Consider the following 72,089-nt stretch of genomic DNA (forward strand, 5'->3'; position numbering starts at 1 on the left):
AAAAACTACCCCGGAATCTCGCTGTCCATCCCCCTTTAGAAGCCCTATCCATGAATCCATGAAAAAAATTCCACTGTCCCCATAGTAAACATCATTAGACCTCAGGCTATCCTCCTAAGCTGGACAATATATCTCCATCCTTTGTGGGCAATGTCGCCCCCTGCAACAAGTCCTTGACACCTCCTAGAGGCCAAGTCTAGAAGTCTGATGCTTCTCACACACCAATGGCTCATCCTATACCTGTGACTGACTCCAGATCTTATTCGCCAGCCTGGTCACCGAGCTCTTGTGTTGGTGAAGAGATTGCTTAGAGGCAATTAATTCAAAAAATAATCTCCACTATAGGTAGAGTGGCCGAATTGCATGCCGACAAACTTGATGTTCAAATCACAATCTTTTTTGGCTCATTACACCGAAGCAATTGACCAAAAACGAAATGATTTCAATTCTTTATTATTATGGGCACAACACTCATCCCTTTATTACAAAGTTACATGCTTCTGCTCCCACCTTTTTGAAAAATGTGTAGATCTTCCTGTGGTGATGACATCTCCAGCTACAGATCTGAAAAAGGAGTACAACACTTATGACTGGGTCCATTAGCAGCTTGGCCTCCACCTTATGTCACAGCAGTGGTGGACGTGGTAGCCATGGGCCATGATGTAAGACAATCACACACCGAGGCACACAAATCAGCATTAATAAATCATCATGTTCAGGAGGGTAGGCTGACATCAGATAACAACACTACTGCCAATATGGTGTCAACTCCCCAGTCCAACAAATGCATAGTCTGGCCTTCATGTCAATGAGCTGCATTATGCATTCTCAAAAATCGCCAGCGATCTGCTAAACAAACAGTTGAAGAAACTCAATAAAAATGTTAAAAAAAGGGCAGCCATCACAACAAATCCTACTTTCTATATTTTTTTAATCTGGGCAGCAGCAAGGTGCCTCCAATTATATCCCGAAGTCAGATAGCACCAATAGGGAGCTGATTCCTCCTAGCGATGCACATGCACACTTCCAGCACTAGACCAGGGTCAGTGGAACAGCTATCCAATATAATGACTCCCACAGATTGCTCCCTTTGCCCTGATAAGAGCATAACGATGGATCAACCTACACTGGTAACACACGGAGCTATGATGATGCTAGTCACTAATAAGTGTTGCTCATCTCAGGGTAGGCAAACTGATCAATGGCACAAGTCCAGCCCCATGCCGAAGGGGAGATGTGTCTGTTCATACTTTGGCATAGGTCATCACAGTAGGTAGGGATCACCAATGGAGCCATTGCCCCAGCTCTCCAACTAGAGACATGTGTGATGTTGAATAATTTATCTCAAACTCTAATGTTCATTATGTGGTCTTTGATCATTCTCACCATGAAAGACAGACATAGGAAAATCTTCCTAGGCCACCTGCTCCCCCTTGCAGTGGGTGAATCACATCCACAGATGATTTGCCAAAGGGGTGTTGTAGGGCCCTTGAACTCCATTTCTAGGCCCAGTCCAGCGAATTCTGAAGGGAGCAATCCAGAAAGTTTCTTATTATATCATAAGTCTGCATCACGTGGTATGGATGATATATTAAACAGAGGCAACTTATTAAAGTTATTTGCTGCCATCCCAAGTCTGAGCAACATCATTACCAAAGACATTGACATTATTGCCTTTAGGGAAGGGCGAAATGATGGATGCAATGTAAGAACCGAAATTTGATTCTTTGACAATAATAAGATTTGTCAAATATATGCTGAAAAGTAAAAACTAAGCCACTGAGGTATAAGGATAGTTGAAAATGTTGCAGTTAAATATCCCCCAATTCTTGCACCCAGTAGCTAGCTCATCAGGAGCAATAATGCCTCAAATCCTGCCCACTCTAAGAACTCAGTCCTGCGGGGCACCTCCAGTCAACCGCTTAGTATCGCCTTCAGAAACGACCTAGTCATGCATAAAGATCTTGGGTTTGGGAGCAGAGTTTGTAGCTAAATGAACACCTTGACACCTACTGAGGCCAAACGTACAAGCGTGACTCCTCACCTGCCCTATTATACTCCCATGTAAAGCACCATCGCTGATAACGATTTGCTCAAAGAACAACAGGGGCTACAATAACCTAACTTCCTCCTTTGAACATCTAGATCATTTATGTACCTTCAATATAATCTTCTTGTAAAAGACTTGGCAATTATGCTCAAATACCTGGTTGGATTACACCTGGTATTATTCTCCTGCATTAAGCTCATCTACGGATGACCGAATGCCTGGGGGTGTTTCAATATATGTGCACAATCATATGGGCATTACCATTTCCATCTTGGCTGAATTAAAAGGAGCACTTATTCTCAAACCTGAATCCATGACTGTTCAGCTTAGCCATCCAAAATCACTGTTCCATGTGAATATATACATAAACCCTAGCTTGGAGTAAAAAAGAAACATGATAGAAAACTTGACTGACACCTTGACTCAACTAAGACCTGATCATATAAACTTCAGATGGATAGTAGCTGGTGACTCGAATGTCAACTTGTTAATGTTTACAAATGAACAGGAGTGGTTGAATGTTGGATGTTGAAGATAAAATATGGAACATTCCCTCACTAAAAGCCTCCCCTTCTTTTAGAGGTTTAAAGCTGAACACTGAACTGTCCGCCGTCCTCCATATGTTAGGGTTGCACTCCCTGCATGGTAGGAGTATTACTTACCGCAGCACTGCCTACACGCATACGTCATGTAAAAGACTTGCAAAATTAGATTATCTGTGGGTTACGATCCAAAACTGTCATCACACCTCGGAATTTAAAATTGACCATTGTTGTATTCTTCTTACTAATCACTAGAATCTGCACATTTGTGGAAAATATAAACTTTAGGTGAGGGGCTTAGACTGATTCCATGCACCCCAGTAGTATATGTTGGCCTAGAGACCAGCTGCCTCTCAGTACCGCCGTAAGCCCCCCTCACTTGAACAGGCAGCAAAGGGTTTCTGGCAACCACTGAACATGACAACCTTGACCCCTCAGGATCGTGGTAACAGATCTAGAACCCTTACGCCCAGTCACTTGCACTCTTGTTCTCAAAGGAGTATACAGAGAATACACAATGGGACGGTCTTCAATATATTTATTAAACCAAAGCGATTCGTGAATAGAGTACATGTGCTGTGATAATCTATAGGCAGAAGCATTTGAAAGTGATTACAAGCACCAAATATTAAATAGCAGGTTTAGTTCCACCATGGTGCTAAGAACAGTGTATATATGTGGACAATAAAACAAGTAGGTACTCCTATTATGCAAACCCTACCCTATTTGTGTCTAGAGTGTGTGTGACTTAATAAGCGACCACACGATACTATCATGCTCCCTGTGCTTTGAGATCGATTCTTTACACAAGGAAATATGGTTAGGAGATCAAGTGGATCTGGAACCGGTCAAGTAGATAAGGTGGGTTCTCAAGTCAAAACCTCTGATTATACAGCTATTACAAACATACCTACTGGTTGATTCAAAAGTGCCTCCCATCTCCACTGAAACATGGTCAAACTTTACTAATGGTTTGTTAAAATCTTTAGTAGATCTTTAGCCTTCCTCATGTGCCCCCGTAGCTCTCGCCTAGGCCCAATCAACAGCCACACACTTCCATCGCTTAAAAGACAGCTTAATAGAATTATAAGGGCAGCACGTCAGGATCTAATGAATAGTGCCTGTAAAGAAGAGATTGAATTACTATGTAAGAATTATAGGTGATGCCTCTAAGAGAAAAGATGGTGTTATCTGGACTTCTAATGAAAGGCGGTTTTCTCTCTATATGTCAGTCAAATTTCGGTCCATTTGCACTCTTGGCCACCACACTACGATGACTAGCCAAGCCTTCCGGGTGGTACATTGAATCAAATCACTGACGAGATTGTCCTGAATACCTGGGTGACGATCTGTTCTGCTGGTACCCCTGGCCCTAATGGCCTTCTGGACTCCATTTTTAATGCAGCAATTGACACATAGTCCACTTATTTGACCTTTCTGTTCACCACCTGCTTAGTACACAACCTGGTGCCGGACAGTTGTGTTATTTCCTCCTGGTCCCAATTCACAAGAAGGACTCTCTGGATAATCCTGAAAACTTTAGATTTATTGCCCTCCTGGATGTGCTGGGGAAATGCTGTGCAAAAAATCTCCTTAAGGAATTGGAGGCCTGGTCACAAGATACTAAAATCATCTCAGCTATGCAGACTTGATTTCAAAAGTTTCAGGTCACTGAGATTAATCTGCGATGCATGTTGATCTTGATCAACAAAGTGACAAAAAAGGTGGCTGGCCAACTTTATAGTGCATTTATTGACTTTACCACAGCCTTTGACAAACTTGATAGAGGCTTGCTGTTGGGAAAACTGTCAGCATGGGGTATTCCTTCATGTCATCCGGAGTCTTTACACAAACACATGGGTCAAAGTATGAATGTCTTGTAAGTGGTCTTCGTCAGCAAAGATTTATACTAACCGAGGCCTTGAACAAGGCTGTACTTTGCCCCCTTATTTTTCAATTTATATCTTCTGGACTTGAATGACCATATCAGCAGTGCTTCCTTCCTAAAGTTCTAGGGTGCAAGGTTCATGGATTACAATATGTCAATGATACAATACTTCTGGACCAAACAGCAATTGGGCTCCAAAGAGCTTTGACCTGCCTGGCTGATTGCTGAAAGATTATTAAGCTCAGCATGAACACAATGAAAACTAAGATCTTAATCTTCTTCAAAAGGAGCATCAAAAAAAGAGTGCCCAGCATCCAGTGGGGGCTGATACATAACAATGTTGTGGGCGGGGGCGGGTTGAAGGGCCAGTGGGGGTTGAGGGGGGGAGGTAGGCATGAACAAAAAGAAAAAAGTAAAGACTTACCTATCTGATGTCTGCCATCTCCGCCTCTTCCTCGTCGCCTGTTTCCTGGGCAGGAAGCACCTCCCTGCTTCCTGTTAGCCAATCACAATGCTCAAGTGCAACGTTGTGATTGGTCTGAGTGCTGTGGATTGGCACTCAGCCTGAGAATGTGAGGCTGGGCATGTTCTCCATGCAGGCTGTACATGCAAAGTGTGCATGTAAGTTTGACCGGCCCGAGACCGCCGGCCAAAGCGTCCTGCACACTTGGAGTGGGCAAACCACTGCTCCACTGCCCTGCTCTGTGAGCAGAGCAGCCCCTCCTCAACCCAACTGAGCATGGGGAAAAATAAAATGATAATAACAATGAGTTATTGTCATTTTATTTTTTCCTCTTTGACCTACTCGGTGAGGCGATGCTCCTCCACCTTAGCGGAGGAGTCGCCACTGCTGGCATCAAATATGTGGGGGTCTGGGTAAATGAACAAGGCCTCCCAGCTCCTCACATCAAGGCCTTAGCTACTTCAGCTAATGCTCTTACTTTTTCCTTCCAGAGTCTTTTTATGGACTTCTCAGACCCAGATTTGTCTGCAATCCATAAAATCATTAAGTGCAATCTGATGCCCACGCTTGCATACGGAACAATTGTCTACCTAAATCATATATCAAGCTGGATTGACCAGGCCCAATGCCAATGCTATAGACTTTTCTTCAAGCTGCCAGCCTACACAGTACAGGTTTAGAAAAACCTGGAGTTTAACCTGGCCTGTCAAGAGCTCAACGCCAGCTTTCCTTATTTGTGTACCAAGCTTGGCACAGCAGATGGTTCTTGTGGGACACAGTGCAAGATCCGGTATCTGATCTCGACTCGTTGATTCAGGCAGCCACGGATGTATTTACTGTAAAAGACCATATGCAGGCCATGTTACCCCCGAAAAGTCTTTGGAGGCTATTGTTGAAGAAAGCTGTGCTATTACCAGCCCAAGAGGAAATATATATTAATTATCTCAAAAAAAGATTGCAAATTGAAAATCAGCTCTATATCAATCAATAACTCTCAATCCCAGATATTCTTAACATCAAGTTTCAACTTTCACGCTTGCGGTTTGGTTTAATTCCCCTTAAAGCATACAAGTACGGTTGTCTGACTGGCATCCAGAACATTTCATGTAAGGACTGTGGTTTCAGACACGAATCACTTTCACATATTTTACTTTTGTGCATCTATTGTCTCCTCTTAGACTTTATTGGCTCCTACCAATTTTCAGGCAATTGAACATCAGGGGCTGCAATACTGCCGCTGTTGAATGCTTGAAAGAGGACCGAGCTAAGTGACTGCAAGATTTATACATTTTCTGGTGATTGCTTCATTAATGCTTAACAGTGTAACACCATAAACTCAAAGCTCAGAGCTCAAGTTCAAGTACCAGGGTATTGGCCCTGATTGACATGTCCTTCTTCTGACTTCATGAGCTGTTCTGACGCTGACTGACAACAGAACTTTTTGCACCTTGTTCCTGGACAATGAAGGCTGAAGGACTGTTGTTTTGCTTATTTTTGCAGAAGTTATTGAATTGCACTTGCACTTTTTCCCCAGATTGGTAGCCTGCATTACTGTGAGTTCTTCCACAACACGTTTAGCACTTAAAAGTGCACAGGAGAGACTGTACCTGAGTGAACTCTCTGTCCCTGGGCCTCCCTTTTTATCAAGTGGGGCATTGGGGGTATATTCTTTTTCATGACCAATGGATTGGGTCTGACCCACCTATCCCTTACCCACGGTGACTTGTTTCTGCTACTTCGGTTTGGTGCTACAAGGGGGCTTGTGCTTGTTACACCTAAGCCGACATGGGGTCTTTTGATTGCTGATTGTATAAATGGTTTGGGCTGCTATTTTAACTTTCAGGCTATGCATAGTCATGTTGTTTCCTACTTTAGCAGAACATGTTGTACCTTGTTTTTAGATAATATAGTGATTGAGACATGTCCCGTTTGAACTGTACCTTCATTTTTCTGTGTTTTTACTTTTTTAATGTATATAGATAGAGTAGTTTGCAATAACTTTACCTAGTCGTGCAACAGAATAAACGTTGACGTTCCAGTGTACTTTAAGTATAGGACGGTGTAAACTCCTTAAAGTTCTGGAATCTTTTAACTACAGGTCTTGGATACCGATTTGTATATGTATGCATTTAAGGGATAAGACCCATCTAGATGTTAAATATTCCATTCACTCATTGTGTTGTAGTATAGTCTCTTGAATGGGCAGTCAAACAATGGCCTTGGGGGAAAACTGCGTTAATTCTGCACTTCTGATAATTACAAGTAAACAGGTGCGAAAAGATTTCACGGAAAACCTTTAGTAGCATGAAAATAACAACACAAGGATATCATGATTGACACGTGCTCATCAGCGAGAGTGTCCATTGTACTTGAAGCAGCACTGCTGCAGCCCAGAGATCCAGACACCATTCCTTTCTCAGATACTAAACGAGCTAGGAATAGCAAACATTATTTTCTAAGAAATTGCAACGCCTTATGACCTCTACGGAATGCATGAAAGACAGCTTGAGGTGTAGCAAGATCATGTTTTCAAGAGCCTGTCTTTGAAAAGCACCCTAAAATGGGCAGGTCGTTGCATCTGTTGCCTTGGCAATGTGTCTACACCACAGACCACATTCCAGCCTTAGCATCCCTGGCGACTTAAAATGAAAATTGGATATATGCAAAGCTATTAAACCCCTTTTCACACTATCCTATCTGCGCCGTTTTGGAGAGGCCATACACGCTGAATATAATTGAAAGAGAAATGGACAACACTGATGTAAAAATCACCGAATCATTTCTTACCTCAGCCTTTGCAATGTCTGCACGGTAATATATTCATTGCAGTTTGACAGCAAATGGTCAAAGATAAAACTATTCACCAGTGGGCACGCACTAATCTCGTTTCCATGGTAGATTGCTTGAAATTCAAGACTAGTTCATCCAGGTCACCTTCACATAACCAATATCTTGTGATTAGTGGGCAGATTGGCAGGGGTGGAGAACAGCATACCAGAAAAGATGAGCTGACGTGATTTGCAATACAAGAGGTGAACCAACTGATGGGTGTGGGGAGAGGTCGAGCTATGCAGCCTACCTTTGCATAAACAGAAAGAGATAAAACAGAATTGCTTGCCCCCCAACCCGTTTTCCTGCTATCATATAGGTTCAACATGTTGGACAATATTTGCTTCAAACCCCTGTCCACAGCACCCATTTTACAATGGGTAAATAGAATAGCTAATGGCATTGCCCACTAGAAGGAACGTTACTAAAGGTATGCACCTTTGACATCATAGACATGTTAAAATTGAGCACCTATCTAAAGCAACAGATTGGCTCAAGGCATTTGTCTGTTTTTCCTTGCTGTCCCATGGATATTTATCGCAGCCCATGGTTCCTCGTGACTTCCTCGATCCAGAGCCCTTGTGCCAGGCTCGTGACAGGGAGGAGAAATGAATCAGTGGAGTGCAGAGTGTCACAAGAGAGAATGAAGGCAGGATGGAGAGAAGGCAAACAGCAAAGGAGGGAGTGCAGTGCGGGGCGCGTGCACAGATGGATGTCAGGTAGAGGAAAGATGCATGCAAGAAAACAGTGACCATGAGATCGTCCTGTTAAAATGATCATGGGGTGCGGGATTGTCATCTGTGAAATATAGCACAAAGAATTAAAGAAAAGAATACACTGTTTCGAACTGCAACATTAAACATAATTTGTGCTGCTGTCCAAAGCAGGAAGCTAGGTATCACAACCACCTGAATGCTATTTGTGTTCCAATTGTGATACTTCAGATATGCCGCAGTAGCCCTCCCAACTATGATAGATCCTCTGTTTGTCCCGTTCAGATGTCTGTTCAGCCTAAACCTGAGAGGCAGCCCCTCAATTTACCACTCTGCTGAGAAAATACCTGTGCCAATTACTATTTCTGTCTCCCTTGACATCATATGTTGACCTAGATCCTCTTCCCCCATTTGACTCTTAGAACTGTCCGACATTTTTCTCCAGGTCCTGAGGTAGTCGGTTAGTACTTGGCAGTGTCTGTCGTTGACACAGTCATTTACAACTGTTGTCCCACGGAGTTGCGCGAGCTAAAATGGCTGCCCCCGGTGATCTCCTGTGGCATCTGCCCTTAATCGATGATTTTCAGCAACTGTAGGCGAGCATTGCCTTGCTTTCTGTGCCAACAGCAGTGGTTTGGAGGCTGCACTGCTCTGTGAGGTGTTTTTTGGGACTCCTCAATGCAACCTTCCCATTTCTTGTTTTTCCTCGGTCTTCTCAAGTCAAGTGCTGCAGAGGTTTCCTGTCAGGGGTGCAGAACATCATTCTGGAATGGGTGAGGCTGTGACCTTGACACTCCCACAGTTTGTTTTAACTGCTGAATATATACTGAAAGTTCTTCCTTTAATTGCTTTATTCTGCGTTTAATATACCATTTAATTGCAAAATTTCAGTTTAGTTATTATGGAAGGGAAAAATACACGTGCTGCATAGTAAACGGAAACACAATACTTCTCCACCTCCAGTTAAATCCAAACTGATCGAGTGTAATGAACCTTCTTTAGCTTTATCACTTGATGAGATTCAAGCTATTTGCTCTAACACAGATTCTATTGTGTCAGAAATAAAAAAATATACGAAAAGACATGGCTAGTCTTTCAATTAAAGTAGCTGATAATGCAATTACAATTCTGGACTATAAAATCAAAATTTACAGTTTTGCACCACTTGCAGTCAAAGTATTACCTATGACCAACTTACTACTTGACTTGGAAAATCATAATAGACAGTACAACTTGCGTATATTTAACTTATCTAAAGATGCGCAAGGTAATGATTGTAGATGATATTTGGAGAATTTATTTCCTGGTTTCTTACGCCTAAAATGTCCTGAGAAATTTAAAATTGATAAGGCACATAGAATTCCTTACCATTGCAATCCACACCAGAATAAGCTGCAACAAATGATCTTTAGAGTTCTACGTCATCATCACCTAGTGCTGATATGGAAGTTGGCGTGGGAAATCCCACCATTAGTGGTTATTGGGAATAAAATTTTCATAAATCAGGACTTTGCAAAAGAAACTGTGAACATTCGCAAAGACTTCTCTGATCTTCCTCCATGATTGGGAAGTTATGGTTTAAAATATGGTCTGTTTGACCCCTTGGCTATGCGGATTTGGTAAGATTGTTTCTCAAACTCCTTTCAGCACCCTGATGACCTTTGTCTACTCTTGGATCAACATTCTCAGCTCTCTAATGGATACGCATGAGACTGAGCATTAATCTCATTGTTGGTTCTGGCAAGCCTATTTAACCAATTTTTCTATAGGTCATTAATTGTTCAGTCATGCTTACTTTGCGTGTGTGTGATTCAAGATGGTCATGAATGTTTATATGTTAGCTTTTTCTGTGCTTGTATGCGTCTTTCCTTTTATTCTTTTATTCATATAATTACATTTTAGAGCTACTTTTTATTCTTTTATTTTAAATTTAATTGCTTTCTTCTTCTCTGTACCTTCTTCTCTCCAAAATGGCTAATTTCAATAATAATAAAATTGTATCTTTAAATGTTTAAAGTTTAAGATATTCTGTGAAGTGCCCAATTAAAAAAAATATAAGCCGAAACCTTTATCAGCACTTCAGGATTATTTTATTTTTAACCCTGAAGGCTCTACTACGATGGTGACTTGATGGGATGCATTTAAGGCTTATATTAGAGAGGTGTCCATTTCTTCTATGGCTCATGAAAACAAATCTTTCAATTCCAAAATTAAGGATTTGGATAAGCAAATTGTAAAATTTGAGAGACTCTTCATACTTTCTAATGATCTCAAATATAAAAGACAATTGCAAAAACTTCATGATGAATTTAATTCAATATTAAGTAGAAGAGCTGGTATACAACGTTCTAATATTAAAGCCAAATTCTGTTGTAATGCTAACAGATTTGGAAGACTCTTGGCAAATGTTTGCGTATTAAAAAAGAAAAAACTCAAATAAATACAATTCATGTTTGCAATGGAAAAAATGACTTATCCCAAAAGGATATTGATAATGAATTTTTTAATTATTATACAACCGTGTACAATAAACCTCATTCAGGGGCTCCATTCCCTGATTGCCCATTTTTTACATGAATGTTGCTTACCAAAAGTGTCACAGTCAACCAAAGATAAATTAGATTCACCAATTACTATAGAAAAAATTTAATTGGCTATTAAAATAAGCAATGTAAATCTTCAGGTCCTTATGGAATTCCGGCTGAATGTTACAAAGAATTTGCCTTGCAGCTCATTCCTAATTTTTTTAAGTGTTTTACCTTTTTTAGTACTTCAGGCTTAACTTCTGGATCTTTCACTGAAACATTGATTGTGTTCTTCCAAAACCTAACATAGACCCAACTATAATATCTAATTATCACCCTTTTTCTTAAAAAAAAATCAAGATTGTAAACTCTATGCTCAAATTCTTGCAACCAGGTTGAACTCTGTACTGAAGTCCCTTCTTCATCCAGATCAATCTGGTTTCATGACAAACTGATACTTTGTTAACAAAACTAGTCTTATTACATGCCATTGAAAAAGGGTCTTCCTTCCCATTACCATCTGGAGTACTGGCATTGGATGCTGAAAAAGCTTTTGACAAAGTTCAATGGCAATATTTATTCGATACCATAGAGGCGTTTAATTTTGGTGATTCATTTATTTGCATCAGATTGGCTCTTTATTCCAGCCCTTCTGCTCAACTTTTCATTAGTCGTCAAATTTCCAACCAATTTTCTCTTTTTAGAGGTAACAGACAAGGTTGTCCCTTGTCTCCTTTACTTTATCCTATTATTATTGAACCTTTACTCAGTACTATTGGAAATCGTATAGCTATTACTAGCATTAAAATTAATGATGTTATTATAAAAACATTAGCTGATGAAGATGATATACTTTTGTTCATTAGGAATCCTGCTTTCCTCCATTATTTGATATAATCTCATTATACTCCCTGATTTCAGGTTATACAATAAATACTAACAAAACTGAATTATTTTCTCCTAATCTTCATCATACACCTGATATGTTACCCATCAAAGAAATAATTTGGAGAGGGATAAACTTAAATATCTTGGTATTCTATTTTCCAATTCCATAAAAAACAATTACTTTAAATTGTGTAGCTGTTATAAATTACATTAAAGACACATTTTCCAAATGGTATGCATTGCATCTTTAATGGTGGGGGTAAATGGACTAAATACAAATGATAAAAGCTCCTCATTTTTTATATCCTGGCTATGATTCCTAGTCAGTGTCCTATGCAGTTTAAAAACATTTTTGATAAATTCTTTTCTAAGTTTCTTTGGACTAATAAAAGTCTCCGTATAAGTTATACAAATTTTAAAGTTGCAAAATGTATTGGAGATGGTTTACCAGATTTTTTTCAATTATCAAAAAGCGTTAATATTAAATCAAAGTTCCTTTTCCCACTTTCATTCCCATCTTAATAATCCCCCTACATGACTTCTCATAGAACAACGTATGATAGCACCGTTTCCTTTACCTGCTTTTCTAACTGTGTCTAATACTTCATTGTTACTTAATACATTTATTATTTTGAAATCCACAAAGTTAATTTTTCATGATTTAGATTCACTTTTTAATTGACTATTTCACACACCTTAGATATGTCATTATGGCACAATCTACGATTAAAACTTTCTCAAACTGTAAAAATATAGCACTCTTGGATTAAAGCTGGTATTTTATATTTACGAGATATAATCCATGTCAACATATTTTTTTTACCATTTAATGAGTTGCAACAAAAACATTGTTTACCTCCTTCTGGCTTTTTTAAATATGAGCTTTTATGTAATTCTATACTAGATTCCTTTCCTAATAATATTCCCTCAAACCTTAATTCAGATTCAGCAATTTATAATCAAGTAGTGTCTCCTTCATCTCATGCTGTTTCATTAGTTCATGAAAAAATGATTAATGTCCAAGGTAATAATATTAGTGTGATTTCTATGTTTTGGAATAATGAATTTTCATTATCATTATCTCAAGAGATATGGAAGAAAATCTGGTTTTATAATATTTCAGGATGGTTACCTTTATTATTGTATCAAACAAACTTTTTCATTCTTTTTAACTGCTTATGGACTCTGTTTAAGTTATTTCAATCTAAGCTTCTATCTTCATCTAATTGTAGGCAAATGTAATCTGAATACAGTTTGTTAAAACACAAGCATTTTGAATGTAATTTTGTGTACATTTTGGAGAGAAGTTTGGGATGTCATACAAAAAATATTCATCTTCTCAGAAACGCTTTCATTTAATATTTTCATTTGCAATTCAGTTGCTCTTTCTATGAATGTGTCTGGTTTAAACTGTTAATTCTTTTATTTTTGATTATCAGCCACCTTAAAATCTATTACTGCATGTTGGAAAGATGTGTTTTTATTATCATTTCATACTTGGTGGTCCTGGATAATTTTTACTAGAAGAGGTGCTAATCTATCCTTTTCTGGTACTATTCATAACAATTTTTCTTATTATTCATTTTAGAAACTGATTGATAATTATATGGCTTCAAATTTATAATTATTGTTTAAAACAAAAGGTTATTTACTACTAGATCTGCAACAAATGTATGGTTATTATAAGTAGCTCTGTTAGGGTTTTTTCTGCATTAATGTTAGTATGTATTTTTTCACCTTCCTTTTTTATCCTTCATGTTATCTGTTTTATATATAAGTACTGCTATTTTCTTTATTATTTAGGTTAGAAATACTTATATGGGTACTTAGTTCAGTGCTCTGTTTTTGCATTGTCTTTGTTTGATTATAAGGTTCAATTAAATATTTTGAACATAAAAAAACAACTCTTATCCCAGGGCCTAAGGCACAACTGCACTCCTATTGGATTACCAAATGACTCCTTTTTCTTTTTCGGCCTCTCGAAGTGTAGCGAAGGTGGGCAATGAATGCTGACTAAAGGAGCAGCTAAAGGGTTTGGAACTCAGATACTGAAAGATACAAGTGGTTGCACTCAAAGTCTCAATGTCTGATCAGAGCTATATAAAGAAAGCAAGGCCATTGGATTTAAGAACAGCACCTCAAAGCAGAAGATACCAGTGCCTCAAACATAGAGTGTTTACAAATAAGATGGGGCTGTAAATCTTATGCTATCCTATATAGAAAGAGAAAGGGGCCCTCTGCAACCTTTGTGAACTGCAGATTTAGGATGGGCTCTGTTGATTACATCCTGTAAATGAGGTGACAGTGCCATACAGAATAAATAATATGGTGTATCACATCAGCATGCTAATCTTTCCCTTTGTCCTTGTTCTTCCACAACAACTCGGAGAGAATGGGATTCGATGTGAGAAAACAGAGTTAAATCAGCCCTATAACCAAGTAACTGACTAGCACACCATCCAAAGGAAACAGAGGACCGACTCAGTATTCCAAGTAAAAAGACAATGTACCTGTTGGATTTGGCCCTTTCTGCAGGGTCATTCCCAAACCTTTTGCCTTCACCCTCCTGTTTTTTTAACCTGTTTTTGTTGGCTTCTAGGAGTCTGCATAGTTTTCCACTGCTAACCAGTGCTAAAGTGTGTGTGCCCGCTTCTTGAAATATGGTAGAATTGGCTTATACCCAATTGGCATATCAAATTTATTTTTAATTCCCTAGCAAAGCGGTACTACCTGTGACCAGGGTCTGTAAATTAAATGATATTAGTTGACCTGTAGCATTGATAGTGCCACCCACATAAGTAGCACTTTAAGCATGTCTCAGACCTACCATTGCAGCCTGTGTGTATACAGTTTTAAACTGCTATTTCGAGCTGGAAAAAAAACTGTTTAATTTTTAATACATTTACGTCACCACTAGGGTAGGCCTAAACAGCCCACTGGGCACACTGCAGTGTATTTAAAAGGTTGGACATGCACATTTAAGTTTTACATGTCCTGGTAGTGAACATTTCTTAAAGTAATTGTTCAATACTGCAAGGCCTACCTCTCCCATAGGATAGAATTGAAGTTACCTTATTGCATTTAAAAAGCTGTAACTTCTAATTGCGACCAGGTGGGCAGGTTGGGTTTGCTGTCTAAAGCACTGTAATAAAAAGCCTTCTTTAATTTTAAAGTCAGATTTTTAATTACAACTCCGAAAATGCTACTTTTAGAAAGTTCACATTTTCTTGTCCTAACTATTTGGTGCATGAATCCTGATTTTGAGTCAAATGACTAGGTATAGCTGGCAATTGTTCTTATTGTATTGCTACCAGACAATGAAACAAAGGGAAGATTGGTGTTGGCAGGATGGGCCACTCTGAGTTAATAAGGGGGAAGAGCTGTCATCTACTAGACTTGCACATCACAAATGCTCTGCTGAACACTCTCAATAAAGGCTTGTCACCAGTCTACTGTGACTCCAGACAACTTGGGGCCAGGACAAGGAGAAAGAGGATGACTGACACCTCAGGAAGGTGGAAACCTCAGAAAGCTTCTCACTTCAAAGGCACAACTGGGTATTAACACTGGACCTCATACACCAACTCCTCAGCACACTTCTGGACCAGTGGATACTCTGCCAATAAGGAATGCTTTGCTGCTGAAAGGATTGCCACTCTGCTGGACTGCTGCTGTTAAGTACTGCTGCACTGCTGACCTGTTGCCTGCTGCCTTCATGCCTGGGTGAGAAGGACTGGACCTATATATTTTGAACCCAGTCCCTGGAGTGACTCCAAGGGCTAGTTGGCTGGCCTCCTGATGTCAAGGACACAACAGGCTGCCAACAGCCTTACACTTGCACCTGGACTCTGTTATCTGTGAGTCTACCCTGCCAAGTGGTGGCACCTCAGTCCTGACTCTTGGAAGCGGGCAAAAGGTGCTTTGCCGGCCTCTGTGGATCCAGCAGAACGTACACATCTCCTCTACTGTGTGGCGCAAAACCTAGCAGAACTGATGCATCGTTACTGCTGTGCCGATTGGACCTGTCGCAAAGTCCCATACCCCATTGCAGCCTATCAAAACCACCACAGTACAACGCAACCTCCGTGCAGGCCCCTGCATCCCTCGTTGATGGCAGCCTCGATGATGGACTTCACACCGCAGCCTCAAAACACAGGCCCCCCGAATCACAGCCTCACTGGATCTCTGAACAGACTCATCGATTCGGCTGTGTGACGCATCTTTGACACATTTCCTTGCAAAGCTGCGCAATCCAGGATTTCAGGTACTTTGGTTCAGCGGGCTTAAATGGGTCCCTGTAGCCAGCCCGCGCATTACTGCTGTTTTTGTACTTTATATCTTGTATATGTTGGGTGATTTGTTGTTAAGTCTTTAGTTTGAGTGTGTTGTAACACTGTTCGTTTTCACTATATGTTTTTTTCTTTGGCTGTTGCTGTCTTTTGTGGAGACATATACCAAAATCATATGGTTCTCTCCCGATTAGATTAGGGCTCTCGTGTTTGATATAAATTCTAAAGAAAATTATGTATGTTTAATTTATTGTACATGTATGTGCTAAAAAATATATTTAAAAAAGAGTAAACATATCTGTATCTTTTGATAATAAAAAGAAATTTACTGTTCATCTGTGGGACATTATTTATTGTTGATTCGATTTAGAACGCTGAAAATAATTTGGTAAGGGGTTGATTGTTGTATATATTGTTGTTTTTCCTCCCTGGCTCTCCCCTTACCCATCTTCTTTCAGGGACCCTCTACTGTGTATTTTGTGCCAGCCCGAGCTCAATCACAGTCGGTCTGAACTTGTGACTTTGCCCAGTCTTGCGCTATCGATTATCCACAGGTGGCACTTTGTGCTTTTTTCACTGACATCTTTAAAATTGCATATCTCAGCTTCTACTGACTGGAGTTGTGCTGTTTTGGTCTTGTTTTATTTATTACAAATAACTCTACTTTTAAACTTAGTGTGGGATCCTTTTTGTGTGGCTTTTTTTACTGTTTGAAGTGCTGTACAAATATTTTACACATTGCCTCTACGTTAAACCTGGCTGCTTTGCAACAAGCTACCAAAGGGTTGAGCACAGGTTAATTTAGGTGGTGGCTTGTGGCTCACCCTGAAAAAGATTGTAGTTGCTGCTTACAGAGGGCTCACACCTCAGTCAACCAACAACCCAATTTCCTACAGCGCCAATTTGCCAGTACACAAACCCGTAGGTGGACTGCTAACTGGGCTACTGTGGATATGGTAGCTAGTTCAGGGGCAACATGGACACAGGGGTGGCTAGAGGAATTCACAGAGTTCTACATAGGTAGACTACATGTGCTGGAATTGACCTAGACACTAGAGTACATAGCTCAGAAGAGCCTGTACCTCAAAACCAGCTGGTTATGCTTAAGATGTTTAGTTACAATTTCCTACAATATTTGTCAGGGTACAGAGATGGCGAGAGACTACACAAACACAGTCTTGGATTTCTCTCTGCAGGTTTTTGACCAGGGTAGCATTGCCTCTTGAAACAATAGGATTCAGTAAGTTGGACCTTTCTCTAAGTCCTCCTAATCCAGGGCCTAAGCCTCTCCCCACATGATGCAGTACATCAACCTTTTCTTCAAGGACCGTTTGAAGCAATAGAGATACTCCAGTTTCCTAAACCTATTTCTGTTCATCGGAACTGGAAGAGAATGGAGAAAATATGGATTTCTTACCTGCAAACCTCTTTTTTGATTAGTATACATAACCCTGATTTCCTTAAAGGTTATAGGTAACCACTGTAAATTGGACTCAGGTTCACCAAATTGTCTAACGGTGCAGATTACGCCTATTAATGTACCTAAAATTCTTATTGCTAATTTTTATAATTCATTTGACTGAACTGCTGCAAATGAACATCTGATCTGTCTGAATTGTTTCATTGAGTTTTATAATGGAAAGCAAGTTACACCGTATTCAGCTATTGTTTTAGGTGATTTTAATGTACATTGATGCCCATTGAACGGTCACGTCACTGACAGTTTAGGCCCTGGTAATCAGATGGAGTCACATTTTGAACATTCACAGCAAGGTGGATTTTTAGAGGGCACCCTAGCGGAATTTGGTCTATTATATCCTAATATTTCACATGATAGCGATGATATTCCAAAATTTTAAGGAAGGGGAATGGACTCCACTATTGATTATATATTTATTAATGCTGCTTTGACCTCCCTGGTGAAAGGACATACTACCACGTGGTCACATTTTATTGACCACAACCCTATACATATTACTTTGGCAGGGGGTTTCAAAAACAATTAAAAATTAAACAGGTGTGTCCCCACTCCTAATTTAAAAACCAAAGACCAAGCATATAGCCTTAAGTGGTGCATGGTAGTGCCGGAGGATTTCCACGTGAACTTATCGAACACTCTTGGAATGGAGATTGACCTCTGTCGAGATGATAATATACGGGACATAGAGATCCTCATAGCTTATGCTAAAATCTGTAATCAGGTGACCTCTGACCTTAAACATCCATATAAGGAATTCCCGAACAAAGGGGAGAGGTGGTTTCCCCATAATTGTACAGTTGCCCACCAAAAGTTGTTGGTGGCTCTAAAACATAAACCACAAGACAAAAGTGTTATAGTAGCCCTTATGAAAACGTATAAGTTGGCCATAAATACATGCAAATCTGAGATTAAAAACGTGGCGTGGAATGATCTCTTGTCCATAGATGTTATAAAAAATAGTATCAAGTTCTGGGAAATTGTTATTAAGCCATTTCCGAGGAAACTAAGGGTAGCTCTCTAGAATGCAACATACCAGAGCAGGTGTGGTTTAATTATTTTAAACTCATATATGGTGACTAGGACAACCAAGGATTTCCAGGTACACTGTTTGAGGCTGAGGGATATACACCCTGGTTTTTATAGAATCCGAAGTAGCAGAGGCCATAAACCAAATGACAAGCAACAATGCTCTTGGACCAGATGGTGTCCCGGCTGATCTTTTTAACCGCATGCGTGCGGGCGGAATTCCGCTCGTACGCTGAGATTTTTAAAAAGCGCACTTTACGTGACGAGCTGGGCTCGTCATCAGCGTGCGAGGAGGCTACCTCATGACGAGCCCAGCTCGTCATCAGCGTGGAAAGGGTTAAATCTAATGTGAGACTATGGTCAAACCTTCTGGCACATGTTTTTCATATGGCCTGTAAATTTTGCCTGCCTAGATCATGGTCTGAGTCAATCATTGTTCCAATTTTTAAAAAAGGTAATAGAGGGGATCCAAGCTCCTACAGACCAATCTCACTCATAGATTCTGCAGTGAAGATGCTAGGAAGAGTGAACAGATCCAAGCTGGGGCAATATTAATCAAACTAGGCGTAGACAAAATCATTGTTTACTTCCTTGCTGATCTACATAGGGATCTGACAGCCACAGTGAGATTTGATCAAAGGGGAAATTGTACCCAGGGAATATGCATTGTAAATGGAGTCAGGCAAGGATGTATTTTAGCCCCCCTACTTTTTACCCTATATATAAATAGCCTGGAATCAGTTTTAGGGGAAGCCAGCAAAGAACAGCAGATCCCAGCCCTCCTATATGCGGATGATGCCGCCCTATTAGCTAGATCTACAGTTAGTTTACAGTGTCTTTTAACCTCCTTTGCCGTTTTTATGAGATCCTTGGACTTAAGTGTAAACTTCTCAAAATCTCATACAAAGATAATTGGCTCTATGGCCAGAAGGCCTAAAACACTCTGGGCCATATGTAGGTAAATCAAGAATACCGAATCCTTAATACCGAATTTTACCGATTCGGTATTAAGAATTCGGTAAACGCGATGTAGATAAAAAATCGGTAAACATTACCGATTTGTTAAAATTCGGTAATAAATACCGAATGTGAACGAATCGGTAACAAGAAAAAATACAGAAAGACAAATACCGATTCGGAGTTACAGAATACATTACCGATTCGTAATTCGTGGAATCAGCCAATCCTGTGCACCCAATTACCTCCCAAACAGGAAGTGGCCACACCCAGGCAGGTGCACAGGACCTGGAGCTCACTGTGAGGCAGGCAGGCAGGTGAGCTGAGGAGCCAGCAGCAACAGAGCCTCACAGCTACTAGCAAGACATTTAAAAACAAGACACCAAGCATTGAAATGGCAAGCCAGGACAGGGAGAAGGAGGGAGGTGATAGGAAAAGAAAACTGAAGTTCAGTGACAAGGAGCTGGAGGTACTGTTCCAGGATGTCAGCCAAGACTATCACAAGCTTTTTGGAGCCCAGTCCCACCAAGTGCCCGAGTCACAGAAGAGGCAAATCTGGAGTGGCATTCGGGACAAAATCAATGCCATAGGTGTGACCCAGCGCACCATAGAGGACATCAGGAAGAGGTGGTACGACCTCAGGAAGACAGCAAAACTAAGGATGGCAGAGAGACAGAGGCAGGCTGGCAAAACAGGTGGAGGGAAAAACCGAGCCCCAGCACCAACACCACTGGCACTGATGGTGGAGTCCACCATCCAGCCGGAGAGTGTGAGTGGCGTGGGAGACGCAGACAGCTCCGCCAGAGCAGCAAGAAAACAAGGTAAGAGGCATGCCCAGCATGCTGTGCTACCCCCTCCCCAACCCCAATCCCCATAGTGGCATGTGAGCTCCCACTCCACGTCTTACTGATTACCTGCAATGCATTATGGGTGATGTAGTCAGAGTGAACTAATGTATAGGACAGTCAGGCTAGCAAACACAATAGCATGGTAAAGTAATTGGCTATGTCAGGACAATCACTGTGCTCTGTAGGCAAGATGTTTAATGTAATTCAATTGCAGACAGAGCAGTGAGTATATCTACATTTGTGTCATTACAGGCGAGTCATCTCGCAATGCAACAGAGGGCAGCAGAGCCAAGTCAGCCAGGCCAGAGGGGAGGCAAAATGAGGATGACAGCATGCCTGCAGGGACCCCAAGCTCGGCCCCATCACAGCCATCAAATCCTTCACCACAGCCATCACCACAGCGCCAGGGACGTCCGCAATCCCCTCTCACCCGGTCCCCACTGCGACGATCACCAACACCACCACCACCACCACAGTCAGGCAGGAGGCATGCTGTGGCCACCCTCCAACAGATGGAGGAGTCATCAGAGGAGGGCACAGTGGGCGAACAAAGTCCAATACGTGAGAGATCCACCAGGGAGAGGGCTGGTACTCCATCCGAGGGCGCCCACATTTCATCCAGACGCCGCAGGGCAAGGCCAGACAGTCCAGAAGCATCCGAGCAGGGTGAAAGTGTGTTCGCTGGACTGGAAGGCAACATGCTGAAGGTCCAGCACCTGCAATGGAGGGAGATTAAATCAATCCACAGGGAGGTGGCACACATGAACAAGCACATGCACAGGATGGAAAAGGGCATCAGTGCAATGGGAGAAAACATGTGTGTGGGAATGGAGAGAGTAGCGACCTCTGTGGACTACCTCTGCAGCCAGCTGGAGCAGGACTGTCTTGGCAGGCGCAGGGAGAGGCTGAGGCTCCAGGCCTATGCCAAGTCCGTGAACCGGCTGGCCACTGCAACATCACTGATGTGTCGCAGGTCCATCGCCATGCAGGAGGAGATGGCGCATTGCAGCAGGGATGTGGCCAGGGGGATGGTGTCTATGACCTCAGCTTTAGAGCTCCTGCAAACTGCTAAGGCGGCCATAATGGAAGGGGGGGACAGTGAGGAGGCTACCAGCCGTGGTAGCATTACGCCCTCACCCACCGAGTGCAGGAGGTGCAGTGAACGCCACGGGGCTGCACAGGAACAGTCCAACACACCAGACAGTGTTGATAGGGAACGTGCACGTGCAGCGCGTGGACGCAGGAAGTAGAGACCTATGCCTGTTGCCATACATTCAGGGTGATGTAACCCAAGTCCTATAGGACATTGTTCACAATACTGGAGGTGTGCTTAATAAACACCTTAACATGTAACTGTTACTGGCTCTGTCTCGTTACTCACTCAGAAATAGTTTGACGTAACCTCTGCCCGTCTCTGTCTACCATCATGTTCAATTGCAACACCAGCTGCGCAGGGCTCTGGCTGAGGGTTGTCCTCGTCCTCATCCTCTGAGTCAGTTCGTTCCACTGCTGTTCCTTTTTTTGTGGCCAGATTGTGTAGCATTGCACATGTAGCAATTATCTTGCAACATTTGATGGGGCTGTACAGACGTGCACCTCCAGTTTTGTGGAGGCAACGGAATCTGCTTTTGAGCAATCCAAATGTGCGCTCCACCAGGTTGCGTGTGCTCCTATGTGCCACATTGTATCTCCTCTCCCTTGGGGTGGTTGGGTTGAGATATGGCGTGAGTAGATAAGGCCGGAGGGCATATCCGCTGTCACCTATGTACAGATGATGGTGGCATTAATTTGTGTGACCAACAGCTCGAGCCAGGGTGTACATCAGGTTGTGTCACATTGACTTACCTAGTAGGTATCCGTCTCCAAATTCACCAGCAAGCAGACGTGTATGGATGCCACTGTTCCAGAAGATGTACGAGTCGTGGCTACTCCCGGGGAATTTGGCCACGATGTCAGTTATAATGTACTTGGCATTACATATCACCTGCACATTGATGGAGTGGTTGGATTTGCGGTTTCTGTAGATATATTCACTTGCTGCAGGTGGGCAGATGGGTATATGGGTCCCATCGATGCAGCCAATTACGTGTGGGAACTGCGCAAGTTGGTAGAACTCCAGCTTGGTCCTCTGCAGCTCCGCCTGTGTACTGGGGAAGGTAATGTAATGTTCCATTCTGTCCATCATGGCATCCAGGACGGTGTTGAGGAAACGGGATAGACAGCTCTGTGACACACCACCCACTGCGGCTATCACATCCTGAAAACGTCCTGATGCAAGGAGGTGCAGGCAACAGAGTACCTGGACATGGGTGGGGATTGCATAGGCCCTTGGTGTCTGATGCTCCAGATAGGGTTTTAGGTCCCGTATTAGGTCAAGGATGGTATCTGTGTGCAGTCTGTACCTCTCATGGATTTCTGGTTCAGTCAATTGGAACAATGTGATGCGCAGTCTGTACACCTGCTCTTCCCGTCTCCAGATCCTCACTCCTGCTGCTCTCAAGCGTAGCCGCCTTGCTATGACGTAGAGGGCTGCCATTGTGTTCACACAGATGCATTTTGGGCCTGTTTTTATGCACTGCACCTGATTACCACCTGCTCTGGAAAAGTGGTAATTACCGAATCGTTATTTCCGAATTTGGTCATATTCGGTAATACCGAGGTTTGCTACATCGCATTTTTGGGCTTTTTTCAGAATCGTTCTTTCCAAATCGGTATTCATTGTTTCGGTATTCTCCAATCGGTAAATAAGGAATCGGTAATTTTTTACCGATTCGTTATTATCGGTTCAATTCGGTATTACCTACATCTCACATGGCCAAATACCGTTCGGTAATGCCGAAAACGACCCATTTTCGGTGTTACCCACCTACATATGGCCCTCTATTGTGAAGGAAACAAGATCACTAGGGTTACTACATTTACTTACCTAGTTATCATATTTGATGATAGGGGTACATGGGTCCCGCAAATAAATGCAAACAAAAAATATAATGGCCAGATCCACAACTGCGGTCCTTGGCTTTGCACGTAGGCCAGGGGCGAAACCAATACAACCCCTGTAAACATATACAGAGCTAAATGCATAGCTATCTCAAACTACGGCTCTGACATATGGGGATATAAAGAAGCTAAGGAAATCCAAATAGTTGAAAATAAATGTTTAAGAAACTTGCTATCAGTGCCACAATCAACACCAACATACATAGTTCACCAAGAGACTGGGGTAGGCTTTGTGGCAGACCTACGTGGTATGGCACCTTTACTCAAGTGTATAGCAGCATGGATAAATCCTGAACTTTAAATGAATTGCGAAATTTTGCGAGATTGTCTAGCTTTAGATCGAGCAAGTAGTATCCCCTGGTTGAGCTATGTGAAAAGGCTGGCAGTGCAATTAGGACGGCCTGAATTATTTAACTCTCTGGATAATCTAGTGAAGGGAGATATGCTGTGGGCTAAGAAATCTTACCTATATATGGCACTTATGGAAAGAGAGGCCAGGGAGCTGGTAAAACCAACGGTACGTGCCCATCAATTGTTAAAAACCTCTTGTGTAATTGAACCCTATTTAAATGTTGTAACCAACTCGAATCATCGTTTCCTCCTAGTAAGATTTAGTCTGAATCAGTTAAATTTTTTACTTGCTAAACCTCAGGGTTGGAGAAAGGAGGAGGACTTGGGTGTTTGAACATGTGACAATGTTTCCACCCAGGACACATTGCACTTTTTCTTGTTTTGTGAGCATTTTTTGCACAGTCGGAAACATTTTATTTTTCCAATTTTAAAGGGCAGAGGATTTTTACAGGTGAAACCAGAGCTTACATATTTACAGATGCTGACCAATGTCTTGGAAACTTTTAATATAGCGAGTTTTTTAACAGCAGCAGTTAGAATAAGGAAAAAAAGGGAGAGCGACTCCCATGATCTAGAACATAACAATTATTTTTTTATAATCGATTTCTAAAGTTGTATTTGAATTGTTTGTTTACATTGATTATGAAACCTGTGTACTATTCTTGGTGTAAACTTGTATTATATTACTGTTTTTTTAATTTTTTTAATCTGTAGTATGCTTTTATGGTTTTCATTAACCGAATAAAGTGATTTTGACTGACATATATATCATTCATGTACGTACAGCTTCAGTGTATGTGTAAAAATTCCTATGGATCTCAGCATAAGATGAGGAGGAGTCTCATCTGCTGATACAAAAGGCATGTATATTATATCAATCAATAACAAAAACATTTTTATAAAAGAAGATCCTCACTGCCTTTTCCCTTTCTATGGCAAACTAACAGTAAAATCAAGAGGCTGGTGGAGGTTGTACAATATTCAAATCTTAAATGTTAGGTTCCTTAGCAGCCACCAACCTTTTGAAAAAATGGCATCCCCCAGACTACATCACTCAGGCACTACTGCGGAATACACTGCATTAATAGACAACGTGTAGGAATACTGCATCCGCCTAGCAAAGAACTACATTACCTCCATTTCCCCCTGAGCCTGCACAGGTAACTCTTTCACCACCCTTACCTTTGCATAACACATTCCTCTTTCACAACACATAGAGCATGCACAGGTTATCTTTACCACGCCCACCTGGGAGCTCTTCTCTGCGTGCTGCAGAGGAAACGGCGCTGTAGCTCATTAACACAAAAGCCTGCACTGTGCTCACCTGTGACATCTCCAGGTAATGCTGTGGGGGGAACAGCAACTATCACTAATTACAAATAAACCCACAGACTCGGTCACAGCTGCCATAAGTACAAGAGATGGTGTGAATGATTATTGAACAGGTATGATTAATTTTGGATACATAATGGTAAAACACATATAGATGGTTGCTATTGTCGGGAGGACTAAGAGGAATGCACATTGTTGTAGTAAGCCGGTAAAGGAGGCTATAGTGACATTTATGAGGGATCTTTACAGCAATGTGGTGACATCCATTTTTTTTACGTACCAAGAGTGTGACTACAAGGGTTCCTGGGGCCTTCCTCCCTGGGGTTTCGGATGACTCTTAGTTAGGGTAAGAGTGGTGTGTGTAATATCTCACAGTATGACACTACACAATACTGGATGGATGTGATGGATACATGAGTGCAAACACGAGTACAGTGACACAATCACACCGCATGCGGTTTTAGGAAATAGGTTTGGTGGACTTTGTGTCCCGGTTTGCCAGTCTATATGTACACAAGTATATGACACGTTTGTTATATGATTTTCTTACAAGTAACCAGAGAAACTAAAAACAAAAGCTGTTGGCAAGTATTCTTAAGTTTTCATTAGTGTATGCAAAGAGTGTATACTTGTAAAGGATCCAACGCATGTCCTGATGAAAAGTACGGTTGCAGACAACGGTGGACACGGTGACGCACTCCCCTGCCATGTTCCCTTGGTGTTTATTTCTATAGTCAATCCGGTTGAGTGTGCACAAGCTACTCCAGCACCTGCCGTCGTTGGGTGCCAACTGCTACGCAGATAATTGAAGAACCTGAACTTTTGAAGTGGTACACCGCTCGATATTAAAAAGAATGGTAGTCCAATAAGTCATAAGGTTTTTGTTAGAGTTGTCTTGAACAATCCTTTATTTTCATGGGTGCCCATATACAAAATGCCAGCCAACGCGTTTCGTTCATGAGAATTAACTTCTTCAGAGTATAATGTCACGATCCTGGGTAAGAAAATGGAGGTAGAAGTGTGCAGTCAGGGCTGCATTGGCCGCCTTGTCATACGTTTTGCAACAGAATACATTTTAGGAACTTTTTATTTCAACACCTTTCTTTATTGCTGTCACAGTGTAACAATTTTTTAACCAAAAACACTCTTGATTTGTCCTGATTCATGGTTTGTAACAAACTTAAAAAGTAAAGTTGAATTATCACGTTTACAGTAGAAGAGGTCTCCACTGGTTGTTTTGTGCAATGCACATGTTTCAGGCAGTGACTTTCACAATACATTAGGTTGCACTAGTTTCGGCACTGCAGGATTTCAGCTAATGAAGTTTAGCTTCGGTACAGCAGAGGAAGTTTCTAAATCAATGTACTGAATGAAACAGGTTTACATGGGAGGGACAGAATGACTGAGGCATACTCAGATTATGAGATGAGCCTGCTGATAGATTCTAATAGCCGAGAGTCCCCACAGCTCCCCTTTCAGACGCAAAACTATCTAGAATCCACAAATGTCCTCATACCAAAGCACTCATCAAGCTCACAGAGGCCCATGTACAAAGTCAAGAAAGCAAGTACTTGGATCTTGTAACTTGGGAAAAAGATTGAATGCATTGATGTTCCCTATCGCCCAAAATAACAATCTTTCTCTTACTCCTTCCAATAGAGACAGTTTATTGACTATGAAATTATGAATGTCACGCTCTGCTCTTCAGATTGACACACATATCAAGAACATGTTTTAAACTCAATTCGCTATCTAACTGGCTAATATTAGCCATGTCATTCCAATATTGTTACTAATATTTTCTTTGTATTAAATTTAGAAGAAAAGCATTGCATTATTATGAGGTAAGATAGCTTAGTGAGTTATGCACCTACTCTAGTTCTAGGTGTAACTCTAAGTGCACATGTTCCCCTAGGAGGTTCGAGTCAGCCTTTCATCATTTCAAAGTTGATTCAGTGTGACCTCTTGAGTCAGGTAACATTAAGGCATTGCTTACCAATCATGAGAGAAAGTAAACATTTGAAAACTGGACTATTTAGATATGCTTTCAGCTGACCGCTGTTCTGACTCGGGCTGCGATGGATGAAAATTAGATACCAACAAAACCCATCAGAGCATACTCCCATCTTCCACTTTTCTAAGAAACTGTATAACCAAGTTGATCACTCTTAATTATCTCATTGGCTTGAGAGGCGCTTAACTAAATAAATAAGTGACCAATACTGAAACTTGCCTAAACACCCTTCTGGACTCTGGGTTTGGCTGTTGCGAGTTAGATCAATGTTGTGAGGGTCTCCTTCTGTACTAAATTGTAGTGCTTACATCACAAGTGGAACAGGATAGACAATTTTTAATATCAAATGTACAAACATTTTTTTATGTATGTGCTTGTTTATTTGAGCCTGATACTTTTGTATGTACTCTTCAACCTGAATTATTACACTACTTTTAGTTTTTTCTCTTTAAACCGAAACACAGGCTATGTGATTGCTGGGAAAAGAAAAGAGGAGGAGGCGGAGTGTAGAGAGAACTGTTTTATGAGGCAAACTCCTCAGAGCACATACCATTGTAATGGAGAGGCTGGAGAGAGATAGATAGGTTGTAAGAAGGGACTTGAGACTTGAGAAGGGAGTTAATGCTTAGCCCTGGTGAGAGTATATTCGTAAACAAAGTTTTCAGTGTGTCAACATGTGCCTAGGTATACAAAACATAATTACCTTAGGAAACATCTATGTTCATTGTGTATTGTCCTGTCTATACAGTGTTTTGCAATTGATGGTGACTGGTGTCAATGCTCTTTTGATATTGCCCCTCCGCAATGTAGATTTAATGAACTGTTTAACAAATATGCCTTGCCAAATCTGTTTATGACTGCATACAGTTACAATGTCTACTTATCATATACTTCACATATTAGAAGAAATAGAAGTGGCTGCCATCAAATATGTTCCCACTTAGGATTGTTGCAGGGTTTCTGTACTCACACAGAACTGTGCACAGAGGAGTGGAACCTCGGCAAATTAGGGTGTCCCAAAACTTACCTTAGCAACCAACTCACCCCTTACCGAGCTAGCTACAGTGTCTCATTGGACATATCAAACTGCCAATGTTTAGACAAACCAGAACATGAACTTACAGTACCTCAGGGTACGTGGGACTCATGAACACTCTTTCGTTATATTATCATTACAAACCAGAACATGGAGTAAAGAAGACACATGTGCATTTGAAATGTTTATTTACTAATGCCGTCTTCTCAGGCGCAGTATCTTAGATAATACAAGTATACTTATTATCAGTATCAAAATTACCAGCATAGTTACTAAGACATAAAAAGCGAATGGTGACAGCATGTTAACATGCTGTAATGAATAAGAGTTAACAACACTTATATCTCACCCTCCCTAACACATATATTATATTATTAGCTAAGAAGGTCTCTTTGGGTTGTTTTAGGGCGGGCCCATACCTTAGTGTCCTAGCATGAAGGAATCACATCAGCATACACCAGCTCTCTCTGCATGTGCACCGCATCAAGTGTGTTAACAATTCTCGTGCAAAGCAATATCAATCCCGCCTCAAGCCCAATTTGGCAAAGGCTGCACTTGTGTTATGACTATGAAGGCGTGGAGATCAGACCTCATAACAATACCATATCGTGTTGCTCCTGAAACTTCAGCACTCTCCGTGCAGACATGGTTTATTAAACAAAACTGATATCAGAGCAATAACATATTATTCTCACATACACCACGGCAAACCACTAGGTTGAAAGCTAAGTCAACAATTAAGGGTCGTGTGCAGAAGTTGCAAGAAAGGAAAAATGGCGTTTAAATCTCAAATGTACCTATGCTAACTTAACACGATATAAGGATATATAGGAGCTATACAACACCCCCCCATGATCCGAGAACTGACAAAATAAGATAACAGAAGTGCCATCACATGAGAGCAGAATCCAACAATAAACGAGCATGAATAAAAATTCAAATAAAAAAATTAATGCTAAAAAATAGCCCACAAGTATAATGTGGCTCAAGCCAATAGGCAAGCAAAAATAAAATTTCTTGACCAAAAGTCAATAAAATCAAGAAAATGCTATCAATCAGCATGTCCATTTGAGGCAGGGTCTATGATAAGACTGTATATGAAAAGTAAGCTGCAACAGCCTCCAGGAGGAAGTCACTGTCCTCATCCGAAAACAGTTCAGCCATCCAATTTAAAAGATGAAAGGAACATACGTGATCTTCCAGCACCGGATCCTCTATAACCATCAGAGGACAGCTCGGTGGGTTTTCAAGAAAACTTTGTTCCAAGAAATTTTGCGCTGCCGACAACACATCCCAGGGACCCATTAGTCCATGTGCCACCGCCAAGGCCATAATCCTTTCGTCAGAACAAACCAACTCGTGAGCAATGATAGGACTCATCAGTTGATCAAAATCGACGTCAGAAGATATTGGTCCGCAGAGACACAAATCAATGGCCCAAAGGAAATCACAGGTCAGGCAGCGAAATACAGGCTGGACACAGGTGAAATAGGAGAACCGAAAAGATAATCCAAACGCCGTGCTTAGAGTCGCCAACGGCAGTGTGCCATAATAATCAAGCATGCGGTTGCGAAACCGCGTCAGTAGCAGCTGAGCGTGGTCTTGCACAGGAAGGGCATCCATATTTAAAAAGGCAGAAAACCACCAATGCGCCAGCCGCTAATGCAAGTAAAAACGGGAACCCTCCAAATAAGGATGAAAAAATAGAATGGAAGAAGGCAGGGATGACTCCAAAAATCTTCTCAAAGGAAGTCACGAGACCACCGCTAACAACTTTAAAAAAATGCGCTAGGCCCGTTGTGGAGGATGCGTTAAAGATAGAACGGACCATGGCTCCGAAATGCAAAGGTAAATCAGTGTTTAAAAGAGCCTGAACCTCCGTACGGGTGTTAGCAATGTGAAGCACGAAAGTTTCACGGGCCGAGCTCAAGGCCACCTCTTTCTGGGACAATAGAGCTCTTATTCTAGCCATGCCGCTGAATTCTGCTCCCAAGGTCGGTATCTGTGGCCAAATGGAAGACTCCCTATGTTCACGTGTGGGAGGATAAAGAACATTTCTGCAGCAAATAACTCGCTCACTTACTGTTACTATGAAAGCTATACCTTTAATTAAACCACAACAGTTTTCATTATTGAGCATTAAATAACTACCATTCTCTAACAATTTAAACGTAGGGATGATAGCAGGAACTGGCGTGCCCTGTAAAACGCAAGCCATATTCGGTCGGTCCTTGTTACATGAACCGTGTAACTGTATGTGTCTGCACATTAAAGAATGATCTGGTGTCTCAGTACACTCATCCCCTGTTAGATAAACTTCTTGTTCATCCTTGAAACATCTGTATGTGTATGGGAGTGACCAGACCTCATGAAGAAAACCGCTACCTAAGGGTTCAAAACGACCTATTGGCACATATTTCATACAATTTGAAAACTTATATAAAGCAAAAGGCAGCGTTATTAAACCGTGGATAAGCCACGTAGCAGCAGTGGATTCTGCCACAGAAAAAGGTAAAGATTCCAACCTTTCAATATGTAGCATAGAAAAGGAAGCATCACGCATTGAAAGCAAGCGTTGTTTGTCAGTCAAATTAAACGGTGCAAATAAAGAGGAAACGTTCATGTATCCCCAGGGAACTTTACCCATTTTCAGAGTCTGAAGTGTCCATGCAAACTGCATGATTGAACGTAATTGATTTTGACCATGGTATAAAACAGACACTTCATCATGCACAATATCAACAACAGACGACACAATATTATCTAATGTGTAAATTCTAGAGGAAAGCACGTTAATGCTATTGTCAACAACTGCAAGCACTTTCTCAAGATTCGCCTGATCAATAGCCCTAAGGCGTGAAGCAGCCTCAATCTGTGAGAGTTTCCAAATTTCATTGTAAACTCCATATAACCACCTTTTCGACCTGCCACTAGCTGGGCCTTTAATGAAATCATTCAAATCCACGTCTGCATTCAGTTTGGAAAGGTGATACTTAACCGCAGGTAAAGTTGAATGTTTCAGCCAAGCTTGACACAACTTGCCCACAGAGTAAGAGGTGACAGTATGACTCAAATCAAACCGGGGATCAGATCTAACAGTCGTAAAACCGTCAGTTATATTTAAAAACCTTTTTTGGCAAGAATCAGCACTACGGTGCCAAAGCAGCCAACCCTTGGGATTCATACTGGAAATGTTAAAGGAGGAATTAAGAAGCAGAGCCTGTATATCTTTAATAGACAATTGAGTAAAATTACTCCAATCCTCATATTCCTCCAACTCCGGGAAAGACGGGGTGTTTAACCTTTTAGATGTAGCCAATCCAAAGCATGTGGTCTGGGAAATGGTTTCATTTAAAAACAACATATGATTCGGGATGAGACATGCACGGTGCAAAGCCTCAGTGCCTTGTACCTGCCAGGCCCTTGAACCCCAAACCGATTTAAGGTCTATGGTTTCCTTCCATAACTCATAGCCCCCAGTAACCAATTGATCTAGGAAGGCCTTCGAGTACAACAATTTTGTATCGGTAAGTCTAACCTTGGACAGTGGCTGTTTGTGAAATTTACAATAAAAGGACTCGGGATTGGACTGATTAAAGTCAGTGAAATAAGTATACTTTTTAAGAAACGTTTCTGAACTCCCTTGTGTAGGTGCCGGGCAATGTTCCCACTGAGTAAAATTAACAGCATCCCTTCGGGAAGATGTTTTGTGTAAGAAGTGATTGCCATAATGTTGGTAACAGAACAATTCACCATAATTAGCAGATTCCAAGTACAAATCCTCAGCATCAAAAGCAGCATAGTATTTCAAATCAGAAAACAAACTTTCCACAGCATTAACATCCCAATCATCAGAACGAATGTTTTGTTTCACCACATCCCCCATATTAACTCTTAGTACATTAGGAACATTAACGACTTCCGTTGGGCCATGAATCTGAAAACGAACTGCATCCCACGCGATTCCATCCAGAACAGGCCATGCTGTGATGTTAACCAAAGTCAAGTCTCTTTTTAATCTGTGTGTAGAATGTGAAGAGGAAAGTGGTGCCAATGTTCCATTTAAATGAGTAATGCAAGTTCTCTCCTCGACATAGTGCCCATTCATAATTCGAAAAAAATAAAACACAAAACCAATTGACATAAAAAGGTAAACCGAAAAGAGGACCAGCCAAATGTATATCCAAGGAGGTATCAAAAAATGTTTTTTAAACAGGCTGGCATATACAGCAATTTGAGAGGGTTTTTTCGAGGCAAGGGAAGCAGAGTCAAATGAAAATCTGGATTCCGTGGCTAAACGAGCTTGCAGGTCAGGCATGGACAAATCAGTGGGGTATGTATAGTCTGTCTCATCAAGGTTAGTTCCTGGTAAATTATTCAATAATGGACTGGAAACAGCAGGTAATTCGATGGCCACCTCAGGTTCATTATTAGAAGCAGTGGGCATAATTGAATTTCTCACAATGGAAGGACAGGAAACAGCTGGTGTCATGCTAAGAAGAATCGGCCACTCTGTGTATCTTGACATTGTCAATAGAAATAAACCTGTTTTCCTTACGACCTGGAAGTGGTGGTAAAATGACTGTTCTTGTGCCCTTCACTCCAAGCACTGGGACTGGAGCTCGATAGGAGGGACCAAACTCTTTCTTGTTGTCGATCTTCTCCCGAACCAGTTCTCCAACTTGGGGTAGCCAGCCAACTACCGGGATCTGCAACGCATCATCCGATGTGGAGGGCAAATGTTCCTTTGCAAGACTGTCTCTGGTCTTTTGTAGATTCTGTAAAACATTGCAATGTTCATCTGCGTCAAAGGAAGTGGCGCGAACCACAGAGTCTAGACCGTCAAGGTCAGGGACGTACATCTTGATGCCAAAGAGCATTTCGTATGGGGTCCGCCCACCCAGAGACCTTCTAGGGAGATTATTAAGAGCACGCTGCACGCCATAGAGGTGAGCCAGCCAGTTTCTGCCAGTGCCTATAACTCGGGCTGTCAAAGATTGCTTTAAATCACGGTTCATTCGTTCAACTACACTATTACCCTCAGGTCTGTAGGGTGACGAAAATTTGACTTGGACCCCCATCGAAGTCATGGCATCCTTATACGCCTTAGAGGCGAAAGCCGGACCCTGATCCGAATGGAAGGTACCACAGGCAAAAATCCCTATAAAGATACGCAAATCTCTAATGACAGTCCGTGAATCAGCGCTGCGATGCGGCCATACCCACACAAAGCGTGTGCATGAGTCAACTGCTACTAAGATGTACTTATACGCAGTATCAGATGAAAAAGGACCGCAGTGATCTAAATAAACACAGCCTAGTGGTTTATTAGAAATGTACAACTGAGTCTGTGGCGGACGCGTAGCAGTTGAAGGTTTAATCTGCTGGCATATGTCACAAAGAAGGACATAATCACGCGTCTGTTTGTACAGTCCCCGCCACCAGAAACGTTGTTGTAGTTGCGTTACAGTGGCTGAGACGCCCGCATGCGCAGACGCCACACCTTCATGAGCCGCCGTAATCAAGTCTGTTCTGCGATCCGAGTTGGGAATCAGCCGTTCCCCAACATCAGGAATTGTCACAAAAGGAACCTTTTCGGGACTTAAGTGGTATTTATACTTCGAAGGGAATCCCGCAGGATGTTTACTTCCCTTCTCAGAGGCAGCAATCGCTGCCAAGATGTCGCTATCAATCTTGGTTTTAGACCTAGTAACTGCTGCAACTAAGTATGTAGATACTGCTGATTTTGCTGCTTCATCAGCAAGCGAGTTGCCAACAGCGTGAACTCCTACGCGCTGATGACCGAGAGTATGAATCACATAAACGAGTGGCAACATAGCCTTAAGCTCTGCCACTCGAACCCAGATCATTTTATGTTTTATTGTGCTACCCTTGGAATCATGAAAATCATTTTGAATCCAAAAGAACAAGTTTTCATTGTAAGACTGGACACAGTAGTAAGAATCACTTACAATTAGAGTAGTAACACTTGGATCTGCGAACTCCAAAGATAGTAAGAGAGCACGAAGCTCTGCCAATTGTGCGGTGCAATCGCCCAGGGGCAACGTGTGCACTTCCCTGGAAACGAACTCATCATTCAACATAGCACCGACCACAATGGCGCATGCGGAAACGTAGGCATGTTTAGAGCCATGCGCAACCTGCGCCGACCCATCAGTGTAAATGATGCAATGGAAGTCCTCCAAAGGTCGCATAGCCAGAGGAGCAGGATGAACGAATTCATACTGCAAGTACTCCTGCGACCGTAAGGAAGCGTCAAAAATAAACATGACATCCGTGGATGACAATGACGCTGCCCACTGAATCCACCGAGGGTGCAAAGCCTTTGAATTCGGTACACTGGCTTTCGTGACTGCCTCCAAGTGAGGACAGGGTGTTACCACTAGCATGCGTTTCCCCTGAGACAGTGCTCGTTCCTTTAGAATAGCCATCTGTACAGCAGTTAAAACCTTTTCTACTGTGGGAAACCGCATCTCAGCCGAAGTGTACAAGTGTGACTTGTAAGCAATAGGTACTGTGTCACCTTCATTAAAAGTGAGGTATGTGAAACCCACCGTCCCAGGAATTATTCTTATTACCAGGTTGGTGTGGTTATCACGAGTCAGTAAATATTTAGAAGCGAGCAGATCAGCCTGCAAGGATTGCAAAATGGCTGAATGCTCAGGCAGCCAGCATGATTTTGAGAAAGTTGGTTGTATCAAAGCATACAGAGGCTTGATACGCTGGGCATAATCCGGAATGTAAGTTCTGCCGAAATTCAAAAAGCCCAGTAAAGACTGTAATTTTTTCAGAGTTGTTGGAGCGCGCAATTGTGCGCACTTCTCTAAGGAGTGAGGAGCCAAACCTCTACCTTCATTGTTGAGCTCATAGCCCAAAAACAACACTGTGTGTTCTGCAATGTGCGATTTTGCAAAATTAAATTTGTAACCCATGTCTGCAAAGGTACAAATTATGGAATTCACTCGACACAGATGCATCCAAATTTCGTCGTCTGTGAGATAAATATCATCCACATAAGAACATGCATCCGGATCGATTCCCTCCAATAGTGTGACTATTCTGGAGGTAAAGACCCCAGGACTATTTTTGTAGCCCATTGGGAGTCGCCGGAAGCATTTTTGCACCCCAGCGGACGTAAAACTTGTCCATTGGGAGCTAAAGCCATCCAGTCTGTGGGCATAAAAACCATTGGAAATGTCAAGCGTTGTCTTGAAACGCTTACGCACTAGACTATCCACTAGGGCAGAGCCGTGAGTATTCTGTACTGCACAGTTACGGCAATGCGAGTTCAAATGCCGGTAATCCAATACCAAACGATATGATCCGTCAGGTTTGGTCACAGTAAAAAGGGGATTATTCATTGGTGACACACACGTTTCAATAACTCCCTGATATTCCAATTGTTCAAGGATTTCTGCGACGGCCGCTTTAGCTTCACGCCGTATGGGATATTGAGGCTGAGGCTGCGGCTCAGACCGCAAAGGAATTTCGTGGCATGGGGACAATTTGTCCCAACCACATTGGTTGCGGTAGAGAGCCGGTGCAAGAGCCCGAGCCCACTCTTCTGCAAAATGCTGCGCATGCTCAGTCGAGACAGTGTGCGCGAAACTGGGAAGGATTACCTCCTCCCCTCGCGGCGCTGCGAGCACAAAAGGTGGGGGCCAGTCAGCCTCGGAAAGCAAAATGTCGTACGTAGACGAAAGGTTCTCCCAAAATACCCCTCTGACAGTACGCTGTATGTCACCTTCAATTAACAGGACAATTTCAAAAAGTCTTTCAGGGGGAGCTAATCTCGTATCAGCTGTTTCTATTACAACAAACACTTCAGTCGCTGTCACCCTCAGTAGTGGACGGAGCGCCTCTCTGACTATGGTAATCTCCGCCGCGCTGTCCAGCAAGGTCAGAGCCCACGTCAGATTCCGAAGCCGCGTTCTCACTATCTGTGGCATATCTATGCGCTGTTAAGGCCGCGACTTTCTTCTTCGCAAACTGCGGACGCTTAGGCGTAGAATCCTCCTGCTTCACTGCGCCGTCCGTCTGGCGGGACTGACCACGTCCTTGCTGGCCACCACGTCCACGTCCACCCCCTCCTCCACCACCGGTCTTCTGGGCCGATGTTTCCTGAAAGGAACGAGGAGAGCGTTGATCAGAACCCTGAAAACGATCAGGTGATTTAATCATCGCGCGATCGCGCAAATCATAAACTCTGTCTGCCGGCGCAGGAGCTTGTATAGCAGGAACAGAATCCTGAGTTTGCCTAGTCTGCTTCCCCTGCGTCTGTTTTTTAGGCCAATTCTGTTTTTTGGACTTGGGCAGGACATCTGTCACTGCAGATTGTCCCTGAGGTTGTTTTTTATCCTTCACTGGAAAATATTTCAGACCTCTACTTGTGCGGCCAATTGTCTTATAAGCGGCCACCACAATCTTTGCTAACTGGCGGGGTTTGTCGGCATCGGGCAGAGCAGCCAAAGCATTCGACACCTGAAAGTTAACTGCATCTCCTTTAACATTGGAGAGAATGAGATCACTTACAATCTCAAATGAACCACACAGGCGCATACCCAATTCAACCGCTGCCTCCGGACCGTGATCATTCTGAACACGTCTAATGATTTCAGGCAGGGCATTCATAGACGGGGTGCCGAAGCACCTCGTATAAACTGCCGCAAAAGTTTTTCCCCAGCTTTCACAGTCAACAAGTTCAGGAGTTATATCCTTCGGTAGAGTAATCGTTAACATTCGATGTTTATCAGCAGGAGTAGAATTCGGAAAAACCGCCTCCAGTTGATCAAACTTCTCTGCTAGCCAGAATGGGAAGTCATCGGTGTCAACTGGACGCGCACCAAAAACCGAATTAACCATCACTGGATTGAGACGCATTCCGCCTCGTTCCATGGGAGCGGCCGCACCCCCCTGGGGACCACCAGGAAGATGTCGACCGATGTATTGCACTAAAGCACGAATCACGGAAATGGAAACAACATGCAGCCTGCGTATTTCTGCTAGGGTACAAGCCCCGTGATTCGGGTGCGGGGTAAAGCCACCCAACGCAGGCCAATTTGTACCTGGAATTGAGAGTGGACAAAGAGTGGGGAAGGGCGCCATCAAACCAAACCCGATGCTGCCAATGATCAATAGGTATTTCCAATGCCCTGTACGGCGTATATTCAGCCGGGACATCCGAGGCGGTGTAGGAGTGGAACAAACCAGAATTAGCGTCCACAGCCGGAAACGTAACCCAAGAGTAAAACAACTCGTAAGGAAACGCCGGATCTGCACATACCACGAAAATCACAGCCATCCCATCTACTGGGACTTGGTACGTCTGAAGATGGTTGCGTACCGCTACGCGACTATGCTGCGCAATAGCCACCGCCGCCATGACAACACTGGAAACAAGAAAACACAAAGAATACTTTGTAGCACAACTGGGTAGTAATTCAAAGAAACCGTTTAAGAAAGAATCAAGCTTGAATAAAGACCTATTTCAAAAAATAGGTAGGTTTCACCGACACCCCGTTTTCCGGAAACGGATGTGAAGGGGTTAAGGCATGAACGATAAACTACTCGAGTGTCATGATATAAGACCACCGAAACCGTTGGGCGCCATGTTGCAGGGTTTCTGTACTCACACAGAACTGTGCACAGAGGAGTGGAACCTCGGCAAATTAGGGTGTCCCAAAACTTACCTTAGCAACCAACTCACCCCTTACCGAGCTAGCTACAGTGTCTCATTGGACATATCAAACTGCCAATGTTTAGACAAACCAGAACATGAACTTACAGTACCTCAGGGTACGTGGGACTCATGAACACTCTTTCGTTATATTATCATTACAAACCAGAACATGGAGTAAAGAAGACACATGTGCATTTGAAATGTTTATTTACTAATGCCGTCTTCTCAGGCGCAGTATCTTAGATAATACAAGTATACTTATTATCAGTATCAAAATTACCAGCATAGTTACTAAGACATAAAAAGCGAATGGTGACAGCATGTTAACATGCTGTAATGAATAAGAGTTAACAACACTTATATCTCACCCTCCCTAACACATATATTATATTATTAGCTAAGAAGGTCTCTTTGGGTTGTTTTAGGGCGGGCCCATACCTTAGTGTCCTAGCATGAAGGAATCACATCAGCATACACCAGCTCTCTCTGCATGTGCACCGCATCAAGTGTGTTAACAATTCTCGTGCAAAGCAATATCAATCCCGCCTCAAGCCCAATTTGGCAAAGGCTGCACTTGTGTTATGACTATGAAGGCGTGGAGATCAGACCTCATAACAATACCATATCGTGTTGCTCCTGAAACTTCAGCACTCTCCGTGCAGACATGGTTTATTAAACAAAACTGATATCAGAGCAATAACATATTATTCTCACATACACCACGGCAAACCACTAGGTTGAAAGCTAAGTCAACAATTAAGGGTCGTGTGCAGAAGTTGCAAGAAAGGAAAAATGGCGTTTAAATCTCAAATGTACCTATGCTAACTTAACACGATATAAGGATATATAGGAGCTATACAACAGGATGACTCATTCAAAATGCACAGTTTAGCAGAGATGTTAAGCATGCTGTGGGTGCGGGTATAGATTGTAAAAAGTGCATGCCATTTGCACAAATTTTAACACTTTTGAGTGCTGGGTGAGAAATATAGACAGTTTTCTAAAATGTCCTGCTCGTCCAAGAGCCTACAATCAGAATATTTTATTTGCTTTGGAAAATGTGCTCTTTAGTAGACCTGTCGGATATATCACCTGCCTCTAGCAGACACTCTTATAACTTCCTAAAAGTGTCTGTCATTCAAATGTTTTAATACTCCAAAGAACATGTCATATTTTACTAAGTGGGACGGAGAAGAAGCTACCCTCATTTTTACATGGTATCCAAGGATAACAGATGCTGCTTTGAGTTATTGATGTCTATGTATTACATATAACAATGAAATGTAAAATGCTACAGATGCAGTTTTTAAAGCATTCCTTGGCTAAATTGTTTTTACCAAAAGGAGAATGACATTTGTACATGGGTTAGAATAAAAAGTGTAGGTTGGCCCACTTAATTGCTCCTATTTATTTTAGGTTGGGACAAGATAAATTTGTGTTTTCCACTGTTCTCATAAATTACTCCTCTTTTCAATCCTTCATGAAGATTAGGTAGGATGTGCATTGATGAAAAGGACATGCCCATGTCTGAGTCTTTGGACTGACTCTATTGACTATTGTACCTTTATTCTCGTTATGGGTTTACAGTGGCTCCATGCATTAGACAACATATTCCATTTTCTCCTGACTGGTAACGTCATTTCTGTGGGTGCAGATGTGAAGATCTTGTCCGTATGTGACTAAAATACGTGAGTGCTTAGGGAAAATCACACGCTTTTGTTTGGAGGTTAAAATGTATTTGCTAAAAGTGAAAATACACTAGAACTTTCTTTTTTTTTTACATGCTTGGGGAACTGAACATATTTATTTAAGATAAAAATGAATGCATTTCATGGGGAAGTGTCTGTACTTTGGTAAGCTAATGTTCCCAGCAAAAGGAATCCCAATTTGAAAAAGTTTGAGACTTGTATTTCAGTTTTTTGTTCCTTGTTTCCACATTACTCTGCTATGCTTGTTGTTTCATGATTTGCATCAAGTAATTTAAGCCTTTGTGTTGTAATGCATGCATGGTAAAGGCATACGTTGCAATGGAATGTGTTGTTCCATCATATATCCTACTAACTCTTTTGCCTGTGAGTTGTGACCTTTGATTTGTTCATCCTACCCCTTCCACGTAGATTCTTAGTCATCATATATAATTTAGAATCTTCTTGGAAGAGACAGGGTGGAAAGATAAAGTGAAGAAACATATTATAAACATTAAAAAAATTATGTAGCCTTGCAAACTTCCTGGAATAGATGGATATTTATAACAACTTTAGGGACATTAATGTGAAAATCAATTGGTTGCCACTACATTTTCGACTTTTTCTGTTGAAAGGTATATCTCAATTCCTGTGCGATGTTTGACTGGAAGCTCACAATGGTCTCAAAATATTTCATTATTTACCCTTTCAATACTTTACAATAATAGATTTTGCAATAAATGTATGAGAAAACTGTGATGTAAAATGCTACATATGGTTCTGTTTGTTCTCAAATTTTTGTTCTCAACTCTTCTGTATAAGTTTACCGCACTTGCTATGCTCTCTCACTAAATCAAAATCAAAGATGTTTCTTATGCCCCACCATATTAAAGTTAATCATCCACCACTGGTTGGCAGCCTATCATATTTTGATTATGAAGTACCTCATCTTGGTGGATCTTACTTCTCTCCTAAAAACATGAACACCTTACTGATGCACAGCAGGGGAGGAGTGTTTTTAGAGTGTGCAGTTGTGAATGCTTGGTATGGATGTGAGAACTTATTTGAGTGAGTTGTCTTGTCTCGTGTTATCTTGTGCTGAGGGAAACTGTTATGATGAAATATTGTGTTTTGATTGTATTGATGGAATAAGTAATAATCTAAGATGTTTAAATTAATGAGGTTTCTTCTATAAAACAATATGAATCTTTTATGAAAAAGTGTAGTTTATGAGCTAAAAACCATTTGGAAGAAATCACTGGGTTAGCAGGGATTGAAGATTCATTCTTTGTAAGAATTAAGTAGGACAGTGAGAATTTTTTGTGATGTTTGATCTTCCTGTCGATGGACAAGTGCATTACAGTCACACCACTTCACATAACAGTGGACATAACATACACCACATTGTCAGAGAGTACAGTGTGTGCCAAAACCTAAAGCCTTCAGTAGTTTTTGAAGTGCGGTTTAGGAAACCTAATTCAGTCTTCCCTAGCATGTTTACCTTCGGTTCAAAGGGAGACACACAGTTCAAGAAATGTAAGCCAAGTCCCGAAGACATCCTTGGACACACCCGAACTACCATCCACAAACTGGAAGTAGTTAGAATCAGCACCGCGAGTGCCCTAAAGACACATGCAAAACACGTCTTCCTGACCCTCAGATGGCTGCCATGGATGGTGTTAGTAAAGGTTTACCTGCCACGTAAACGGTATTAGTCAGGACTTCAAAATTAGATACAGGAACAGGTAGGAAAAGCTTTGCATATGTATGCTTTGATAGGGATATCGTATTGGTAGAAAAAGATAGTCAAGGTATGGGAGACACACAGAACACTTCACCATACATTACATACATGGGTCATATTTGTGACCTGCTTGCCATTTTCATCTTCCATCAGAATGTACTAGATGTTCTGTTGGTGATATGACAAATGAATTACAGGCACAGCCCTGGATTAAATGGTGGATAGGACATACGCCACGTTGTTACAGAGTACCTGATATACTAAAACCTAACACCCTTAATAGTTTCGGGACATGCTCTTCAGAGAACTTAGGAATGTTTTCCCTAGCATGTTTACCTTGGTTTCAAATATAGATATGCTCACAGAGTTTGAGGAATGTAGGTCACGTCTAAAGACTTCCTCAGACACCCCCCAACTTACATCCACAGATTGGAAGGAATTGAAATTTGCATGGCGAGTGTGATAAAGGTGCATGAAATACTTGTCTTCCTGAGCCTCAGGTGGCTGTCATGGGAGATGTTAGTAAAAGTTCAAGTGGCATTGACCAGTACAAACACGTAATCTAGGTTTCTTTTCATTTGGGGTGTTGTGAAAGACAGATCTCCAATATGCCTGGCTGTACGTATGTAGAGGTTTGCTTGTGGTGTGTTTGTATGCAAATTGAATTCATTGGCTCTAACAGTCTGTGCACAAGCCAAGCCATGAAAATATTTGCCATGTATGTTGTGCAACAAAAATAATGCAAACATGTAATGCAGTTTCTTCAAAATTCAAGAAAGCATGCTTCTTCAAAATGCGGAAGCATTTAACATAAGTACATCAGATTATATCACGGGCATTTATCAAAAGTGAATAATGGCTCTGCACCCCCACCCCACCCCCAACGTCAATACCATAAGAGGAAAAGTTTTAGTCATATAAACCCTAAATGTGGCCTATATTCTTATTAAGGATAGAGCAACATTATAGACTATTAAATCAAACATTAGAGCTGCTTGTATAGCCCACATACTGAACTCAAGTATTAAAAATTTTGCTCATATGTGGTGATAAAGTAAAAGTAGGCTCTGTGAAATAAAATATTTGCCTAGAATCACACAATGTGACCAAGCAGGGAAGTCTGTATTGATTCCAGGTTATCTGGTTTCACATTTAGAAATTCTGCCACCAGATGATTATCTCTGTTGCTCTCCCTTTCCTGTTTTACATCTAAGGTCGAGTTTTGACATTTATTTTCTGACCACTACAAGAAAAATAGACACATGCGCACTAGACCCAAATCTGGCCCCCCAGATCTAACTATCGAGCCAAGAATGCATTTTTTGGGGGGTGTCACTCACCAAACAACCCCTGAAGCTATGCCCATGCTAACCAGGCCCCTCTATCCGACCCACGCTCCATCATGGTCAGTCTGAACTTGGACTGTCCCCTGGTCTAGATAACTGCATGTAGCATTTTCTGCTGCTTCTTGATTCAATATCACCCAAAATTTTAAAAACGTACATCTCAGTTTCCACTGATTCGATTTTTGTCATTTGGGAATTATATTATTTATTACAATTTGCTCTATTTTTCTGAATTGGTTTGGGGTTTTTCTTGTGTTGTGTTTTCACTTTTTTTACTGGTTTGTGTGCTGCATAAGTACTTTACAAATTGCTGTTAAGTTGAGCCTGGCTGCTTTGTTACAAACTAACAGAGGGTTAAGCTCAGGTTAATTTTGTTACTTTTGGAATTCGCCCTGGCCAGTATTGTATTTATTATTTGAGTGGGGCTTCCACCCCTCTAAACTAATAACTCAATACCATAAAGCTCGATGATAGGAAATGTCTGGATCTCTACAGATTCTGGAACTTTAACTCATAGAAATGTGAAGAAAATGTGTGGGGCTTATTTACAAGCCCATTGTGCTAACGGTGTGTCAATTTGAACATGGAAAAGAGTGACGTACCAGCAGCGCAAGGGGCTTGTAAATAAGCCTCTATGTTTTTAGACAAAGCTTGAGCTTTACAAGGGCTTCTAGGTACAAAAACCTCTTGCCACTCTGGACTCCCCCTGGTGTCTAGTGTTCAGGAATGTCTGAGTTTAGCAGGTTTCCCTGGGTGGCGGCTGATGCCGGGCCTAAAATCAACAGCTACCCACAATATAAAACAGCATCAGTTTTGAATGGGAAAAATTGATTGTCCAGGTTGCATTTTGAGGCCTCTCGTATCGCGGGCACTAAGCCCTACCAAAAAAGTTGGGTACCATTTTTATCTGGAGACATGTGGGAATGCTGGGTGGTTGGACATTTGTGATGCAGCAGATTACAGGACTTTCCTGCACAGATATGTAAGATAAATGTGTGATTTTAGCCATTTAGGCAAAGTTTGAAGTTTTCAGGGCATTGTGGTACAGTGCATGGGAACAATCCTATTTACACTACCCTTGACACCACTGGGCATTCAGTTCTTAAATATGAAATGGGTTGTTATTGTTCCTTCGGAGTGCACCTACTACTGAAGTATGGACTTACACCAGTTGATTTTAGCATCTCCAGAAGTGCTGGATACAAAGAGCAAATACTGATAACAATATTAGAATATTGAACCCATGACTACTGGAGGTTAGCCGTAAAACCATGTCAAGGTCCCAACCACTTTACTGGCCATTCACACGCCATACAAAATACCATTAATGCTGCCAGTCACCGGCCCACTACTACACAGAACAACACTCACATCAGCATACCGCCCCCATTCAAGTGGCCATCACTTTAATAACCCACAGGACGGTATTACCAATCACAATACCTCCTAACCAGTAATCAACCAAATTGTAAACAAACATACCACAAGCCAACTTCAACGCGCATACGGCTAGACGTTTTGAAAGTTGATGCCTCGACAAGCTTCACAACATCCCAAATGAAAAGAAGCCACAATTAGGTTTTTACTGCCTGTCAAGTATTTGCCTCCCTCGAAGCCCTGAGTAATATCGAAGACCTGCCAAGTGCGCCTTTACTAATGTCTGCCATGCCAGCCACCTGAGGCCATGTAAAATCCAATTCCTTCCAATTTTTAGATGTAAATTGGGGGGTGTTTGAGGATGTCTTCAAGACTTAGCCTACATTCTTAGACCTCTGTGAGCATATTTATTCAGTTGAAACAAATGTAAAAACTCTGGGGAAAACTGTCCTAAATTCACCAAAGAGTATGTTTAAAACTATTAAGAGCATTAAGTTTGGTGCACCAGGTACTTACTCTGTGACAATGTGATGTATGGCCCGTCCACCATTATGTGCAGGGCTGTGACTGTAATACGCTTGTCATATCCTAAACAGAACCTCTACCACATTCTGACAGAGTAGGAAAATGGCAAACAGCCCATAAAGATGACCCATGTGTGTAATGTATGGTGCAGTGTTCTGTGTGACTCCCTACCTTGACTATCTGTTTTCTACCTATATGATATCCCTATCAAAGTATACCTAGGCTAAGCTTTTCCTACCTGTTCATGTATCTGACTTCAAAGTCCTGACTAATATTGAATATGTGCCAAGAAAACCTTTACTAACATCTCCCATGGCAGCCATCTGAGTCTCATGAAGACAGGTATTTGATGTAGCGTATGCTAAATCCAATTCCTTCCAGTTTGTGGATGTAAGTTGGGGTGTATCCAAGGATGCCTTCCGGACTTGGCCTACATTCCTCGAACTCTGTGTCTACTTTTGAAACTAAGGTAAACATGTTTGGGAAAACTGTCTTAAATTCCCTAAAGGGCACTTCAAAAACTATTAAGGTTTTGGCACATATGGTGCTCTGTAACAATTTGACGTATGTTCCATTCCATCATTATGTCACAGCGACTGTAATGCACCTGTCATTCAACAAGCAGAGCCTAAGCTGCGTTCCAAACAAGGTGGCAAACAGACCATAAGGAAAACCAAGATTTACCTAGCTAGAGGGCAAAATATGAAAGGCTGCTTGCCTAGTGAAGTCGTGGCCCCGGGAAGGTATGTATCTATTCACAATCATTGAAAGCTCTATACTATCAATAGGGCAGCTCCACTTCCAATTTTCCAATGCTTAACTTTAGTTTGATACAAAGAGAAGCAAGTTGGAAAACATAGACTTGTGTGAGAAGGACCCTGAGGAAAATAATGGCAACTTTCATGCCTCTTTCCTTCCTTAGAGCGGATTCTGCAACAACTACATGGTTGACTCTTTCTCTCTGTTCTAGAAACGTGATCAGCAAAGTGATGATCCTGATGCCTTGGAATGTCCTCCCCAGTAGATGACGTAAAGGTTACTGCCTCTGTAGCAGTAACACTTTCAATTATGGGCAACTGAATGTCAAGAAAATACAACGTTTCAGCAGGAATCACTTGTGATGAAATCAAACCGTACAATGAATAAATCCATAGATGATGGATCATAAGAACCTAGCCTTGGCCAAAAAAACAGTGGGTTCACCAATTTGGAGAGCCTCAACAGTCAGAAAAGGAAAAATACTTTTCTAGAGTCCCCTCACTCACCTAGGGTTGCCCCTAGGTGACATGCTTCATCTTTGGGACCACCCCAAGCATCTACTGCTTGGGGCATGCTGCGACTTACGAAAATACATAGGAGCACTGTTTGTGTGAATTTATGTGTTGTGCAGTGTTGGGGGAGTGCTGTTTGTGCTAGTTAAAAATACCTAACTAGTGAGTTAACATTTTTATTTTAATATCCTAGCTGGTAAGGATAAAAAGGGGGAGGGGGGTAAATAAAAGGAAAAAACTGTTATGTGGTTATATTCCATATTTATTCCGTCAACATGTTTCAAGGTATCCCCTAAACCTCTTCTTTGAGTCCTACAGGCCCCTCCACCCAGACAGACCATGGGGCATATCACTGCTACCATATAAATACTACGTGTTCATCATTAACCATGTGTGTGTAACTGAGTGCACTAAATAAGTGCACACTATTAGTTCATTTTTTCACCTTCATTTAGGTTTTGTACGGAGTGGTACACATGGGGCTGGCCCCCATGCTGTCCTGAAGAAGAGGTTTAGGGGATACCTCGAAACATGTTGACGGAATAAATAGGGAATATAATCACATAACAGTTTTTTCCTTTTATTTACTCCCCCCTTTTTATCCTTACCACCTAGGAGTGGGAACAAAAATGTTAACTCACTAGTTAGGTATTTTTAACTAGCACAAACACCACTCCCCCAACACTGCACAACACATAGATTCACAGAAACAGTGTTCCTACGTATTTTCACAAGTCGCAGCATGCCCCAAGCAGTAGATGCATGGGGTGGCCCCAATGATGAAGCATGTCACCTAGGGGCAACCCTAGGTGAGTGAGGGGACTCTAGAAAAGTATTTTTCCTTTTCTGACTGTTGAGGCTCACCAAATTGGTGAACCCACTGTTTTTTTGGTCAAGGCTAGGTTCTTATGATCCATCATCTATGGATTTATTCATTGTACTTTAAAGTTATAGGAGGACGAACCTAGCCGGAACCTCCTTCTCCAGTGGTGTAGCTAGGGGGGCGGTCTGCCCCAGGCGGCACAATTTTGAGGGCAGCTGCACAGCACTGGTGGCCTGTTACGGCCTTTATAATTTATTTGGTGACACAGCACTGTGTTCCCAAATAAATTATAAAGGCCCCGCGGCCGCAACGGGCCACCAGTGCCGCGCGCGGCCCAGTTTGAAAGTGAGCGTCCATCCTAGCCTGCAGGGCCGTCAATCAATCTTGTAGTGAGCGAACGCTATCAATGATGGCCCTGGGGCTGGGGCGTATCGCGAGGAGAACGACGTAGTAGTGATGCCTCCTCATGCGCTTCACCGCCACACCCTCGCGCTCATTTTGACCTGGGGCAGTCGGTGCTGTGCTGCTCTCTGGGGGATTTACTTTATGATTTCTCTTGTGGTCCCCACAGGAGGGCGGAGCCCCTTTATAAAACCACCTCAAACCGGAATGTCAAGATGGAACATAATTCTGGCATAGGGTGTCCTCTCAGTTTTCGTCCAAGGGCTTCCATGAAAGGAAGACGTACGGCCACACCCTGAGTTGTACACATCAAAGAGGTGCACATGGTGGTAAATATATGTTGTGCAGGGCTGGTAAGAAAGTATTGGACAGTGGGAGGGGTCTTCTGGGAAGCAGAGGAGGCTGGAAGGAAGGTCCGGTCTGTAACACTACCCGCACCCTTTATCCCACTCCCCCTGCTGTTGTACGAGAAGGCACTAGATCACCCCTAGTTAGTTACCCAGAGTGGTATCCCTCCGGGTGTACCATACCACACAACTCTCAATTATGATCTAAAATGGAAAATCAGGAACAACATTGTAGCCAAAATTTAATTAGTAAGAATAGTAACTTGATTTTTCTTAGACCCGTGGTTTTAGGTGTCATTGGTGAAGCTGGTGCAGTGGCACCGGGGTACCGGGGAGTGAAGGGCACACTACACCTCAATTATGTTTTTTTACTAGTCAGCTGTGAGACTATGGAACATTTTATTTTCTCGCAATAGAGCCCAACGCACCTTTGCTGTGCCACTGCCTAAGCCTGGGTACTGAGAGCTTTAGAGTTAAAAAGAACTAACCTTATTGTCCAAATCCAACAGGAGTGATATAAACGTACTCACCTCACTGTACCCACTGCCATCCATATACTGAATGACATATTGGTTAGAAGTAGGCATGGAAAAGGTGAATAGGATAGGAGAATAAACAGTGATACTGGAAATTGTCAAATTGCTTGGTCTTACAGCTGGGCACTGTGTTCAAATGAAGGAGTGCGAATATTTAAATTAAGAAGAAGTCTAGGATCTTTATTGATCCTGCTACCTTACCTGATTTCTAATTATGTACATGATATATCTTTAGTACATCTCTATGTTCCAACCCTGTGAATTTTGATGAACATGTGTGTCTTCCAATTATGAAATAATCTGACGAGCATTCTGGGCTATTATGCCTCCTTCAGAACAGACAACTACATTCTGTGAAAAATGAACATGCTCAGTAATTCAAATTATGTTCAAATTGGCTGGTTCATAAATGGCAATATAATGAATTCTCTGGCTGCTGATTGAGTGAGGTAAGAGTAAGAGGAGATCTTTCAGAGGGTATATCTGCCAACAGGGCTTTAAGTGAGATGAAAAAACTTGGGGGGAAAACGGGGGGCACTCTCAAAGGGGGGTTGCCAATTTAATTAAGGGCGTGGATTTAAAACACTTGCGCTAAAAATCTGTGTTTATCATAGTGTGCCAACTGACTTGTATTTTGCTGTTTTTGTCATTGCATTCAAATATGTGATAACACAAGTGTCATTTGGGGTCTGTAAAAGATATTGGCAGCGGAAAAGGAAAGGGTGGGATGAAGAAGTGCATCATTGATTGTAGCTTTTTGATGTTTCAGTGGTTGATGTTTTAAATTGACTTTTTTATGGAAATAGCCTGAGCGGTTATTCGTGGGAAATGAGAAGTGACTGTCATTAAAGCATGGAATATATTGTCCTAATCCATGTGATATTTACCCTTATCCACTTTGGTTTGTAAAAGGGGAGTCTAAAGTTATCTTGAGAGTTTAAGGATTTCCTTGTAGATCTTTGTTAGCCCATAGAGTATTTGGTAGTCTAGCCTTTCTCCAACTCATTTTTAAGCAGTCCTCCAGTGTCTCCCGTTGAGTGATATGTTCAAATGTTCTTCAGAGTTTTTGTTATGATAAGCTTCACAAGGCCCTGTCATCTTGAAAGCATTGGTGATGGTGATAATGTGTTGTCAGGCACTGGTGAAAACCTGAATTTCTTTCATCTTTGAGCTTCACCATATTCATGGTTCTAACTGCAGATTCTTCACCCTGTGACTATTCTCCAGCACCAGACTGGATCCAGAGATTTTTTCTCCGCTATTCCCTTGCACATTGATTGGTTCCATCGTGCGGCTCTGTATCCGTTCCGTCCCTTCCTGAAAGTGATGCCGGGACCCTACATAGCCGCCACCTCCATGCACTGACATTACTTCCTTTCTTTCCATGGAACGGATCCTGAGCTCACTCCCTTGATTTTAGTCATGCCTGACAGGCAAAACCTATACATTTTTAAAAATCTTTTTCAAGTGTGCAAGGGACCTGTTTCAAACCGTCCTGCTACTGCAGAAGAGGAACCGATATTCCTTTCAGACACTGAGGCGAATCATCAGCTGTGATCTCACTCAAAGTCACGGCCCTCTCAACCTCCAGCTGATCCTACTTGCCGAAAAAGCGCTTCGCCGCCTCGTCAGGGGTAGTAAGCGCTATATAAATGCAATTACAATACAATACAGTCATAGACATACCTACAACCAGGCCCCGTTATAGAGGGTGGGCCAGGCCCACCCAAGGATTGCCCTGGCCCACCCTAGGCCATTGTGAACTGGAAAATGAGCTTTTTTTCATCCTAATGTCTCACAGTGGCTTCAAGCCCCATTGTGCCCTGCCACATTTTATTTAATTATTAACCATTGACATGCTCCAGTTTCAGGCCTGGGGACAGGTGTGAAATCAGCAGGGATAGTAGGTGCTATGATGTGCAAGTGAACCACACAGGCATCCTGAACACTTTCACTCACTCACACTAAAGAAGCTGCAGGCTTCCTTCACAAGGTACCTAGGAGTTTCAAAAAGTGATATGGCAGAAACGCTTTGCAAAGGATTTCCTTTTCCCCAAAAAGTTAGGGAAAATGTGTTTATAATTAGCATACAGATTCTCTCAGGTTTTTTTTTTATTTCTTCCTACTCTTAGGCCATTACTAATTTGCAGTATTACATAAAAATAAATTAAAGGAAAAAGTAAAACAAAAAATGTTTTATCTTTCCATTGGCTAAATGAAAAAACATTCTATTCATCATTAATTCACACCACAATAATTAGTATGTCGATTGTTACAAGTGATAGAATGATTCCTTGAGCAGGGACCTATGGGCAGGGCCACTGGAATTATGTGATTGTGCAGGCGTGGCATTTTTTGCATAGCTATGGATTTGCCGCTTTTGCCACATAATCTATGTCTTGTGTTAGCAAGCGTAAAATTATCAAAATAATGAACTAATACTATCACATAATGTGCCGCATTATGCTGCATAGTTTGCTTTTTCTTGTTGTACAATTTATTCAACACTGCTGCATAATTTGACCCATGCTTCAGCCTGAATTTTCAGCATCTACATTTTAAAGTTGTGACAAGCAAAGTCCTTCCCCTAAGTCATTCCCTGTGAATACTTAATTTGTCGTTTTCGAAAGATAAAGAATCACAGGCTTTGACACTGTTACGTTGGTTTTGGGTCCCCAGAGCACATCACGTTTGTGCAGGTCCCCACTGCTTTAAATGGGGGACCATGATGTATGGTCATTTAATGTTAGCTGTAGATGATGGATCCCTGAACAGTGTCATGAATGTGCATGTTTCCATTGTGCTTAGGGGATTACCAGGTAATTGTTTACGCAGCTCTGATGGATGTAACATGTGGTTTTTCTGAGTCCCCAGATTGATCATGCATCTGTGTGTTCTCTCTTGTACTGCCAGTCACCGGTGTATTCACCTGTGTAGCATTGGACCGCGTCAAGTATGTGCATGTAACTTGAATGATCGAGGTAACTATTTGTGGCAATACTACTTGTCTCTCGGACCTCTTTCAAGTGCTCGCCATCCTTTTTCCCCAGCCCCCCAGGGGCGGCAATCCGAGGGATAGCCCTGGGCGCCACAAGCTCTAGCTCAGCCTATGTCTGTCCTTCTCCATCTTATTTTGACAAGAAATCAAACCGTACCACATGCTACAGTGCCAGAGTGGTATAGCTAGATGAACAACTCGAGTGCTGTGTAGAAGTTGTCCTCCACATAGAGGTTATATCCTTTATGATGGAGCAATTAGGCAAGCTACTATAGAATCATTGCAGTGGTTCCTAGTGTGGAAGGGCAACCATCAGGATTTTGAGTGGAGTCACTATTTACACTCTTAAGCTGTATACATAAGCAGTTGAGCTCTCACACAGCATGTACATCTCCCTGCCATAATAAGCTACCATAACAAGCTCTTTTCCTTGGTATGTACTGATTGAACTGCAGCGGCCCTTTACATGGGATCGAGAACTCATCAACTGCTATATTCTTTCAAGGAGTATAAATTGCTGGAAACCTGGCAGACAAATGTTCCATGATAAGCTGGATTCCGAACAACCTGCCATGATCTGGATGGTCCCGGGAATGCAGCAGAATTATCACTGAAATGCAGCATATGCAGCAATATAAAAAATCTGAAAAAAACACTTCCAGATTCTGCTCATTTTCCACTCTCTTTGATGCTGCCTACGTACCTGTTCCTGCCTCAGAACTGTCCTCCGTTGCTCAAGTTAAGGCCTGGGAAGCAGTCATCCATCAAGATGCCATCTCTGTTGACTGTCTGAAATCTTCCTTCTGAAACACTATGTCCTACATGGAAGGTAGACATATGCTTATATAACTGTGGTTGCGTGCATGTGGGAGATATATTAAAGTGGAAAAGCAAAAAGTACTTAGCTTCTTGATTATGTGAGCCAAAGAACTTGTTCAAAGGACTTCTCCAAAGATGTTAAAAAAAAAATATGAATTCAATTTGCCACATACGCAATACCACAGCATACTTCTTTGGATGAGGGTTGAGCTCATTCCAGCCATTGTTCAATTATCATAGCACACACATATAGTGGAGACAATTTTAGGTGAGAGGCAGCTAAAAGCAAGTCATTTTAGAGTCAGACAGGGACAGAAACACGACATCAGCTCCAAAAGTGTCCCCCAGGAGCAAATTGGATAGTTAAACAAACATTTGCAAAGTCAATAAGTCTGGCATTCTCTGGTAGCCTTTTGGCTGTGCCAATGCTTGTTTTATTTTGTCGTGGCCTTTATAAAACGTATTGTTGGGGGAGCTTCCAAGTTCCAGGTCACTGCAAGTGTAAAGAAAATGCCTGAAAGAAAAAAACTCAGACTCTGGTCTCAAGAACCACACAATGACATAGTAGCCCATGGAACTGAAGGTTCCTACTTTGTATGGGATCGTGTTCCTTGTGAAAAGGCATAAAGCTATCACTCATAATGAAGTTACCCAATGGCTGAAGTGGGCTGACCCATTACCCCATTCTGTATGCTGTTGCTTGTGGGAGAAAATGTGAATGACAAGACAACAGTCATTATATATATATGTACATATTTTATTAATGTATATCTATATATACATATACATATATATATATATATATAGCAAACACACAATTCCGGTATTCGGCCAGTACCCGCTCACGAGTGGGTCGTTGTTAGGGTTCCGGAGGCCCAAAACTTTTGTTTTTGCTGCCGAATAAACACTTTGAAGCACAGCAACTCTGTGAGTGTCGTTGCACGTTTCTTCTAATGGGAGAATTTCTTGAATGCATATATATATATATATATATATATATACGTATGTACATATTTCAGCAAAATAAAAAGGTCCTAGCTAACAGCAGATCTAAAAGGTAGCCCACATTTCAATACTGCGAAAGTTTTGATTGTATGGAAGGATACATGCCGTTGAGCTTGCAGCAGGTAATACTTGTGGAAATTGTAGGGAAATCAACTATAAAAGTCTGCCCATCAGACCCTCCCCAGTGGTCCAGTGAATCTTGGCCATTTTGTTTCTGTTTGAGGAGGTAATTGTGCCCTTCTTGGGGTTTGAGTGCCCCAAGAAGAAAACAAATATTGTCTATAAAAAGAATGCCTCCCAAGTGGTTTGGTCCATCTGATAAACAGACCCATCTCCATAAATTGTGGCTGCCATTTTGTTTTCCCTGGGTTGTCAATCAAGCCCTGTTTGGGAGCCTGATTGACCTGAAAGGTAAAGCAAACATTGTTTAAAAAATAATGTCCCCAGTGTTGGTTGGGCTGTATGGTAGAATGGCCGACACCTGGAAAAATACGAACACCATTTATTTCCCCGGGGGGCCGATTGCACCTTCTAGACTGTGACATTCATAATTTTGTGGGCAAGAAAAGAGCAAGCTAGTAATTTTCAGTGCTAGGAAATATCAAAAACGCAGTAGTAGATGATATATAAAAAAAGATATTGTTGTTGATGCATAAGGGTTTTTTCCTCTGTTCCGAGATCTCGTTGTCAGCAGGTCGGAAAAAAATCGAAGTGCTTTCCTTCCCGAATTTGTACCTGGGTCTGTGTGTGCTTGACAATGGCTTTGTCATGAGGCAATTTGTGGATTCTACATAGATTTGAGTCTGAAAGGGGAGCTTTGGAGACGCAGGAGAGCATTGTGCATTTGCTCTGCTGAAAATAATTTTGGGCTATTAGAATCTTTCAGCAGGCTCTTATCATAATGTGAGTATGCCTTGGCCATTCTGTCACACCCATCTAAACCAATTAAAGGCAGTCTTACTAAGGGATTTTTATTCTCTTTGACATATTTCATTCTGTTTGACATATTTCATTCTGAACATTGATTTAGAAGCTTCCTTTGCTGTAAAATCCATTACCTGACATGCTGGAGTGCCAAAGCTACTGCAACATGTCTCCTAATTGTTAGACCTGGCATCTTTGGCCTGGTTTTCCCCTATCTTTTTGCCTTTACCTCCTGTATTTTTGATGCTGTACTGGATTTCGTTTTTGCTGGTTTAGATGCTTTGGACACTCTGCCACTGCTGATCAGTGCCAGAGTGTAAGTGCTCCCTATGTAAATTGTTATTCTGAGTGGATATACATGTTTGGCATATTTGTATCACCATGAAGTCCCTAGTAAAGTGCACTGGGTGTGGCAGGGCTGGTGATGACAGATGCTACTAGTGGGCCTGCAGCACTGATTGTGCCACCCACAGGAGTAGCTCTAAAATGGTGTCTCAGGCCTGCCACTGCACTGCCTGTGTGCAGTTTAGAAACTGCCATGTCCTCCTGGTCAGTGTCCCCACTGACCAGGCCTAACCCTTCTCTTTTTGTGCACATTAGTCACCCCTATGGAAGGCCCAAGGTACCCCCCTGGGCAGGGTGCAGTGTATGTGAAAGGTAGAGCATGTACTAGTGCAGGTGACATGCTCTGGTAGTGAAAGGCAGCCATTTTCGTTTTTCACTATTGTAAGGCTATCTTGCTCCATAGATTACCATGGGGGATGCTGGCTACAGTGGCTTCCAGCATTTCTTCCCATAGGAACAAGATAGGACATAAGAATCTGGAATCCCTGAACTCAGAATTTAATAAGACATCTTTTAGGAAAGGTTGTTTTAAATCCTGTGTTTGAGAACAGCACTTTTAGAAAGTTGCTGTTCTCTTGTCTGACCTTTCTGTGTGCCTTGGCCTGTTTGTGGATTGACTGTCTGGTTTGAGAATGACAGGGGCTGGGGATTCCCCAGGAGGCTGGCTGAGTCAGCCCTAGGCTGAATGACTGCATTTGCAACTGGAGTGGTGGGAGGAGTTAGCACCTGGGCCTGAATAGGGCTGTGCCTGCTTTCCACAATGCTGGCTCCACCTCCTGCTGGGCGGCTGACGACCCTGCCCCTCACTCTGAAAGGAAAGGAGAAGCCAGGAAAACAAAGTACGCAGGAGACACCCAGAACTGGTTCAGACCGGGCTCAGGGCCCACTTGCACAAAGAGAACAAAGACTTTTAGGGGTACAAGTACATGACCCCTGACAACAGAAAATTAGATCATCCTGGAATCAAGAAGGAACCTCTGCCAAGGAGAAAGTTGAAACTGAAGAAGGAAGACTGTCCTGCTGTTGCTCTGCTGGACTGACCTGTTGCTTTGCTGCCAAGGAGAGGGGAAGGACTTTGCTAGTGTGCTGTGTCCTCTGTCTTGAAGGAAGCTCCAAGGGCCTGAGAAGAGCTGGCTCCCTGTTCTGAAGTCCCAGGAACAAAAGGACTTCACCCCCAACTTCCCTGAACTCTGCTGAGAGAGTTCTGTCCTTCCTAGAGTGCTTGATCCAGTTGTGGGGCCTCTGGAAGTTGTACCTGTGCTGGGAAGCTTGAAACTAAGCTTGAGAGACTTTTGCAATTGAAAAGTGTCGCACCGCATCGCTCGCTTGCGGAACGCATCCCCGACAGTGTGAAAAGATTCCCGTCTATCGCAACCTAGAGAATTCGATTGCAACCCTTAAGAACTCTTTTGAAACCATATTCTTGAACTGTGTATGTTGGATTTTTGTCGTTTTGGTCTTGTATAGTTTAGATTAAAATACCTTTATTTTTCTAAACTGTTGTGGAGTCAGTTTGTGGTGTTTTCACTGTGTTACTGTGAGCGTTGGTACAAATACTTTACACATTGCCTCTGGTTAGCCTAGACTGCTCGTGCCAAGCTACCTAGAGGGTGAGCAGGGGTTATCTCAGAGGGTTTCCTCCTTACCCTGACTAGAAGCAAGGGTCCCTATTTGGACAGTGGTACCTACCCCTGCCAACTAGAGACCCCCAGTTTTAACACTAATGTATTGCGAAAGTGGAAGTTGGATAGCACAACAAGTGCCTGAAACATTCGCACCGTGCAAATCAATTGAGTTGAGCCCTTTTTTTTCTGTCTGTCAACATAATATTGCAACTTTACATGTGAACAAATTATTGTTTAGATTGTTTATTTCCATGTAAAAGCAGCCACATGTGAAGGAATTAGTTGCAGAGTGATGTAGGATATTTGGGTGTGTCAACTCCCTTTCACCCCCTCTGGCTGAGCTGCCCCTGCTACCAATACCAGAAGGGAAAAACTAAACATAACAGATGTCACATGAGAAGCTGATAAGTAATTTAGATCCTGGTGGGTAGCCCATCAGCCAGTTGACGAAGGAATGGACCCTGACAGCTCAGTGTAATGACGCCTCCCCATTTAGAGATCCCCATCATGTTGATGGGATTGTTTTGACAAAAGTATTCTAAACAACTTAGAGAGAGCCTGTCATCAATAAGGAAATCCTGACCAGCTTCAAGTTTAGGCTGCCAGCCAGCATTTTTTCCTTTTCACAATCAAACATACAAAGTAGAGGCTTAGTTCTGAAACTGAACAAAGGCAATGACCCTGACACACAAGGAGAATTCTACCTGGGCATGGGGCCATTGAGCAATGTTCACTTACAGGTCCACACTGCCTCGCCTGGAGGTCATGACAAGGAATGTCTGCCATAAATGGAACAACCCTTATAACATACCGACCTGGCTGTCTTGTGGTGGTTCTGTTTCTTGGTTGCATGCTTCCGATGACCGAGCCAACTCAGGTTCCACCTTCGGCAACATAACTATTCCTCCACCTCTCTTAGAGCTGAGAGAACTGTAAATTTGGCATGGCTCTCATTCTGCCAAACTCTAAATGAGTCCGCTCGTGTTTAGGATGAGAAAAAAATTACATTTGTCCAGTCACATGTGGAAAACAATTGAAATCTAGAGCACTTTCTCAGATTGTAATAAACCACAAATCAGGATAGTTCAAGGGCGTTTTTGGTTCAAAATTAGCTATCTTTAGATAGCAAAAAAGAAATGTTTGTTGAAATAGGAAGTAACAAAAATGTATTCTGTGTGAAACATATGTCAAGTTGAAAGATAAAAAATGTATTTTCTGAAAAATGCTTGTGTTCGAATATCACCTCAATATGACTGAACGGGACAGGGCTTAGATCAACCCAATTCCATTATTGCTCGAAAAAATATACCCAAAAACCCTATGATCAGTGGTGCTAAGGAAATACTGCTCCATTAAAAGTATTGCTGAGCCGGACACTGTGAAATACTACCTAACCCTGGAGTCCCAATTGTTTCCCATGTTAAACTGTGGATCTGCATTTGTTTACAACCACAGATCTTTGCCAACAGCGAGATTATTAACATTCAGGACTATAATTTAGCATGCACAGTTTTGTTCTGTTTTATAGAATACACTTTTAATTCCCGACAGTAACAAAGAAACAGATCTGGCAAACATTTTGCTCTCTCATTTAAAACCTATCTCATTCTGTTCTTATTTGTGTTCATTTGTCATTTCAATGTGTATTCGATATTTTGTTTTTTTTCAGTTTCATGATGTAACACAAATGCAGTTTACTCAAGGAAATGCATCATCAGTTTAGAGCATGGCATGGTGTCATACATTTAGAGAGAATTATGGGAAGTGTACTATGCTCTTAACACAAACCTTTTAAATCATATTCTTATCCTCACTTGTAAGCTATACGGCCACTGACACGTTTTTAACAGAACAATTTGTATTAAATCACTTCGTTTTTTTTCCTCAGATTTCTAATTTATACTGCTTATTACCCCTATAATATGGTGATATTTATTTTCCGATAATAAATAACATTTTAAATTGCTGAGTATTTTATTGATGATTTTAAGTCTAGGATTAGCCAAGACCTTTTGGTTTTACGAAAATATGTATAAATACCTACATACAGGGGCTTTCAGCTACCTCTCTTCATCCATTGGGCTGTTTTTGTGTCAGTCACATTTTGCTTTAGCATCCTAGAGCACTTAGCATGGGGCAGTGGTACAGCCTTCTTAAGCCACTGGTTATCTTCACTTTGAGTGACTGCATTGTGCTCTCTACCATTGGACCGACTGGTTTATGTCACAAAGTTTGGCCCAGATACTAATACATTTAAGCAAATTGTATTAAAGAATTGTCATGTGTTAGAAAACCTGGATTGCTCCGTTCCAGAAGCCTTTATTTGCCATGAAGAAAAATCAGAGTATTGGCCAACAAATTGTAAGGGCTGTCATCTTTCCTACACGACCGAAAGGGACTTTGCGATCACAATGGCAACTTGAACCAGTTGTGAGACATCGTAATGTGGAAACTGCTCCGTATGTGACACCGCAATAGAAGGGTCGGAGTTTGTACATAATACCATCAGATGGCATCACTCAGAGTTTACAAATTGCGAAACCAAAAATGTTGTTTATGCTGTCCTTTGCCCATGCTTGAAGTTATACATACGTTATAACAAACAGGGTTATACCCAATACAGTCAAGGGGGACCTGGGTAACTAATGGAAAGACGGGAAGTTCACACTTATCCTACCCCCTACACTTTCCCTCACGTCACCCCCTCCCCGTTGTGAATGTGGGCGTGTACACTGTAACATATAGTAATTGTATAATGAACACTACCTATTGATTAGGATGTATGCAATCTTGAAGTAAAATCTTTTTTGCACCATATGAAACTGGAAAGGTATGATCCTCCTGATGTGGGGATAGTTAATTGTGATGATTGCCTTTTTGTTTGCGCTCAGAGGCGGTTGATTCAGATGATTTTAAAATAACTCCCTGTCCAATAGATATCAACAGGGCTCCAAAAATCCGGCGGCGGGACACGGGGGTTCTATGCTCCTTCCACGAACGCCATCGTTCGTGGAAGGAGCATAGAACCCCCGTCATACCTTTCCAGTTTCATATAAATACGCATTACTGCGGCCACTACTTTTTAACTCCGGGCGGCGGGTCTAAATGAACCCCTACTCCTTAATTAAGGAAATATAGAAATTTAAATCAACATTCGAGACCAACGAATCACATCAGTGTTTATGGAATATCCATCTGCAAACCTCAATTAAAATAGAATATCTACATAACATAAACAAAGAAAGGGTACTCGTTGGACGTACAAACCAGATTGCGTCATCGAATTACAGCAATATATTTCGTGTTTTTAAAATACTATCGTGGCTGCTCCAGAAGAAGGCGCTGGTTCGCCGAAACGCGCGTAGAGATTAATTTAGCCACACTTTTCTCTTAAAAATTGTGTTCATTTTATGTAACCTCCATCTCGTTGAATTATTTGCTTCTTTTTAACAGTGTTGTTGTGTATTCTCAATTTATTGAGTTACATGTGTTTAATGTAAATTGTAAATGTGTATTATTATTTCAATGTGTTTTAATAATTTGTGAATAAAATTGAACTCCCCTTTTTTACAAAAAACCAATGTTTTAGCTCAGTTCATTTCGACCACTCGTTACGCTCTGTTGCCTAGATTGATACATATCAAATTTTTTGTGCATTCACTGTAGACAGAGACTGGGGGGGTGAGGTGTGCATGGCCCTTCCTGGATGACTCAGAGCTGAGCTGAATAGACCTTGTATGAATTTAGAGTAGTGGGAGGAGATTTCTTTGCACCGAAATAGGGCCTGTCTAACTTGCACAATGCTGTCTCCACCCCCAGTCGTCATACTGCACCAGTGAAGACAGACCTGGTTTGGCCTGGGCTCAGAGGCTCTTGCACAAAGAGAACAAAGACATTTTGGGGTATAATTATTAGACCTAAAACGCCTGAACTTTAGACTACTTCTGGAATCAAGAGGAACCTTTGCCAAGGAGAAGAGCTCGAGAAACTGAGGAGAAGTACTGCCCCTTTGATGTGTGTCTGCAGTAGTTGTTTCTGCCTAGGAAAGGAGAAGGACTTTCCTATGTGCTGTGTCCCCTGCTTGAAGAAGATCTGCAATAGCTTGATTAGGGCTTGCCTCCTGTTTTGAAGTCTCTGGGACAGAAAGACTTTACCCCCGAGCTCCCCTGAACTTCCTTGCTGGGAGTTCTGACCTGCCAGGAGGTGCCTGTGACTGTATCTGGCCTCTGGAGGTTGTTTCTGCTGTTGGGAGCTGGATAAGCTGCGCAACTATAAGAAAATTGACGAATCGCTCCTATTGCTGCAGTTTTTTCCCGACGCAGCACTGCGGTGTCAGAAGAATCACCATGCATCGCTGCACCGCTGCCGAAACTGACGCAGCACCTGTCATCGCTGCAAGAACTGATGCATCAAGGAATTGCTGCTGAAGAAACCGACGCAGCGCCGTTCGATGCTGCCACATCGATCACCGACGGATCCTGGATTTCCACGCATCGTAGCTGTGCAGCAAGTTTTCCCGATGCATCACATGTGGCCCAGAATTGTCTTGGAGTTGATGCATCACTTCCCCCTACCGACCATACACGACGCATCACTTCTCCTGCGTGCAGCAGAACTGTTGCGTTGCCTCCCCATGGTCTCAGGAACTGACGCATCTCATTGTGTTCTTGGTGCTTCCCATCTTTGCGGCTGCTTGGCCTTGTGAATTTTGGCGCAACTACAGGTACTTTGAGAGAAATCACACATCCAAATTTTTCTAAGGACCCAGTAGCTTAAAACCTTTTTAAAGGCGTTTTAGTCTTTTTGAGTTTAGCTAAAGATACTTTATTTTTCTAAACTGGTGTGGCAAACATTTGTGGTGTTATCAATGTATTACTGTGTATTTTGAGTACAAACACTTTACACATCACCTTTGGAATAGGCCTGTCTGCTCGTGCCAAGCTACCCTTGGGGTGAGAAGGCGTTATCTAAAGTGTGTATCCTCCTTACCCTGACTAGAAGCAAGGGTCCCTGTTTGAACAAAGGTACCTACTTCTGCAACTATAGACCCTCATTTCTAACAGTCACCCATCAGGAGGACAGGCCAGCACTCCTGCCCGAAGCTACAGGAGATCCACCATACCTGGACCTCCTTGCTGCTGCGGGAACAACATCCCAGAAATAGACTGGACTTCTGCCCTCTCCGCACACTAACCAATCCCACCGGCAAACTGATGGAAGACATCAAGAACTTCAAAGTCTAGATCACTGTATGCACTGACTTCCTGTCCCCCTCAAGCGTGGCAAAACAGCAAGGACACAAACTCTAGCTAGCTGGTACACACAAGAACTCAGGTTGACGAAACAGCACTGCAAGCAATTGGAGTGCAAGTGGATAATGAGACAAGACTCTCTGGACAAAGACTTGTTCAAATCTGCCCTGTGCAGCTATCACCAGCAAACACTATGAAGGAACCTCATATCTGACCTCTATTACTTTCTAATGTGGCCACCTCAGCTCATTTATAACACAGATCCCCAATGTTAGTGTCATACACCAAAATTGATTCAAACAAAAATATATATTATTATTTGTATTCTTTATATTTAGAACAGTTTTCCTTTTTGTATATATATTTTTTATTTGCTGCTATTCCTTGCTTATAAATGTTAATTATTTACAAAGACACATAACAGTTATACACACATACAATGCTTCCAACTTCTTTGTGTGTGATAATTCTACAGCATTTTGGACATTTTATACCAACACATAGACAATAGAATGTATTTGTATAGATACAGAGCATTTCAATTTCTTCATCTGTAACTGTTATAAGAACAAAAAGTCCAGAACAGCAACCTTAAAATCAAAATATATAAAGTAAATGTAAATTATTCATAAATAACCCCGCACTCAGCCCTCAAAATATCATTCTCACCTATCGAACCATCTCACCCACACTAACATTCATACACCAAAAACGTCCAGTCATATCAGCGATCCTGGAAATATTGTAAGAGACAAACAAGCTATCTTTTCGTCTGTGGTATGATTGAATCTCCTCAATTTCCTCTACTGTGTCTGTCTCTGGAAGCATTCCCCATATAGCAAATGGTAGTCAACGCACGTTTCGGTGGAACGTCAAATAAACCACCTTCATCGGGACCAGATTTGAGCGATATAATTCTCAAAAAAATGTTCAGGGTTATCTGGGTCTTGCTAGAAATTGCATCATTCTTTGGTTTAGATAATGTTCTTTATGTTTGGCAGGACAAGGCCACACAACATGTAAGGACCCTGTATCAATGCTTCCGCCAAACACCGTACTATTTCTTTCCTGTTTGGAATACAGGTTATTGATCAGACTACAGCAATTGTCTGACGTTCTTGTACCATTCTGGGTGTGGTAGTATGTTATCTAGCTGGTAGCCCACATAAATTGATTGAGCGTCATCTCTCCCCACAGTCAATGACTCGATGTTTGTGGTCTCACGCAGCACATCTTGCTGGCTTTTTCCCATAAGGGAAGGGGCGTTCTTGTTGTTTCCCCCTCTTCTTGCACCTGGAATTACATAGTCGATACCTTTTCCTTATTGTGGCTATCACCAGAAAATCCAGAAGACCAAACGCACAGCCCTCACAGTCCACCTCAAAGCTACAGCAGCAACAGGAAGGAAATATTCACCATTGTCAAAATGTTCAAAGCGCCCGCAGCCACCTCCAACAACATCACCCCCCTCATGACCTCAGCAACAATCTATCAGACTTCTTCTGCAACAAGATCACATTCATACATGGCATATTTGACCCACAACTGGACCCCTGTGACTTTGTGGCAATTCTTCCTGTTTCAAAGGAAGGACGGACCGTGACCTCTTGGCCCACCACCACCATTGACAAAACTGCTCGTCATCATGAAGTCCATCTACTCCGGAGCTGCGTCAGACCCCACCACCTCTCCAACAAGAGACTCATCCCTATCAACAAAGCCCTCACCCTGCTCCTCAATGCCTCCATTGACTCAACCACCTTCCCAGAACTTTGGAAAAACACCTAAGTCAACGCCATCCTTATGGACCCCTGGCAGAACCAACCAAGCTCACCACCTACAGGCCAAATTCCCAACTATCATACTCAGCCACGGATTTACAGAAATTCAACAAGAGACACCTCATCAACTACCTCTTCAACAACCAGCTCCTGGACATCACTCATTCCAGATTCAGAGCCAACCACAGCATTGAAATATCACTCACCATGCCAAGAGATTACATTTGTATGATCCTGGGCAGATGAGAGACCGTGGCACTCGTTATTCTAGACCTCTGGTCAGCCTTTAGTGTGTAATCACTCCCCGCCCCCATCAGATGATTACATGAGTTGGCATTTAAGGACTTGCTCCTCACTCAATCTGCTTGTTTTTGACAGAAAGCATTCAAATGGTCAGCCTAATACCGTACAAGTCTGAAGCTACACATTTCATATGCAGAGGGCCTCAAGGTTCATCCCTTAGCCCCACCTTCGTCAACATATATGACTCCCCTAGCCAACATCATACATGCCCACAACATCAACGTCCTCTCAAGCACCAACGACACACAACTCATACTATCCTTCTTCGGCAAAACTGCTCACACAAAGAAAACGTTCACCAACTGCATGACAGAGGTCACAGCCTGGATGAAGTCTTGCTGTCTGAAGCTCAATACCAGCAATAACAAAATCCGTGTTTGAATTGACATTTGTGTTCTGAGTCACTAGCTGCTGAAATGAAAAACATGGCAATTTCCCGAGAACCCTTGTGGAGGTAAAAGACAAATGTCTATGGTTACTGTACCTCTTCCCTGTCCACTGACTTTCCCCCTTTCCTGCCAGGGGTGTGCCATAGCTAGACCAGGAAGTGGTTGGTATGTTCGCAAGCCCATAGAGTTTTGGAAGAAGTGACAGTCCTTGCCCTTGGTCCCACACTCTTCACTCCATGGACAACTTTAATTGGTGACTATAGAGAGGGGAAGCAGTGCTGGGGCGAAATGGAAAAGTCGAAAGCACAGAGAGCCGAGTGACAGTTTATGGATGGGTTGGAGACATGTATTAGTGTGCAGGAGTGCAGCTCGTGGCACAGACACACCAGAGATGCTGCTGAGGACGACATGCATTTTTTGAAGAAGCGCTGTGTGCATGTGGACAGGGGTTGCTACTGCAGACACTAGAGGATGCCAGGGTATTCCAGGCGCTAACGTAGGTACACTGGTATAATATATGGTGCTGTGGGCACTGCTATTATATGATGTGTCGCCCTAACTTATGAGATGTGCTGTTATTTGGCATAGTGTAGCCCACTTCCTACCTCACTGCCTGTGTCCTTTACGCAGTGCCCCATCCTATTTCAATTGCCCCCGCCCTGCAACCTCACACACCCATACCCAGTTCACATTGTCACTGCCACTCACACATAGCTCGTTGGAATAGCCCCAGCCCTGTAAACACCATCTAGGCCTTTTCCAGCTTGTACTCAGATTATCTCTTGTCCCACATACAATGCCCCTGTCCAGTACACACAGGCCTTGCCACCTTCTACACTGTCATGCAGCCCCATAATGCCCTGCCACCTCACACTAACCGTGCCCCTACAGACGCACTACCTCCACTCCCAGAATACCAATCACATAAGGACTCACACAGCCTTCCCCCACTCTGCCCGTGTCTATCAAGCTCACTGTCACAGACCTTAACACACCATAATGCCCCTGCATTGTGCTCACTGTCACAACTTCATACCCTTCCTCCGGAGGCTGCCCTGGCCATCAATACTGCTCTTACCTCTTTACTGTTGCTTCCCGGACTCCAACTGCCTTGCCCTTTCATCGCCCCTTCACTCACCCACCCATTCATCCAGCTACCTATCCATGCACTCACCTTTTCACTAGTTAATCCATCCATCTACTCAATCATCCATCCATCTCACGTTAACCTGACTGACCCATTCACACAACCACACGTCAATGGCAAATCAATTTCACTTAAAGCAGAGAAGCCATACATGATGCTTTTCTGATCGGTGTTTGCAATAATGACCTATGGTTTCGTCAGCTGATTTAATAGAAACTCTTCGATTGCTGGACCTCCTAAATGCCATTTCTACCTTTTTTCTTTTTTACATCCTTATACCGAAGACCAAGATTTACTCTTGCACAAAAGACAGCCCAGTATAGGAGAAAAAGGCTCCATCTTTCTTGCATTATGTTGGTGAGCACCACAACTCGGGTCCCTCTCTCCCCGCAGGGGACTGTACAAGCCTGCATTGTGTACTGATGTGCGGACGGAAGGCGTGAAGAGCTAAGGGCCTTCTATTGTCACTCAGCAGACACCTCTCGGCTCTCGGCGTCTTTGTAGCTGAGAGCCTGACCTCGGACTGAACAGAGGTTCAAGGGGAGAGTGGGCACTGGTGAAGAATAATACATGCGAGGCTCGGAGCAGAAGTCACCTCGCCAAAGATAGGACCCATTTAATTGCTCGATGCGCCTCAAGGGAAGTCACGGGGGCCTCGTGCAGCCCGCCATCCCGCGTGAGTCACCGAGGTATTCAAGATGTCCTTTGAGCGCGCGGAACCCAGCCAGACGCTCCTGCAACATTTATGCTATCATATTTTCACAGTAATGATAATGCAAATTAGCGCCCAGCAGGGTCCTGCAAGGATATCATAAATATTCAAAAGGGTTCTGTCCCCTTATTGTGAGGTAAAGGCATGATTTTGTGAAACGTTTCAAGATGCGCTCAGGATCTATTTATATACAGGCCACTGTCTGTTCTGCAATAATCGACACTATTCCAACAGTTTTTAGGAGTACCACTCTATTAAGTTCTTCTGTTTCATACAGAAGAAGGCCTCAGTTCGTACCAAACAACAAACCAGCAAACAAGTTTTGAAAACGTCTGTGATCTAAGTAGAAAAAAATAAGTGAAGTTTCACAAAATGTTTCCCACCAACTCCCTTCCAGTGGTACGACCAGCTTCCACCACTAGCACCGCCGCTGGTTACGACTGTCTACCACTGTTACAATTGGTGCCCTTAGCTGTCTGCAGGTACACTAGTCAACAAGCAGTGGCAAAGCCAATAGGTCTCAGCAATCCGGGCGCTGTTGGCGTAGTTAATGTGAATGTCTTTTAGCTTTGTTGAATAGCAGCAAATCTGCTGTTTATCAATGGCTGAAAACGAAGTAAAAAAGCATGAAGCCTGAGCCGGTAGACGTGTATTAAAGGCTGCAGGTGTGAGCTTGTGAATTAATTGGGTGCGTAATAATCTTTCAATTGAAAAATCGTTACACCTAATAAAAAATCATGCTTATCTTAAAATACATTCCAGAGTATTCAACAAGAAACCAACTTTTTTTTGTGGCAGTTTTATGCAACACAAACTCGACCCGAAGATATCGGAGCGCTGTACATGAGCACCAGTTGCATTCATTCATTTTTAAGAACTGAGAAAGTGATTTGCCAAGAATCACAGGATGTTGAGCCGACTCAAACCCGGTTCCCCAGCATCAAAGTCGGCTGCTCAAGTCTTTAAGCCGTATCCTCTCCTGGTGTTTATAAAGGGAGGCACAGGGGAACAGTAAAGAGGAGAGCTTTTAACAAATTAGAAGGCAAGCTATTCCACTGCACACAGCGGGTGAAAATAAATACCGGCGGTGGCAAGCAGCAAACATTGCAGGTATGATACGAGCCAGGATTCGTAACAGACCGTTGAGCCTGCTGCAGAGACTCAAACCCGGTTCCCCACCTTCAAAGTCGGCCGATCAAGCAATTACACAACATCCTTTCCCAGTGCTTATAAAAGAAAGCATAGGGGAACAGTAATGAGGAACTCTTTTAACAAACTAGAAGGCAAGCTATTCCACTGCACACACATAAAATCACATCAACAAAACGTGTAAGGGCATATTTACAACCCCCATCGCCACAGGTACGTCTTGTAAATATGGTGTAGTCCTGTGTTTCAGAAGTAGCGGAGCGTGGCGTTAAGCCAAGGAGGCTAATGCTACGCTCCACAACTTCTATAGTAAATATGCCCCGTAGTTTTGTAATCCCTGGTGGAAGTTTTAATTGTTGATGCGATCGTACCTTAGTCATAAATCAGACTTCAAGAGCGTGCATTGTAATCTGACTCGTGTTGTAATGGTGCAGCGCCGTTTGGGTCCCGTCACATGTGCAGCTGTTATCAAAGAGAGCAAGCAAGTCAAAGGAGCAGTAAAGCATGCCATACAGTTGAAACAGTAGGGGGGGGGGGAGGTGAGGGCAGGTGGGAGGAGAAAGAGCTGGTAAAAGTATAAGCATTGTGTCGGGGCTGAAAAGCAAAGAAAAAAGTAGTTCCTAAAAAATGAGATCAGTGGATGTTTACAAGTACTCTGGAGGGTGGGATAAACACAAGAAGAGGTATTACCATGCATGCCATGGACAAATGGTGACAAAGAATATGAGACAGACGATAGAGCAAAAAAACGGGAAGCCTGTGGGCGGCGGAAGCCCACAGACTAAACACAATATGTCTCTTCAAAGCAGCGCAAGCACTATCCAGCCGAAAACTACAAATGGTTTGGAGTGTGCTACACTACCGAGTCCACTTTCCTCAGTGGTTGTTCCAGGGGAAAAGTTTGAAATATTGTTTCAGATAGTGCATTTCACAACCCAATTTGAACTTAAATTTGCTAAAAGCCATTTGCCCTGGAATAGCACTCTGAAAGGACACTCATTAACATTCATGTACTTTCTTGGTCCAGTTTAGGGGAGAGGGCAAGGGCAAGGATTTGTGAAGAGATGCGTTATATTTGTTTTGCTATAATTTGTTATTGTTGTGTCTACAGCTCAAAGGCTCAAAAACAAACAAACTGCCAACAAGTTTCTTAATCTAGTGCAATACATCACTGATACATAACTAACAGTTCCAGAGAGAGGTACCTTTCACATTAATATCATGAAAACCATGTACGTTTGGGATATCATATTACTTTAATTTATTTAGTCAACATGGTGAAAAAGACATAACCAACAAACATAGTTCTCAGAATGATACCAACATCCTACGCTGCACACACACACTCTTTCAGACAAACAAGCAACCACAACTCATACGTACTCAGACATTCCAACACAATAACAATACATTAAAATATGCAAAATATAATCTTATGGTAAAGAACAAAATAGCATCACATAAGAGCATCCAATAGTGTGAGATTCTAAGAACAAATTCACAGTTAATTGATAGTCATTATACAGCACTAAAAACGGTCATGTTCAGATTAATTCTCCAGAGCACAATCGCAATCAAAAGGAGCACAGGGGCTCTAGCGCCAACACGCGTTTCGGTGTCCGACCCTCCTGGGGTCACACCTTCTTCAGGACTACAAGATCGTATGCAGGCAAAGGAGAAGAGATTGCCTGGGTTAAAATGCCAGGACGGCTGCCAAAATCATGAAGAGATATACAGTTATATGTAAAAAATACAGTTATATATAAAAAATATGCTACAGGGGTACGGACAACCAGGCGGACAATGTCCAAAAGGTAGTGAGCCCGGGCTAGTCTTCAAAGAAGCCAGAGACTCCTCAGAAGGAAAACGTTTAGATGATGAGCGGCATAATAGAGATGTCCCAATGGAGAAGCATAATAGCTTTGCTGGGAAATAGTCTGGTCCGATGTGGACTTCAGGAAGGATAACAACACACGGGCGACTGGAAAGCCAGGAGCTTAAAGGCTACCTGGGTGCCTGAGAACTGTGGTACTTTTCAGGGTCCAACAGTTCCTTGGGCTTGAAGATGCTGTATGAAGATCACAGCTGCGGGCTGGAAGAGTTTCTCAACTGGGCCAGCTTTCTCTCATTCTCCTGGGCTCCTGGCTGCAGCTCTTTCTCTTTTTATTGACAGTACCTGCCTAAGGGTTTGCAGATTCCTTTTAAAGTGACTCAACAGCTTTTCCACTTCAGGTTTTCTCTCTTTTCTGTTCAATTTTTATCATGGCTGTTCCTCGCTTGGGTTCTTTTTGACTTTTCCATTTCATTATGTCTTCTGTCATGTGGTGTTTGATGCATTTCCTTTTCCTGTTCTTTTACTGTTTCTGAGTCTGGTTGGGGGGAGTAAGGGCGGTGTTGCATCAGAGCTGTACTCTTCCTCTTGTTTCCTTACTCCCCCCAGCTTGCCGATCCTGACTCTTTGCTCATGGGCCTTCCTCGCCTGGGTTCCTGACTCCTGGTTTTCTCCAGCCCTATGAAGATCTTCAGCAAGGAGGTTTTTATTGTCTTTTGATTTTTTTGTCTCAGAGAAGGTGGCAGCTTCTAGAGAGCACTTGCCTACCACATATTCCAGTGTGTGGTGATATCATGCTTCCAGAAACAGTTGCCCTTAATTCGGGCCACAAATGACCCAGATCTGAATCACAGGTAAACGTCCTTCCCTAAACAGATAATATTGAAAGCAACTGCCATATTAGCAATGTGGTGGCTTTTTGGTGAGTGTTGGGGCCTAGAAGTTTTTGAAAAGTGTTCCTAAGATTGTATGTTCTGGATCACCAGCCACAGTCTATCCCATAGCATCAAGTTTGCTCTACCAGTCTGTCAACTTTTAGGCATTTACAAAGTAAAAAAGTCAAGGTGCTATTATTCCAACATTTTCCCGGCATAGTTTAAGTTTTGTGCCAGTGATCTATTTAAATTGTGCAGGCGCAATTGAAAATAATTGTATTCTATCTCCAAACGGCGAGATTAGAGCTGTGATTATATCAGTCAGACTCAACTGGATTGCCACGCCCATTCTTTGACTTGGCAAAAAGTTTGAGTTGAGGATACCAGAAAAAGATGCTTGGTTACCCTCACTTGCCTACCACTATTTATTCTCTTAACTATGGTGAGTTTGGTGCACAGAGTGGGGCAACTGAGGCTGGAGTGTTGCAGTTGGCAGCACTGGTGTAAACTTATCCTGGAGGGCAGGTAGGGAGCGCAGCAGTGACTCAGAAGTGGTGGAGTATTGCATGGATAACTGCCACATGTTAATTGTGATGTGCTCAGACTTGGGGCTAGGATGCTGTGGGGGATGGGGAGGTCCACTGCCTGCCAGTCATTTTGCAGCCTCACCTGCATTGTAGAAACAGCTCGACTTGCAAACATATAATTGATGCTGCACAGGAGAAGGCCTGGCCATGGCAGAATACAGGTGACCATGACATGAAGTCACCATTGGCAGTCACGTGCGTGCCAAATATAGACGTACCTGGCTGGTCTGTTCTAAGGTCAGACTGCTGGTCATGCAGGACTTCTGCCTCCAGGATGGACAAAATAGAAAATGTGCCTGTGGGCCCACACCGGTAAAAATTAATCACTAACTATAGATTCTCTCCATCAACATACTTGCACGAGTGGCCAAAGAATCACACTTTGTCTTCAAAGCGAAGTAACTTTGCCCTTGGTGAATTTAGGGGATTTTTCACCATTCCTGGCCAATGAGTCCCTCCAGCTGGATTTCCAACCCAGGTGCTGTGGGAAATTAGGCTACTGGTCTACAGTGACATTGAGTGCCGGGCAGGGTAGTTTCCAAACTACAACTAAGTGACATCAGGTAAAAACTATAATAGCCTCTTTTTGCAGCTTTTCACTAATCATTGTTGCATGTGAAAGATCCACTCCTCAGAGAAAGGGTGCAGCCCTTTGTTGCTCTTGGTTTATTTTTCTCCTGTCCTGCATGGCCCATTCTAAGGTTTAAATAAATTGATGTCCGGTTGTAAGACGCCCATCTTTGGAATTTTGTACACCACTATATACATCAACAAAAAATCACCATACCAGGAAGTAGTTAAATTACAAGGAGCCAGTGGTGCTTGATTGCCGCGTAATTATTTGTGCAGGAAAATAAAATAATAATGCAAAGATAATAAATAAGTTAGTAGAAGCAATAACATTTTTATAAATGCACAAATGGAAATAGTAATACTATATGAGACAGATATCCAATCAGTAACAGAAAAAATAATTTGAAAGCATTCTATTTAGTCATTGGATAATTGTATCAATGTGTTACTGTTTGACAAATGACAATAAAATCAACTTCACCATGAAACAGAATATTGTGACCGACTGGGAGTTACAAAGTATGAGCACATGTAGAAAAGTCCAGCATTTATAAATCCATTTAACAGGATAATCCACATGCTTCAGTGTACAGAGAACTGTGAAGATGATTCAACAGGGCAGTTTAATTCCCTAACTCTGTGCTCAGTACAGAACAAGTCATAATCTGAACATGTGTAAAGTATGCACACTTCACAAAGTACTTTGTACAGATGTGGAAGTGTATTCTGTGTGTGCGCAATGTATGCTACTCTTAGATTCACTATGCAAACATAATTCTAAGCCTAGATGGCTAATATGCTGCTAAAGGCTTCAACTTGTTCTTCAAAACCTTTCAATGGAAGTACTACTCAAACCCACCACAACCATTTGTGCTCAAGCTCTCCCTAAAATCAGAAATTCAGCTAACAATAATTTCAATAACAGCTTTAGTATTTTATCTGGTATTTGAGGCAAGGTTACTGGCCACTATTTTAGCAGGTCATGTGCCACTCTTTAGCAATATCAATGCAATATTTACTCTTCTCCACTCTAGTGAAGTTCACAATGTCCTCAGCAACTACATAGGGGTAGGTAAAAAAAATGTGTAAACCACAATGTACGTTGGTTATGGCTATGAATGTTCACATTGTATCATCTCTCCCTGCCTTTGACCATATCTGCCGATGAACATTTTTCTGAAATGCCTATCTAATTGAGACATTTTGCGGGCATTTTTATGTAATTGAAACGTAGTGCAGAGCAGCAAGTGCTGCAATGTGTTACAGGGAAAGGGCAGAAATGCCCCCTATTTATTACAATACGGCGTATTCCTGTCCTTTCTCTGTGCTGGAGCTCAATGGGCTACCTAGCGCCAACACAGGCATCCCTTTTTTTTTTAAATAAATTTTTATTGCATTTTTTCACAAGAACAATATTACAGTTACATCATCGTCAATCAACAGCCCCGGACTCCCAGCCCTCCACCCCCCTCGCCACATGTCTAGAAATATTACTGCATTCTTTTTCCCAACCCAGCTCCAGACTTCTATGTCCACTATTGTCCTAATCGCAATGTCTCGAGTCCCCCCATACCTTCCATACATTGAAAGTGCCCTTATCCTACTAGCCCTCTTATAATCCTCCATCAAGGCCATGATATTTTCGCCATTTGTTTCAAACTCTTCCAAATTTCTTGGGACAACCTCTCGCCTTATAGGTGACCCTATCTGCCGTCATATAAAGGTCCATACCCTTCCTCCATTCCCCAATCTGTGGAGTTGTGCTCGCCCCCGAATATTTCGCTACA

This window comes from Lissotriton helveticus, chromosome 7 (assembly GCF_964261635.1).
Source record: "Lissotriton helveticus chromosome 7, aLisHel1.1, whole genome shotgun sequence".
NCBI classification, from domain to species: domain Eukaryota; kingdom Metazoa; phylum Chordata; class Amphibia; order Caudata; family Salamandridae; genus Lissotriton; species Lissotriton helveticus.